At 37.4% G+C, this 72,089-nt stretch overlaps 2 protein-coding genes and 1 long non-coding RNA gene across 4 annotated transcripts in view; 2 read left to right on the top strand and 1 right to left on the bottom strand.

Moving 5' to 3' along the window:
* LOC128026278 (B-cell receptor CD22-like) overlaps positions 1-9,004 on the top strand; it is a 16,586-nt gene extending 7,582 nt beyond the window's left edge. Inside the window, exons 7-10 of one of the 2 annotated variants that reach the window (XM_052613280.1) lie at positions 540-621; positions 5,441-5,480; positions 5,592-5,857; positions 6,038-9,004. In XM_052613280.1, coding sequence (XP_052469240.1) covers positions 540-621; positions 5,441-5,480; positions 5,592-5,857; positions 6,038-6,089 — 440 coding nt within the window. In that variant the 3' untranslated portion in view covers positions 6,090-9,004. Of the gene's footprint in view, positions 1-539; positions 622-5,440; positions 5,481-5,591; positions 5,858-6,037 lie in introns of those variants that run through there. The other variant, XM_052613370.1, reaches the window with a different exon arrangement.
* A 5,653-nt stretch (positions 9,005-14,657) lies between these two features.
* LOC128027676 (B-cell receptor CD22) lies at positions 14,658-23,540 on the top strand. The gene is made up of 9 exons (XM_052615732.1): positions 14,658-14,685; positions 16,025-16,093; positions 16,397-16,738; positions 16,837-17,085; positions 17,169-17,417; positions 17,497-17,572; positions 17,682-17,709; positions 17,853-17,933; positions 19,083-23,540. The coding sequence occupies exons 1-9, from the start codon at positions 14,658-14,660 to the stop codon at positions 19,200-19,202; spliced, it is 1,242 nt and encodes a 413-aa protein (XP_052471692.1). The 3' UTR covers positions 19,203-23,540.
* A 24,094-nt stretch (positions 23,541-47,634) lies between these two features.
* On the bottom strand, positions 47,635-52,866 carry LOC127939885 (uncharacterized). The gene is made up of 3 exons (XR_008148937.1): positions 49,484-52,866; positions 49,277-49,371; positions 47,635-47,868 (listed from the first exon to the last, which is right to left on the bottom strand). It is a non-coding gene; the product is annotated as an uncharacterized LOC127939885 (long non-coding RNA).
* Positions 52,867-72,089: the final 19,223 nt, after the last annotated feature.

Here is a 72,089-nt window from a genome sequence, read left to right as displayed (position 1 = left end):
TTTCAAAAATTCTTAAATTCATAATTAATTATTCTATCTGAAGACTTGATCCTCCCACTGTGGATAATCAACCCAATTCATTTATTAAATGTAGTGGGTTGTTCGTCTGTTATACTAAAGATCAGGGGTAGGGAGGGTTACAGGATTATGATTTTCTTATTCTGTGCATTATAATGAAGGCTTTGTAAAACTACACAGCATTTTTAGCATGTTAAATAACATACTCCATCCTACACCAACTAAGCACACATTTCCTATCATGTATGTCTATGAAAGATGATAGAACCAATCAGAGTAGGTGTGGGGCGGGGCCACACGTGCAGCCCCTCCTCGATCTGCAGGCTGCAGCCGGGTGCTTCTCGTTGTAAAGATGCTACTCTACAGAATTTGATGCTATTTGATTTAGTAAGACCTGAAAAATCTTTGACTATGAAGGTAAACATTGTGTTGAAATGCAGGCATCCTCTAGCTATAAACTGTTTTGTTTTGTCATCGTGTATAATGATAAAAACATTGTCTTGTCACTCGTCTTGCTGTAGGAAGGAAGTTTCTGTATGCAGTTGTTGGAGTCACTGTTGGACTGGGAGGTTTCATTTTCATTTTCATCATTGTGTGGCTCATGTAAGTTCATCCTTTCTTTAAGAAAACACATACACCTAGTGGTGGAAAGAGTACTAAGAAATTGTACTTAAGTAAAAGTATTGCTACAGCTACGTAAGGGATAATGTACTTGAGTACAAGTAAAAGTACTGAAAAATAATATGACTCAAGTAAGTGTAAAAAACTAGTTTGCTGAAAAACTACTCAAATTACTGCATTACAAAGTACTTTATTTTTATTTTTCTATTTTTACCCAAAATGAGACAATGTGAGCATTATGAACCAGAGTTAACCCTAGTCATAACACCCATGTTATTTTTTTTTTTTTGTTTGTTTTTTTGTTTCTTTTTTTTTTTTTTTTTGGGGGGGGGGTGCTTGGACTAGTTACCCGAAGGTTAACTAGGTTCACTTCTCACTGCTGTGTGTGTGCACTTGGATGGGTTAAATGCAAAGCACCAATTCAGAGTGTGGTTTATACTTGGCAAATGTTATGAATTTCACTTAATGTCCGTTTCACAAGTTGAGACCCAGGAAATTCCTCATATGGACAGATACATCAGATATCACTACATTCATTCATTCATTCATTCATTTATTATACAGGAAAGGTTAAAAAGTAACATTGAGATACAGTTTAAACGGGCCTGACTCAGTTTAAAAACTGGTTTCCAGCAGGTTCCTGTTCTGCAGAACATAAAACATAAAACACAATTTACAACATAAAAAGAAAAGAAAAACAACAATTTTAAACATAAGCTAAACAAATACAGAGAACTAAAAACAACAATACAAACAAAACTAGGACAATATGAAAACAGTTAATGAACACAAGTGTAACTGTTCAGTAAAAACAGTTTGTATGCCTTTTTGAAACCTGTAACAGATGGTATTTTTCTTATGTGATGTGGAATATCATTCAAAATTTTTGTGTATGTATAAAAAAAGGATTTCTGACCATAGTTATTTTTTGTATGAAGGGACTGGTATGAGTGCCTGTGATACTGACCTAGTATGGCGTAGTGGCCTCCTATTGTCTGATTGATGAATTGCGTCAAATGTTGATGTAGTAGCATTTTGAATTTGAAAATAAAATTTAATAGCATGACTATTTATATAATGCTGAAAAGTCAGTGCATTTGAGCGTTTCAATGCAATGCAATGATGGGACCATTTTGGGAGATTACTGTGGATTTTAAAAGCATGATTGTATAATCGTGCTATTGGTTCAGTAATTTCTTTAGTGGTAAGAGACCAAATTGGAAGACAGTAAGACATTGTTGATAATACAATTGCATGTAAATAAGTTTCAGAAACAGAAGAGGAAAGATATGGTCTAATCTTGTTATACACAAAAAGTTTCTGGTTCAGTTTTTTTGTTAGAACAGAAATATGATCCCGATATGAAAGGTGTGTGTCAAGTAACACACCAAGATATTTATAAGTCTTTGTCGTGACAAGATCTATTACAGCCAAATAGCATGCAGATAGAGATGTTTTGACTGAGGAAACGTGGAAGACAATAAACAGACAACTCCAATAAAATGCTAATTGACATAGCTTGTATCACAGTATATAATTTTATAAGAAAATGAGATAAGAAGTAACATGGAACCAAAGAACTAACTGTTTATTTAGTGATTTTGGAGCAAAACAGACTAACCCTTCTTATAAATTTTCATGTCTGATGCTATGTTAAGCCAACATACTACCTATCCCTGTTGTCAGGAACAACTGTTTTATAACTAATTTTGAAAAGTACATTCATTTATAAGATGATATGGTTGTTTTTAAGATTGGCAAAAGCAATGAAGGATAAGTAAATGTTTAAAAGAAAAGAAAGGGTCTAAAACAATGTGAAGAGAAAGGTGGCAGTAAAAAAATTGTGTGGGGTATGGGTAAGCTTGGCCATTGTTTGAATTTTAATGATTCCAATTCTTGTCAATTCCTAATTTTTATTCCAATAAGATAAATAATAATACAAATAATAAATAACTAAATAAAAATAAAAAATCTTAGATATCATCTTAGAGCTAAATATTTCATAGTTAGCTGAATACTATGAATGAAAACTGACAGACTAAAGAACCTTTACACAAAGATGCATGTGTAACAGAGACAACCTCTTGACATGAATGGTTTAAAATCACATTGAAAGTGTAATTTGTAATAATAACAAAGTTGGACTCCAGGGACATTTTCGGTAGGACAAAAGAAATAGCATTTTATTTAACATGTTAACACATACCTAGGCTTGGGAATGCAAGATCTTTTCCAATTCTGGAATTCAGGAATAATCTTGTTGTTATAAAATAACATTTTTGATTCCTCTTATTGATTCCTGTGTGCGCATTCTAATATAACTTTAATTCAAGCACACGAAGACCTGTGCACTGTTTTCTCTGTACTGTACACATAGGGGCATAGCCAAACACATAAGGCAGAACAGTTTATATATTGTTATAAATGTTATTTCAATTATCACTGCATTATTCATGTGCTATATTTATTACCTGAAGATTAACTGAAATTACATTCTTTTTTTAGCTAAAATGCCTGATGCCTTAGGGATTTCCTGCACGTCATAAGTTATTGTATTACTTCTACTGGGCCGTTTTGGACTTTCGGCACAAGAGTGCACTCCGCAGTGTTGCCAAGTCTGCAGCTCTCCCGTACTTTATCATTGTTGCCTTGGGTTAAAGAAACACTGATAATGTGATATTTAGCCCCTGGAGTTTGAATTTTACCTGGGGAACCCAGCCAAAATCATTTATTTCACCTTCTCCGGAATGCAATTTTTAATAGGGACCATACATAAATTTAATCTGGTCATACATAGACTAGTCTCACATAGTCAGACCTTCAGGCTGATGGCAGGAGGTCTGGAATTAATGGCAGCTTTCTTTGGCCAAGGCCCATCCATGTGGCCGTTTGACCAAAATGTCAAACAACCAATCACAGTTTGTTTTGTTCTGTGCCATGTTTTGGGGCGTGGAAATGCAGCCACAACAACAGCTTTTGAAATATCCCACCTAGAAATGTTTAATGTTCTAGGAATGTTTTCAGCGGCTAATTTTATTTTAGTGAATTAGTGTAAGAATTAGTGTAAGAATTAGTGTATGTATCTCAACAATGGTGACATGCTTCATGCCGCAATGCATTCTGGGTGCCATGGATGAGTTTTGTGTGATGTACCCAGAATACATTGCAGCATGAAGCATGTCACCATTGTTGAGATTCATACACATAATCTTGATGTTTGTGTGACAAAGAAAGTTTTTTTTTTTTTGAGTCTCAGATAGTTGAGCCATTAAGTTGCTTTAATATGTAACTAACACCATACATTAGATTGGGTGAAAACAGTGAAGTGTTAATCATCAGCAAGCAACCAGTGTCGTCTAACCACATGTTCTCTTGTTGTTTGCCATAATAAAGATTACAGCAGTTAAAGAACAACACTGACAAGTCAAGTGTCAAATTGAACAACTAAAGCCAACACTTATCACCATTATGGTGACATCAGACCAAACTATTACTTTTAAATAGACATCTCCTTAAATCTTATTTAGAATGTTAGGGGATAATGTTCTAATAACGTTATTAATAAACATATTTAGAATGTTTTTAGATAATGTTATCCTATCTTTTGAGAGAACGTTCTGGGAACAAAAATAAAACTACCCGCTGAAAACATTGTTAGAACAATCCATGGGAATGTTCTTAGAACATTTTTAGAACAAAATAATTCTAGCTGGGATTCTATGCTGTGAACTTTAAATATTTCACACACTTTTGAAACTACAAGATGATACTGATAAACACTCGTGTCACAGTTATAAACACTATGGCTTTCTTCTTTGGTGAGGGGGTTTGGCATCACAGTATCTTTGTTTCTGGACAGAACGTTTAAGAACCCATCACACACTTCTCCCAGAAATCCTGTATAATGCAACCAATCGATGACGACTTCAACACTCCTAAAGTGTTTCAACTGTTGTGTCCCGTATGCAGCAGATGTTAAACCGTTAAGCCATCAGACGTAATGGTCCATGGGTGTGATGTCTGAGGCTGAGACGACTTTGACAGAATAATCATGGTTGATATATCAGCCAGATGCACATGAAAATGCATGCACTCTTATTTCAGTGTTGTTATGTTGAGGTTATTTTAGTTTTGTACATTGAGTTTAACTGCCCTGTTTAAGAGGGTGACTTTTACCATTCATCCGAACTGTGTGCATGTATTTTAGACACTTACATTGTTCTTGCTTCAACAATGCAATAACTGCGTCCTTCTATCAACTAGTGTAATATTGACAGTATGACCTATTTCAGGAGCTGACAAAATTACAATTTAAAATCAGAGCATAGCTCACATTCACTAAAATACTGAAACTCTTATGATGCTGATTCAAAACAACAACTCAGGTGATTGACAGTCAAAGCATAACTTGGTTTGAACGGCCCGCCCCCGCAGCTGAGCTGGAAATTTTTATTGGTTTTGCACAGTCAGACCTGTGTGTTTTGGGCTAAAGTGCAGGGCTCCACTTCAGCAGTTTGGGTTCCAGTCAAACTCTGGCTCGCTCTTTTTCTCAATCTGCGCTTCTTTTTTTTTTTCTTTTTGCACGTTGTACTTTTGGTGAAATATAAATGTAGTGACGCTGAATTCTTTAGTTTCATTTTACTCAAGTAAAAGTGATACAAATTTAATTAAAAAAAGTAGAAAACATACTCAAGTACTGTAACGTGTAAGTGTTTGTATTTAGTTACTTTCCATCTTTAAGTATATCAAACTTATTTTTATTTCCTAACTACATTTATTTTTTTTATTTTTTTTCTTGCAGGCAGAAAAAACACAGACCTGATCACATCACACAAAAGCAGGTAAATCAAATGAGCATTAAGCTAATGCAAACACCGATTGTTTGACTCAATTTATTTATTCATTGTTCTTTTTGCCACAAATAAAATGTAACAGTAATTTTCTCATTTTAGGATGATCTTTATGTCAACATATCAGCTCATGATGGACCTCTGTCTGAATCTGATCCTGCGAATCAAAACGATGTCCTCTATTCTTTAATTACTCTCAACAATATCAGCAGAGATCAAACTGAAGAAAAAGTGTCTGATTCCGAAGATACAGAAGAAATCCAGTATGTAACCGTCCTGTACCATAGAAACAAAGGGATGAACCAACTGGAAGAGAATGAAAGCCAGTATGACAACATTAGAAAATACCAGTCTAATGCTGCCATGAGGTGAGAAACTCAATCATTACATGTTGATAATATATTTAGATTTAATCATAGCACTTCTGAGGACACTTGAGTGGTTTTGATTTAGCACTTTCATTGGTTGAGGTTGAGTTTGCATGCAGGTAGTACTGATCTGTAAAGGTCACTGATGCTATGATGTCTCTAAATATATTAATTTCACAGATCTGGTCAGAAGGTGGAGGATCAGTCTGTGATTTACAGCACAGTCAAATGATCAACAGATCAGTTTGGCGAAATTTTTGTTCCTGGAAAAACTGATTTCCATGTTGACATCGCCCTCATATGTAGTGGGACTGTGGTACTGCTATTCTGATGCTGAAATTGAATTTCCTCTTTTTGGCTTTGCTTAAGAGCTGGATTATGGCATGTTGTTGAAAAGAGCATTTTCTCTCACTAGTCGTTTGATCCAAATGTTACTGAAATCCTAAATTCTTCATCCAGTTTGTATGAAATTTAGAGATCCTTCTGATAAAAAGTTGGTAAATGCAGATTAAATTTTGGCAATATAATGACTGAATATGCTATTTTAAGCTGCGGTAGGGAACTTTTGACGCTCTAGCGGTTAATAAACAGAACTGCTGGCGTCTTGTGGAAGAACATCGCAGCCGGAACTACTTCTCTCTGTTTATGTATATGAAGAATCACAAAGGTACTGGGTTACTCCGCCGTGGTACCCCGAAGCAATCTAAAATAGTCTGAATATAAACACTTATTATAGGTGCACCCTAGTGATTCAGGACAAGCCAAAAACACAGTTTGGAAAATGGATTCATGGTGTACTCGCTTATTATATACATTTTTCTACATTTTGAACACAAACAAAGTTACGGACCACAGCTCTGATTGGTTATTTTTTACCGAGAGCGATGGAGTTTCTGAAAATGGCAATAGGAGCACTGGGAGGAGCCAGAGGAGCTTGATTTTTTTTCACAGATTATCTGTCTCATATTCTACTGTCAGGACATAATGGCAGGTTTAATAAATATGTAAAAAATATTTTTTTTTTTTTACAAAAGTTCCCTACAGCACCTTTTACCCTATTAGGTCTTGGGTGTCCATTTTCCACCAATTTGAAACTTCAGGAAATCCTTTAAAGGGGTCACATGATGTTGCTAAAAGAACATTATTTTATGCATTTGGTGTAATGAAATGTGTCTTTGTGGTTTAACCCCTTAAGTGTCACCCCCCTTTTGGGGGGTAGAGCTGAAAAGGGGATGTCCATATTCAAATTAATGTAATTCTGGAATGGTTTGGAATATGAACCTAATTTTGGGCTCGTTTTTAAAAACACACTTGGAAGTTTCTTGTACACGTGAAAGAATTTGAATAAAATGTAAAACAAAAAAGTTATAGGTGTTTAAGTTTGTGGTAATAAAAAAAAAAACAATTTAAGGTAAAAACAAAACAAAAAAAAACATTAATTTCCACATACTGTACATTATTGTTTCTCCTCTATGCCCCACCTTTCTGAAATGCATTGTTTTTTTACAAAACACATCGTTCTGAAAAGCTATGTGTGCTCTGATTGGCCAGCTATCCAGTGTGTCGGGATTGGCCGAATGCCTCAAGTGTTTGATGGAAATGTCACGCCCCTTAACATACTTTGATGCGTGTCCCTGCTCCACCAGACAAAACCAATGAAAACCATTACAAATGAGGCATTTGTTGCATCCAGTGGGGACATAATTACTGATTATAATGACTTACAGGTGCTGGTCATATAATTAGAATATCATCAAAAAGTTGATTTATTTCACTAATTTAATTTAAAAGTTAAACTTGCATATTATATTTATTCATTACACAAAGACTGATATATTTAAAATGTTTATTTCTTTTCATTTTGATGTTTATAACTCACAACCAAGGAAAATACCAAATTCAGTATATCTGAAAATTAGAATATTGTGAAAACGTTCAGTATTGAAGACACCTGGTGCCACACACTAATCAGCTAATTAACTCAAAACACCTGCAGAGGCCTTTAATTGGTCTCTCAGTCTAGTTCTGTAGGATACACAATCATGGGGTAGACTGCTGACTTGACTGTTGTCCAAAATACGGCAATTGACACATTTTACAAGGAGGGCAAGACACAAAAGGTCATTGCAAAAGAGGCTGGCTGTTCACAGAGAAGACCACTACACACAGACGTATGCAAGACATGGGCTTCAGCTGTCGCATTCCTTGTGTCAAGCCACTCTTGAACAATAGACAGCGTCAGAAGCGTCTCGCTTCAAAAAGAATTGGGCTGGAGCTGAGTGGTCCAAAGTTATGTGCTCTGATGAAAGTCAATTTAGCATTTCCTTTGGATATCAGGGTCCCAGAGTCTGGAGGAAGAGAGGAGAGGCACACAATCCACGTTGCGTGAGGTCCAGTGTAAAGTTTCCACAGTCACTGATGGTTTGGGATGCCATGTCATCTGCTGGTGTTGGTCCACTGTGTTTTCTGAGGTCAAAGGTCATCGCAGCCGTATACCAGGAAGTTTTAGAGCACTTCATGCTTCCTGCTGTTGACCAACTTTATGGAGATGCAGATTTAATTTTCCAACAGGACTTGGCACCTGCACACGGTGCCAAAGCTACCAGTAGCTGGTAGAAAATCTATGGGGTATTGTGAAGAGGAAGATGCAAAATGCCAGACCCAACAATGCAGACGAGCTGAAGTCCACTATCAGATCAACCTGGGCTCTCATAACACCTGAGCAGTGCCACAGACTGATCGACTCCATGCCACGCCGCATTGCTGCAGTAATTCAGGCAAAAGGAGCACCAACTAAGTATTGAGTGCTATACATGCTCATACGTTTCATTTTCATACTATTATTTTGGCCAAGATTTTAAAAAATCATTAATCAAGTTATATTACAATTTTTGGAGACACTGAATTTGGGATTTTCCTTAGTTGTCAGTTATAATCATCAAAATTAAAAGAAATAAGCATCTGAAATATATCAGTCTGTGTGTAATGAATGCAATATAGCCTACTCTCCCAGGAAACAGTCATTGTCCTGCACACATATGAATATTTGGGCTGGACTGTTCTAGAACAGTGCTGAAATACAACTTAACCACTGATTTCTATGTGTGTCCTGTTTTGGAAGTCCAAAAAAAATAGTTTCACTTTCACAACGAACATTCACATCTCCACGACATTGCACCGGTGGCAAAAGAGAGAAAAAAATTACACCTTATTTCTTTTTGTGATCATTTGAGCTGTGTTATAAAAAAATCTTCTGAAACAGTGACGTAGACATGTGGGGGCATGTTAGAACGAGACATTTTCAGAGGGCGTAAAATAATGTCTCTTTGGATATGAGACTTTAATCTCTGCAATTTTTAAGAACTTATTTATGCACCAAGAGGTTGTAAAACTCTAAAGAGAAAGAAAAATGTTCAATTATATCATATGACCCCTTAAAAAAAAGAATAAAAAAAAAATATATATATATATATATATATATATGAAATTTGGCATGTTTCGTCAAGAGAGACTCCTGACAAAAACTTATTAAGATAAATTATTTGTCAAAAACAAAAAGGAGAAATTATAAAATTTTCAACCAAAGCCTGAAGTGACCTGCATTTTGAGCACAATATCCAAATTTATCTTGGGATACATGTTGCATGCAATATATTTTTCTAATTTACCTGATAGAGTGAATAAGGATGTGTTTCATATCACACAGATCCTTGTATTAGTATTTTTGTTTAAAACACCACATTATAGTGGCTGTCCAACTCATGATCTAACACCCAAATCTCTTTTAGCTTCTATTCGAAAGTGTAGAAATGCCTCATTTACCGAGAACAATGCAGATGACTTGAAGTTTTCTTCAAACTCTTAAAGTCCATTTCCGTCATTCAGATAAATAAATAAGACTGGTGTTTGTTTGTTACTTTACCTTTAGTGTGAGTGACTACAAGCCTAACTATAGCTTCTGCTGGTTACGTCGATGTTTAATGTTGCAACATCTCAATTGATTTTAATTAAATCAGAAATGTTATTTCTGATCTAAATAAGGTTACACCAACAAAAACAAATTTAAGGGTAACATCCACATGATAAAGGGTTAGTTCACCCAAAAAGGAAAATTATGTCATTAATAACTCACGCTCATGTCATTCCAAACCTGTAAGACCTGTTTATCTTCAGAACACAGTTTAAGATATTTTAGATTTAGTCCGAGAGCTCTCAGTCCCTCCATTGAAGCTGTGTGTACGGTCTACTGTCCATGTCCAGAAAGGTAAGAAAAACATCATCAAAGTAGTCCATGTGACATCAGAGGGTCAGTTAGAATTGTTTGAAGTATCAAAAATAATTTTGGTCCAAAAATAGCAAAATCTACGACTTTATTCAGTAATGTCTACACTTCCGTGTTTGTTGTGAGAGAGTTCACTGCAGTGTAGTGATATCCGATTCGAGAACGAATCACTCGATGTAACCGGATCTTCTTGAACCAGTTCACAAAATCAAACTGTTTGAAGCGTTTCACGTCTCCAATACTCATGAATCAACAAATGACTTAAGCTGTTAACTTTTTTAATGTGGCTGACACTCACTCTGAGTTCAAACAAACCAATATCCCGGAGTAATTCATTTACTCAAACAGTACACTGACTGAACTGCTGTGAAGAGAGAACTGAAGATGAACACCGAGCCGAGCCAGATAACGAACGAAACACTGACCCATTCTCGAGTCAAGAACTGGTTATATTGATTTTCGGATCACCAGTAGTGATGGGAAGTTTGGTTCTTTTCCGCGAACTGGTTCTTTCAGACAGTTTGATTCAATAAACCGGTTGAAATTATTTTTTTTATCACTGGTTCTTTTGCGCTTTTGCACTGGACATAATGATGTCATAGGCGAAGATAGCCCTTTATTCAAGCCTTCGGTTTACCTGGGCTCATAACATTAGCACAGAAACAGTTCAGAATCAATCACCAAAAGAATCAGTTCGGTTCAGATGCGCTGTGTTTCCTTCAGCTTCACACTGAATCACACATGTGCAGTATCGTCAGCTCCTCGGTTTTCGAATCGAACGCGCTGTGTCTGGTGTGAACGACAACATATGTTAACATGGTTGCCGAAAGGAAGCGGCCTCCGTTCCATGCCGCTTCCACGTCACTTCGGCGTCCGGTGTGAACCAGGCCTACCAGTTAACATCTACACAGTCGCTGTCATGTTTTGCCTATTAATAGATTGACACAAAATATAATAACAAATATGAAGAAGTGGTAATTTGGTGACTATTTTAAGCAGTATGCTGTGAGCTAAGATCTCCTCCACCCCTCACTGGTTTAGAAAACACCCAAAGAGGACTTCCAGCCCTGCTGAAAAAAAAAAAAAACAATTACAAACTGAGCTGTTCAAGTTGAGCTTTATTGTCATTCCGCTACACATGTGGACATACAGTGTAACAAAATGTTATGCCTCAATATTATATAGAATATAATTCTATAGAAATATATATATATATATATATATATATATATATATATATATATATATATATATATATATATATATATATATATATATATATATTTATTTATTTATTTTTTTATGTAGCATTTTACATTACTACAGGTAAAAAAAAAATGTTTTAACTAAGACAGGAAATGAGGAGGAAATGATGCAGCTCTAGTTATAAATGAGGCTGGTAAACCTTCCTTATGCCTCATGTATCATTTCCTTTCAACTGATGAGGTGTCCTGCGCTAAGGTATGAACTATTTTTTTTTTTTTTTCAAATTGATTATTAATGTTACTAGACTGAAAAAAAAATGGTGTAGGGTTTCCTTTGAAACTATTTTCACTGATAATTTGCTAGTATATTTCCAGTGGTGGAGCCAGGATGTTTTCATAGAGGTGGAAGGGAGGGGCCAGCAAACCAGTCTGGAGTGGAACAGAAATCTTCAATATTTCAATATTAAGTTGTGTTTGAGTAAAAAATACTAGATTATTTAAGTGCCTAAAATACAGCTGAGTACAATTAGTTTCTACTTAATTGTAGTTGAGATATTTGTGAATTATTTTATCAAGTAATACTGAGTGAACCTGACCATGTTTGTATTATTCCACACCTCCAGGTATTTAAATAAAGGGGCTCACTATAGCTTTATTGCTCAGTCAGCTTGGTTCTGGTTCTCAAAACCCACAAAGGCTTGTTCTACTACACTGCTTACTCGTGGATGACACATGCAGATAGTGATAAGAATGTGAAAAAGGCCAGAAGTCAACAGAACATAAATACCAGAATGTAAAATGAGTCATTTTACATTTAATTTTTGTCTGTACTTTTCAAATTAATGGAGAAAAAATAGTGCATATTTTCTAGTATAATTGCACTGTGGTCACATTTACTTTTTTTAATGTTTCCTAAATTAAATAAAAAAAAAAAAAAAAAAACACATCAGCTACCACCTTATTTTTGGATCTGGAATTGCAGAATATATTTTACTACATGTATTTGAGAGATGTTCTGAAATGTAATGTATACACGTGCATCCAGTTTGCAGCTTTAATCACCTTTTTGGAAATTTCATGACTTAAAGGAATACTCCACCCCAAAATGAAAATGTTATCCTCATATCAGCAAAATATGGAGAGACACAGAGGAGACTGTTGACAAATTAATTGTTGAATAAAGTAATTATTTTAGTTTTCCTCGCTAACAAAAAATGTTACCATCGCTTCATATAACCCAGATTGCACATCACAATATCCAAATTTATCTTGGGATACATGTTGCATGCAATATATTTTCCTAATTTACCTGACTGAGTGAATAAGGATGTCTTTCTTATCACACGGATTCTCGTATTATCATTTTTGTTTGAAACAGCACATTATAGTGAAGTTCCAACTCATGATCAAACACACAAATCTCTTTTAGCTTCTATTAGAAAGTGTAGAAATGTCTCATTTAAAGAGAACAATGCAGATGACTTGAAGTTTTCTTCAAACTCTTAAAGTCCATTTCCGTCATTCAGATATATAAATAAGATTGGAGTTGGACTGGTACTTTACCTTTAGTGTGAGTGACTACAAGTCTAACTATAGCTTCTGCTGGTTACGTCAAGGAACTGAAACCTCTGCTTGACCATCTCCTTTCTACTCAGACGTGGACACATACAAGCACTGAATAAACTCTAACCTAATAATGTTTAATGTTGCAACATCTCAATTGATTTGATTTAAATCTGAAATGTTATTTCTGATCTAAATAAGGTTACACCAACAAAAACTAATTTAAGGGTAACATCCACATGATAAAGGGTTAGTTCACCCAAAAAGGAAAATTATGTCAATAATGACTCACCCTCATGTTGTTCCGGTTGCACATCTGATAGCAGATAAAGTATTATGATGAAGACTTTCATACCTTTTCTGGACCTTGACACTGTTATTTACTTGATGTGTAGAATTTGTGTAGTATTTACTAGAAGTGTATGGGACAGTGTCCAACCTCCCGGTTTTCATCCAAAATATCTTAAATTGCGTTCTGAAGGAAAACTGAGCTATTACAGGTTTGCAATCACATGGGAGTAAGAGAATAATGACACAGTTTTGATTTTGGGGTGAAGTAACCCTTTAACTGACGACAGAACTACATTGTATGCTCATAGTTTCTTGTGTGCTTATTTATGATGACGCAATCAGAGAGTGGGCCGCATATTTGCGTACTATTGAAGAGTGTGTGTTGTGAGCACAGTAAGATGGTGGACAGGACAGCAAAGTTTGTTTTACTGACATACAGCCTAACAACATCTCATCACACCACAGTTCACTGTTGTTCTTCTGAAGCTCAGGTGGCTGCTGAACTTTATCCACGCTCATTTGAAACACGCCTGGCACTGAGGCGAAGTGCACGTCTGAAAAGTCTCCTGTTTGATGTGGATGCTAAGAAATACTCCATGTTCTGCATCTTAATACATGCATTTCTCGTCAAGAAAAAGGGGACAAAACCTGCAGATTTGAGCAGGAAGACCAAGTTAGGTCAGTGCCCACATAGCAACATTGTGTCGGCCCAGATCCGGCCCACATCTGGCACCCGTTGAAAGATGATCTGGCCCACATGCAGCGTGGAATGATGGCACTTGGGTGGACCGCTCCTGTTTGCCAGATTTGAGCCACAAGCAAGCCATAGCAATGCCACATGTCAGCCAAGAGTAAAGAAATTAAACAGAACTGGACCTGATCTGAGCCACAAAATCTTTGTATATATTAAATATTAAGTAATTTCAATCTTAATAAGCTTGTTAACAAGCAGAATCACTGAAAGAAAGAAGAGAACAGAAAAAGAGATGAGCAGAAACACAAGAACTACAACTGACTTCATCCACAACCTTAGATGAAATCAATTGAAGATAAAAGAAGAAATTAAATCTCTGGAGATCTCACCAGAGGAGGATTAAACAACTCCACAAACAGCATTACCAGCTTCACTTATTACTAACCAGACTGACTTTATTTATGTTAGACATCTACAAAAGGTTTTTTTTTTTTTTTTTTTTGGAGAATTAACAGAGGTTTAACTCTAATGTGTGTCACCATAACAGTGATTAGTGTTTCCATTAGTTGCACTCTTAACTCTTATTATATATATTTTGTCTTTTTTGACTGCTGTGACGGTGTATTTGTTAAAAACATTTGCGGCATCAAGGAAAGCTAAAGTGAATTGAGGCCTAGTGATGGCCGTTATTTGTTGATGGTTTTATAATCCGCATGAAACAGGCTGATTTGCTATTTTTTAAAAATTAACAATTGTTTTTGTAGAATGAGATCCAGCAGTATTACAATAATCAGTTAGAATATTTTAATGAGCACTAAAATGTCAATCTAGGATGACACACACAGACATCAACAATCAGCACGTGAATCTGAACAATGGTGACAATCAAATGTACCTTGCTGCAATGCATGCTGGGTACTAGCATAGTACAAAACTCCCAGCATGCATTGCAACATGAATAAATTATGCAGCTGAATTGTTCTATTATTTTGTATAATTCTAAATATTTTCTTATATTTTTGCTGTTGTTTTTATTGTGACTTTTGTTGAGCAGCTTTTCAGTGAAGTTCTGAACTGATCAGTTTATCTAAATATTTTTGATTGTCACCATTATTGAGATTCATGTGCATGTGCTATATCTGTGTTTGTTAAAATATTTTAACTGATTGTTATAATACTGCTGGGTCTAATGCGGCAGAAACACAGGGTTTGTAATATGGCTGTATCATTGGAACAACTTAATTGTTAGATTAAAAAAACTTCAGTGAATCTGTATACTTTGTGATGATTACAAAACCATCGACAGATAACAGCCGTCACTTGATATCATGTAACTCTAGCGTTCTATGAAGCTGCAAATGTGTTTATCAAACACACGGTCACAGCTGAAAAAAAACACAAAATATATAATAAGAGTTAAGTGCCCAACTAATGAAAACACTAATCAATGTTATGGTGTCACACATTAGAGTTAAACCACTGTTAATTCTCAATAAAACATTTTGTAGATGTCTAACAGAAACAAAGTCAGTCTGGTTAGTAATAAGTTAAGCTGGTAAAGCTGTTTGTGGAGTTGTTTAATCCTCCTCTGTTGAGATCTTGAGATAGTTAATGTCTTCTTTTATCTACAGTTGATTTCATCTAAGGTTGTGTCTGAAGTCAGTTGTAGTTCTTGTATTTCTGCTCATCTCTTCTTTCCTTCAGTGATTCTGCTTGTTAACAAGCTTATTAAGATTGAAATTACTTCATATTTAATATACACATATGTTGTGGCTCAGATAAGGTCCAGTTCTGGTTAATTTCTTTACTCTTGGCTGACATGTGGCATTGCTATGGCCTGCTTGTGGCTCAAATCTGGCAAACAGGAGCGGTCCACCCAAGTGCCATCATTCCACGCTGCATGTGGGCCAGATCATCTTTCCACGGGTGCCAGATGTGGGCCAGATCTGGGCCGACACAATGTTGCTATGTGGGTGGTGGCCACCCCCTGGCTCCGCCCCATATATTTAAATAATAATTACAAAGAACATGAAAATTTGAGTTAGAAAGAATGAAAAGTATTTTTCTTGTAAAATATCCATCTCACAGTTTCATCTCAATCATGCTGGAATGTTGTAATTGCTGTGTTTTAGTTGTTGCTATGGTGATGTCAGTCAGAATGGCTCCTCCTCTTCCTGTGATCTTTCTCCTCATGATTCACAGTGAGTTTTCAGACACTTGTATGTGCTTTTATTTTTGTCAGTCTGTAATAGTATAGCATGCTGTTCATGTCTCAAGAGTGTTTAACGTGTTAATTTAGTTATATTGACTATATTTTAACAAAGGAATGACAAAAGATATGTTCCTACTACCAGCATGAAGTCCCACATGAAGTGTGTCTTTGTTATGTCTATCCATTGATTTCCTTATTAAATGTAATGCCAAAATTGTCTTAATGTTGTTTTACTTAACAAATATTGATAATAATTTTAGTATTTGTTTAAATAAAACAAAACTCATTTCAGATGTTTTCAGTGAAAAAGGTTGGGGTGTAAGTTACAGTACTTCACAAATCTGTGCACTAAACACCTCATCAGTGATAATTAGCTGCACTTATACATACCCTACTGGACATAAGATTGAGAAAGTGTTCTGGACCAAAAAACCCATAAAGGGTGAAGAGCCTCCAGATCTGTCTTATGATCCTGAATACAGTCAGAGGCTTCAGTATCTGGGAGACAAACAGCAGAACTGCACCATCAGACTGAGTCATGTGACACAGAACGACCAACACATGTACTGTTTCAGATTCATCACTAATAAAGATAAATTGATTGGATATCCAGGAGTGACTCTTACTGTCACAGGTGACTTTCATGAGGCTGAGCTCTTCTTCTGTGCATTATGTTGAATAATAATCAGTGTATGACAGCAGCACTAGATATAATGTGTGTGTTGTGTTCAGATCTTCAGGTGGAGGCTCCTGAGAGAGTGACAGAGGGTCATAATGTCCGTCTGACATGTAAAAGCAGCTGCACTCTGACTGACAGAGCAACATTCATCTGGTACAGAAACTCACAGCCATTAACTGAGAGAAGAGACAGAAACAATCAACTCCTGCTGCAGTCAGTCAGAAGAGAGGATGCAGGCAGATACAGCTGTGCTCTACATGGACACACTTACATCTCTCCTGCTGCTCAGCTCACTGTCACCTGTGAGTACAGATTCATTAGTACTTAAAAAAAGGTTTTATATCTGTAATTGTAACTCTACATTTTATTTTTTATTTTTTTTAAGATCCTCCCAGGAACGTCTCAGTGTCTATAACTGGATCTGGTGTAATAGTGGAGGGAGATTCAGTGACTCTGATCTGCAGCAGTGATTCAAACCCTCCTGCTCTGAACTTCAGCTGGTTTAAGGAGAATCAAAGCTCAGCTGTTGGATCTGGACAGAGTTTCAGTGCACTACAGAGTGGACGCTTCTACTGTGAGGCTCACAATCAACATGGATCTCAGAGATCAGACGCTATTACTGTCACTGTTAAAGGTAGAGTAGCTTATATATTTATATTACTCTTTCTGAAGTGAATCTGTCCAGATATTTTACTTTGTTGTCTCTATTGTAGGACGTCTGGGGATATTTTACATATCTGCTGGAATGGTTTGTGGAGCTGCAGTTATCATAACAATATTGCTGATTCGGTAAGATTGTGTGTGTGTGTGTGTGTGTGTGTGATACTGATCAAATGTCTAGACTAACATCAAATGAGTTTTTATTGGCTGTAATTGTATCAAATCATTGTCTTTAAAGGTGGATGAAAAAGATAAATAAAGTTCAGGTGAGGATGTTAATTTAATTATTATTAATTATCTGATCAGGTTAATTGAACTCAAACACTGAAAGTCTGAATTGTGGCTTTATCTCTTGAGATGATTAGAGACATTATTTATTCTCTACCTATTCTGTTTTTCAATGGCAAAGGTCAATCATTCGGGACCTCATCATGAGCGGCACAAAGCTTGCAATGATGAATTGAATGAACCTGTTTATGCAAATGAAATGGTAGGTGTTTAAGCTGGGGTTTTTCTACAAAAGACTAAAATCTCTTAACTTGTTGACAAAAAAAATAAAAAAATAAAAATATTCAATATCATTGTGAAAATAGCAAATGTCTCATTACTTAAAGGGATAGTTCACCCAAAAATCAAAATTATGTCATTAATGACTCACCCTCATGTCGTTCCAAACCTGTAAGACCTCTCAGTCCCTCAATTGAAGCTGTGTGTACGGTCTACTGTCCATGTCCAGAAAGGTAAGAAAAACATCATCAAAGTAGTCCATGTGACATCAAAGCGTCAGTTAAAATCATTGAAAATCCACTTTGGTCCTAAAACTGCAAAAAATATAACATTATTCAACATTGTCTTCTCTTCGTTTCTGTTGTGAGAGAGTTCAAAACAAAGCAGTTTGTGATATCCGGTTCAATCTTTTGTTCGTTATCTGGTTCGGCTCTGTGTTCATCTTCAGTTCTCTCTTCACAGCAGTTCAGTCAGTGTACTGTTTGAGTAAATGAATTACTCCAGGATATTGGTTTGTTTGAAATCAGAGTGAGTGACAGCCACATTAAAAAAGTTAACAGCTTAAGTAATTTGTCGATTAATGCATATTGGAGATGCGAACCATTTAAAACGATTCAGTTCGATTTGGTGAACTGGTTCAAAAAGATCCAGTTACATCGAATGATTCGGTCGCGAACCGGATATGACAAACTGCTTTGTTTTGAACTCTCTCACAACAGACATGGAAGAGAAGAAAATGTTGAATAAAGTTGTAGTTTTTGCTATTTTTGGACCAAAATGTATTTTTGTTGCTTCAAAATATTCTACCTGACCCTCTGATGTCACATGGACTACTTTGATGATGTTTTTCTTACCTTTCTGGACATGGACAGTATACCGTACACACAGCTTCAATGGAGGGACTGAGAGCTCTCGGACTAAATCTAAAATATCTTAAACTGTGTTCTGAAGATGACAGAGGTCTTATGGGTTTGGAACGACATGAGGGTGAGTTATTAATAACATAATTATGATTTTTGGGTGAACTATCCCTTTAATGACATAATTTTGATTATTGGGTGAACTAATTCTTTAATGTACAGAAATTTCTATAACACAGTTCTGATTTCATGTTGTCTCTTCATTCATAAAGGCTGTTCAACGTGGCCCTGATGTTTGTAAACCTGAACTGAACTCTTCTGTGTATGAAAATATTCCAGTAAGTAGGAACACATACAGTACTAGATCAGGGCTCTCAATTTTGGATCTTTAGGCCCCCTTTCCTGCAGATATTTAGCTCTGATCCTATTCAAGCACACCTGAGCAGGCTCATCAAGCTCTTCAGGATCATTAGAAACTTACTTGCAGTGGTTTTGGTCAAGGTTGGGTTGGAGCTGAACTAGAGTTGAGAACCTCTGCACTAGATAAAGAAAAAAACACAACATATTAGCCTCTTCTCATGACTAATGTTCTTGATACCTGTATTAAAAATATAATAAATTAATTATTTTTTTCTTTCTTTTTCAAACTCAGCAAAAAAAGAAGAGGATGTAGTGTTTTGGACACACAGCAAACATTTTACATATTGATTTGTGGGTGGAGACCTGAATGATTGACAAGTGTGTGTGACTTTGACAAGAGTAATGCCAGTGAACAGCTGATATAACTGCCTTGAATTATTCCCTTAATATTGTTATTGTGGCCATAATAGCCAAATCTTTTCTTATCATCGCAGTGTGTCAGTTATTATTGCAGGGCAAATTAATTGTAATTGAATAATAAAAGTAGGCCTTATCTGATAATAATAATAATAATAATAATAATAATAATAATAATAATAATAGGCTCAATAAGAAGAATGTAACGGGTCTAAATTATTTGGAAATGCCAAATCTTCTTAATATTGCTTTAATATTCTTAATAATATGTATTGCTTTTTTGACAATGTCATCTGCTGTTGGTGTTGGGCCATTGTAGTAATAATAATAACTATTATTATTTTTATTTTTATTGGGCGGCCTATTATAACTCTGCTATCAAACTTCCCAGCTATTTCACTTCAGCACCCCGTTTCACACACGCAGGGGTATTCTTGTTTCTGTGATGGTGCGACGAGCTTGTCATGGTGCGCTGTATGACTGATGCATCGATCAATTGAACCTTACTCCAAATATATGAATTTAGTTTTAAATACTTTAGATTTAATGTGGCCTTGTATATGTCCAATATTAGTGTTAAACTGTTGTACTTTAAATGAAGCTACTATCGATTTTCATCGTTGACTGATTTTGCAGAACATTTAGCCTGATAACTTCAGTGTGCAGATATGGCATATTTGTCACAGGATGCCCAATATTACAGTTCCGTCCAACTATATATGAAATAGCTGTTTTATTCAGTATTTTTATATTAAACATTTGTTTATCAGTATGTTTGAAATTATTATTATTTTTTATTATTGGTGATTCCATAGGCTCTTACTCGTGCACCTGCACAGTTTAAAACACCAAATAGTTATGCTATGACAAGATCAAAAAGTATGTCTCTTATCATTGATCTCATGTGCTGACGATATGACAATTTGAAAAATTATCATATCGGCCAACACTAGATTCAATTCCACCTCAGCAGTGCCACAAACTGATCATGTCCATTCCACACCGAATTGAGGCAGTAATTAAAGCAAAAAGGAGCCCCTACAAGTATTGAGTTCATGTACAGTAAATTAATCTTTGAAAAAAAAAACTTTGTAAAATGAACTTTTCCACAACATTCTAATTTATTGAGATGCACCTTTACATGTATAATTTTTTACAATAAATAAGCTGTCACAGAGTATGAAATAAATACCCTCCAAACCCGTGTTACCTCTCTTCCAAGGGGCAATGCCTTTGCCTAGACACAAGTAATATTTATATTTCCACAATATTTACACATGCAGAAATATACATTTGTTTACATTTTGCAGAACAGATGGAAGAAGATCCGTCAATGTGCATTTGGTTCGTTATGTTCAGGTGTTCGGTAACTTAGTGGTCATGTGAGGAGTTTTCACTCTCTCTTTTAGGAAAGTCAGACCACCTTTTTGTGTTCTTAATGCCGACATACACTCCCTTAAGAAGAAAAGCACCCACCACTACAATGATTGTGAAAAAATAGCCAGAAACAGCCTTTTCTCATAAAAGAACAATTGGTAGGTCTTTGAGAACCAATCTGGAGGTGCATCCAATAACAGTACTCCAGCTATTGAGAATGAGAAATTGTTGTCATAGCACAAAGCCCCTCCCTCGATATCACAGTCTCCGCCATGTTGGCAGGATAACGGCGGCGAAACAGGATTGTTTACATGTGTTGTTAACTCGGTAGTAGAGGTTCTCACAATTCGGCACTGTTTTACCATGCCTGGAAGTTACTGCTGCGTTAAAAACTGCTCCAGTACCTCTCACGATACATATATTTTTTTAGGTTACACCAAGCACAAAACAGCAGTATTTGGAGAAGCTCTCAAGCAGCACAGAGACCTGGACCATTTACCTCCATGCACACATATGGACATTGGGAATTATATTGTTTTTGGTTTAAGTTACTACACAATGCAGGAGTTTAAAAGCCACAAGTCTTTGGAAAGTTACGAGGCTTTCTGCTGTGGCTGGGTCCATCTACAGCAGGTGATGAAAACAGCGTTGTACTGACCAAAGTAAGTTTATTCACATGCGTTTTAGTGTTTTGTAATTATATTGCATTTAAAATGCACTTCTTGACCAAAATGACAAAGTAATTAACTGCGACTGTTTCGTAAACACTAGATTGTAACGAGTTAATCAATGTACACACACGTTTCCAATATGTTTTGATGTAGGGTAAAGCTGTGTATGTTTAGTTATAATTTGATTTTAACCCAATGACACATACTGTACCAGGTTTTTTGTGTTGGGGGCTGCAAAGTGGACAAACCAGTTCTGGGTTAGCTAGGGTAGTTAAATGTGTGATTGTAGGATGTAAATGTCCTGGTTAGATTAAAGCCATTAACAGCGTGAATGCAAAGTGACTTACATCGTAAACAATATAATTCACAATGTCCATATGTGTGCACAGAGGTAAATTGTTCAGGTCTCTGTGCCGCTCCAGGGAGCTCGTATGGGTCCATATTTTAGATGCCTGAGAGCTTCACCAAACACAGCTGTTTTGCGCTTGGTGTGAGCTTGTTCCTGTAAGGTCCCCTTTCTTTCGCCTTATCTTTTTGCATTGCTTTACTTTCTTCCTTTTCTTTCGCGTATTCGTAGATCCGTCTCGATCTGTTCCGCCGACAAAATAAATGCACAAAAATTAAAGATTCTCTGAAATGTTTAGTCTCGCCTCTGTGAAGTTCTGAAGGCATTGCCCCTGGCAACAGATACCGTATCCTGCCATCAGGGCCGACCGGCTCAGACCCCTCCCAAATCAACCCAAATCGGCACGTGACTCCTCACTCTCAATATTAAAGGGTTAGTTCACCCAAATATTAAAATTATGTCATTAATAACTCACCCTCATGTTGTTTCAAACCCATAAGACCTCCGTTTATCTTTGGAACACAGTTTATTGTTTTAAACGGCTTGCGTCTCCAATAGACATTAATCCACAAATGACTTAAGCTGTTAACTTTTTTAATGTGGCTGACACTTCCCCTGAGTTCAAACAGACCAATATCCTGGAGTAATTAATGTACTCAAACAGTACACTGACTAAACTGCTGTGAAGAGAGAACTGAAGATTAAATTTAAAATTAAATTAAACATTTTTAAATGTATGCATTTAGCAGACGCTTTTATCCAAAGCGACTTACAGTGCATTCAGGCTATCAATTTTTATATATCATGTGTTCCTGGGGAATCAAACCCCCAACCCTAGCACAGTGCTCTACCAGTTGAGCTACAGGAACACTGAACACTGAAGATGAACACCAAGCCGACTCAGATAATGAATGAACGACAGACTCGTTCTTGAGTTAATATGCAATATTTGTCCACTCACTGGAGCCTTTAGAATACAAACAATGCAACATGTACATATTTTATGTTGTGCCAACTGTGCAGTAATGTGTGCAATATGATAATAAGTCTTAACGTCTTAAAGTCTTAACTTTGCACTATCGCCTTGTTGTATTGTTTAGTGTATTGTTTGTCTTTTCTTGTAATATACTTTTTCTTTTTCTTCTCTGTGTCACAGATGTTTATATTACATGTGACTGCACTGTTAGGATTGCTCAAATGTCACTATACTTGTACAGTGACAATAAAATATCTTGAATCTTAAATAAGGATGTATTTTTTGTTACAAGACACCGCCTTGAAACAGCACATTATAGTGAAGTTCCAACTTATGATCAAACACACAAATCTCTTTTAGCTTCTCTTAGAAAGTGTAGAAATGTCTCATTTACCGAGAACAATGCAGATGACTTGAAGTTTTCTTCAAACTCTTAAAGTCCATTTCCGTCATTCAGATATATAAATAAGACTGGTGTTGGTTTGTTACTTTACCTTTAGTGTGAGTGACTACAAGTCTAACTATAGCTTCTGCTGGTTACGTCAAGGAACTGAAACCTCTGCTTAACCATCTCCTTTCTACTCAGACATGGACACATACAAGCAGTGAATAAACTATAACCTAATAATGTTTAATATTGCAACATCTCAATTAATTTGATTTAAATCTGATCTAAATAAGGTTACACATACAAAAACAGGATTTAAGGGTAACATCCACGATACTGAAAAAAAAAAAAAAACATGTGTGTATGTGTGTGTTTGTGTACTTTGGATGGGTTCAATGCAGAACATGAATACTGACTATGGGTCACAATACTTGAGTGCATGTCATGTCATTTTCAAATCCTCAAACTACTTCCAGAGGTCACCATCTCCTGCTCCAGACATCAACACTAGTGTGCATAAGTACATGTGCATGTGTGTGTTTTAGTCCAGTAATGTTGTTCATTTGTTGAGGGAGGGACACTGTAGTTTCCACTGCTGGGTATTAATATGATGTTAACCACAAATAATATGTCATCCTAGAGCTAAGTACATGTGATAAAACAAGATTTTCAACACGGTAAAACAAACACACTCATACTTCAATGAAAACTGATGATTATTGCTCATATAACACACAAGTCTTAACGTGAGAAATGTTAAGAATAGGGAGATGTAGATGTACTGTTCATGAGTGTATAAGAGCTGGTTAATGCTGTATTATAGATATATTTGACGCTGATGTCGGTCAGAATGGCTCCTCGTCTTCTGTTACATTCACATTATTAAACTCCCTGATGGTTTTATTTAAGGCCTCACGATTAGTGGCTGATGAGAACTTTCTTCTGTCCTGTTCTCACATATTTCCTTTTAAACAGGAAGTTTAGGTGAGAAACATCAAAGGGCGTTTTATAAATATCTAGTAGTCTTCTGTTATTTGCTGCTCAGTGTCATGTGGTTTAGAGACGTGTTCATTGTTCAGAGCATCTGATTGGACAACAATCTGTCTAACACAAAATTGTAAATATATTTGGCTCATGTTCTCGGAAGTTAATGTTCAAATGATAAATATTGTCAAAGGAGTTCACTACCATGTAGATGAGGTTTGAGATGAAAAAGTAGAAGCCACAGAACTTCAATTGGGTCCTTATTAAATTATTTTCTTAGTCTTGTGTTTCCATTATATGATAGTGCAGCATGTTGTTCATGGCTGATTTCCTGGTTCAGACATTCACACATCTGTGCACTAAAGAAGGACCAACACATGAACTGTTTCAAATTCACCACTGATAAACCTAAAGATAAATGGATTGGCACTCCTGGAGTGTCTCTTATTGTCACAGGTGACTTTCCTGAGGCTGATAATCAGTGTATGACAGCAGCACTAGATACACTGTAAAAAATGTACTGTAGAATTTACAGGATTTTACTGGCAAAAAAGTTGCCAATAAAATCCTTTAAAAATGATGGTAATTGCTGTAAAATGGATTACAGGAAATTACTGCAAAGCAAATTACAGTTAATTGCTGTACCCTGAAAAAAAAAAAAAAAGCAGTAGTAAAAAAAAAAAGAGCAGTGTTCATCATTGATGCTGCGGCACCCAAGGAGCAGTTGGTGGTTCAGTGCTTTGCTCAAGGACACCTCAGTCGTGTTATCACCGGCCCAAGTTTCGAACCCACAACCCTAGGGTTAGGAATCAAACTCTCTAACCACTAGGACACAACTTTGTATTACTCAAATAGTCTAAATAAATACAAGACCATAACACGGGTCAAATAACCTTTTTTTATTATTGAAAGTTTGTGTCCAAAGCACAGTGTATGTGAAATACAGTATTTTGTAGTAACATTGAATTTAACTTGTAGTTTATTTTACAGCAACATTTTGTAATTTCACTAAAGTACAGTATTTACCTAGCAAAAAAGTTGCCAATAAAATCCTGTAAATACCCCTAAATTCAATATGATGTTGTAATAATTTAACAATGAAACTGCTTTAAAGAATAATTTTAACAGTAAACTATAAAATATGTATATAAATGCCTTATCATGAGCTCTATCTTAATACATTTACAAATGAATAAAAATGAATAAAGTCAATGATGTTGCAAGTATTTATTAAAACTGGCAGAAAGACATTGCAAGGCTTTTACTGGTAAAATAAAAATGTCAGTCTTTCAACAGTTAAAATCTTATCATAAAAATAACATAGCATCACAAATAACTACGAAAACATGTTTAAAAAATAAGCCATAATCAGAGTAGAACATTAACTTTCTATAAAAATGAAGGTCAATCAACAGAATATGTATAATTTTTGTAAAAAAAAAAAAAAAAATGTTTTAAAGAAAATTATTAAAATAAAATGCTGGAATCAACATTAAATCACAAATTATGTTGTTTGAGCTTATGTTCTATCAAATTAAGAATATTCAAAATCAATTTCACGTTTCGATGCTTCCTCAGTCTTTTTTTTCTGTTTTTTTTTTTTTTTTTTTTTTTTTTTTAATCAGGCTAACTTGTCCAGTCGGGGTTATAAAGATGTCTTTCACTTACTATAGTAAGGCGTCACGTCAATATGGGACAGTTGAACACATATAAACAAATGAAATTTCACATATTTTGCTGTTTATTTCGACAGATAGTAGTTACTATGACAATCGTTCGCATTGGGCTTTATGATAAAAGTTAGGTAAACACTACTTTAAATCCTCTCAATAAGAAAATGTAACAATCTGAGTGTGGACACATATAAACACTGAAGCAGTGTTGAAGTTAATGAGATAATTAATAAGTTAATTGAGTTATGATTGACCATTATTGAAGACACCTGATGTTAACAAGCAGAATCACCAAACGAGAAAATCACAATTTGTGTGTCACCATTATAGTGGTCAATGTTTGCTTTAGTTGGGATCTTGACACTCAGTTATTAACTTTAGATTTTGTGTGGTTGTGGTTACAGAGTTATAACATATAGCCAGACCAGAGCCAAGGGAATCTTACAGACTTGATTGTGGTTTGGACTAATTGTCATGGAGTGACCTGAATGGCTGAGTTTGGGTTTCTTTACTGTATACATAAATTAGGTGGATAAAAAAGTGATCAAGCATTTCTGACATAGTATGACATGTTTTTAAAAGTTATTTCTACTTAAAGAAAAAACTATTTAGTTTAGACAAACAGACATCAGGATTCAGCGTGAGCATCACAACAACGGTGACCATCAAAAAAGCATGTTGTAGCCAAAAAAAAACTCATCCATGGCTCCCATCATGCATTGCGGCATGAATAAATTATGAGCTTTTTTAGTAACTAGTTTTGTGATGTTCAGAGTGGATCTGTTTATCTGAATATGCTGTTTGTCACCATTGTTGAGATTCATATGCTGATTTTTGTTATCTGTGTGTGCCTAAAATTAAAACCCTTCAATAAAAAGTACAAATAATCAAAATCACAGTATAACAAGAGACGCTTACAAAATGTATAGAAATTACAGACTCTTTCGTTGTGGAATCAAAGCGGTTACAATCAACAATGACAATAATAAGAGAAGAACCTGTAAATGAGTTCAGTGATTAAGGTCAAGCAACAATTACATTAAAACATAATCATTATCACAGGATGATTTTTGCTCTTGACTTGACACACAAATCTGATAATTAAAAAGTTACAAGCCAAGATCCCAACTGAAGCAAACACTGACCACTATAATGGTGACACACAAATTGTGATTTTCTCGTTTGGTGATTCTGCTTGTTAACATCAGGTGTCTTCAATAATGGTCAATCATAACTCAATTAACTTCTTAATTATCTCATTAACTTCAACTCTGCGTCAGTGTTACTTTTAACACTGCTTCAGTGTTAATATGTGTCCACACTCAGAGTGTTAAATTAACACTGGGGATTTTGCTGTGTAACTATGCTATGATAGCAATTCCCAGTTTACTGCACAGAAGTTACCAAGGCCACTTGTCTCAATGTCAGGATAGGCTATAGTGACATGATATGACTTATGCATTATAAGTATATACTCAAATAAATATAAAAATTATATATTTCTCAAGTATTATTAAGTGAATTTACCAGGAATTATGAATAAAGCCTCTAATCTTCAATTGTTCTCACAATGCTCCAGTCGACTGGATTTCAGATTTGAATGATGCGCGCGCAATCCCATTATGCCACACTACAGTAAGTTAGTGTAAAAAGCAGGAACTACAGTGGCAACACCTGCTTCTTGTAAATGAATTACAGTTGATGTGGAAATATACTGTTAACAACTGTAGAACCTTATTTGACCCATAATGCATTGCGAATTACAGCTGCATCTTGTAAAATGTTTATACAGTAAAATTATGTAAAAATTTGCTGTAGAAACTACAGCAATTTTTTATAGTGTATAATGTGTTTGTTGTGTTCAGATCTTCAGGTGGAGGCTCCTGAGAGAGTGACAGAGGGTCATAATGTCCGTCTGACATGAAAAAGCAAGCTGCAATCTGACTGACAGAGCAACATTCATCTGGTACAGAAACTCACAGCCATTAACTGAGAGAAGAGTTGACAAGCTAATGATTGCTAACACAATGCAGGTGTACTGCACTCACGGATATAAAATGAAAGTGAATGATCCAAATTAATCTGATACGATTGATCGATATTATCAGAAATATGGTGTGAATCAAGTTATATTTTATCACTTTAAAAAAACAAAAAGTGATAGTAAGATAAATTAAGAAAAAAAAAACAGCTACACGGAGCTACAATCAGCTCCAGCAAGGCCAACAGGAAGCAGAGTTAACGAGAAGGGTCTGGCTGCAGACTTGCACTTGCCCTGTCAGACTTGCCATCTCAGACTTGCACTCTCAGACACTTGTGCTTCCGCTAGCGACGTCACTTGCAGTCTTTTTTTATTTTTATTTTTTTCTATTTATTGATAATTTTTTGTTTGAATCTTTCAAAATGTTACAACAGTAGCCAAGTAGTGTAGACAATAAAAAATGAAACTAAATTACAATGTCACTTGCAATCGTTACTTGCATTCCCAGACTTGCACTCCCAGACACTTGTGCTTCCGCTAGCGACGTCACTTGCAGTCTTTATTTTATTTAATTTTTTAAATTTTTATTTATTTATAACTTTTTGTTTGAATCTCTCAACATTTTATAACAGTAGCCAGGTGGTGAAGACAAGAAAAAAAGAATCTAAATTACAATGTCACTTGCAATCGCTACTTGCACTCTCCGCTACCTGTGACGTCACTTGCAATCAACACAAATCGTGCATGTTGCCAATGGAGACAAGACGATGTGGCCTACTACACTGTACAGGGTCCTGCAAGAAAAAGACAAGACCGGCAAATCCGTGGCCACAGAACAGCAGAATATGAACGCAATGCACAAAGTCTTTCGTTAAACGTTTTCCTCCTGTAGAAAAAAATCCAAGTTTAACCACAATATCCAAGTTTATCTTATAGATGCACCAAAAAGTGTCTCAGTGTCCATCAGTGGATGTGGTGTAATAGTGGAGGGAGATTCAGTGACTATGATCTGCAGCAGTGATTCAAACCCTCCAGCAGAAATCAGCTGGTTTAAAGGAGGAATGTTTGTAGGATCTGGAGGAATCTACAGCATCTCAAAGATCGGTTCTGTGTGTTGTGATGTCATGCCCCTTACCATAGTCGCCTGCTGCGAGCTTCAGTTGTAAATATATTGTAAAAATCAAATCAATTTGATTCTAAGTTTGTCTTTCTTGGGAAAGCTAGTTTATCTCCAGAAAAGTGATAACACTCATTGTCTTCTCTAGTGCAGTTCAACCAGATCTCGTCCCATTCGTCGATATTTGTGTTATCACAAATCCTGGAATATGTGTTGTAGTCTAAACAAGTTCTTTGTTGTAGTTTTTGAAATGTAATCTATGTTAAATGAAATATCTCCCTTTAAATAGCTATTTGAGCTTTGTAACTTTGTAACACAATTCATCTAGAGAGATTTCTGACAAAAACTTGTCAAGAGAAATTGTTTTTTCAAAGCCTTTAGTGGAAATTATAAAATTTTCAATCAAGGCCTGTAGTGACCTGCACTGTGAACACAATATCCAAGTTTATATCAGGATGCATGTTGCCATGCATGCAATATATTTTCCTAATTGACCTGTTTGATTTAGTACAAGATTGTGGTGCGCATGGATGCAGCGGCTTTACACGGCTTTACGCTCTCCTGTTCAATGCTTTACTCTTATGGTTTTGTTTAATTGTTTACTCATAACTGTTAAAACCAGTCTGGCGAATCACATTACAGCTGATTAGATATCTTAATCAAGAAGTTACAAGCAAATTTCTAGAGTAACAGAACGGAGGAGATGGCCAGGACACACAGCTCTCCATTGTCTGTAATTGGCCTTAGCAGTCGACGAAGACAGAAGAGAAACAGGAAACAAAAGTGTTATGCCGGTGGGGCCTACTAGTTCAGCTAAAAGAACAACCACACAAACCACCTCTTTCACCTCAGTCTATTTCTTACAAATGCCAGATCACTCGCTAATAAAAGTTGCATAAACTTAAAAGAGTTACAACTGCAAAATCTGATTGCTTAAAGTTTATGCAGATCGCTGCGAACAAACGTCATTTAGGACTGCTGCATTATTTTGATGAGAGATGGCTGAACCCACACATACCTGACACCACTATGGAGTTAGCCAGGCAGACAGCATTACACTGGGACAAAAGCACATATTCTGGTAAGAACCAGGGCAGTGGGCTCTACATCTACATAAATGATGACTGGTGCACCAATGCAACATCATTGGTAGTCACTGTTCTCCCGATTTGGAGTACTTAACTGTTAAATGCAGGTTCTTCTATCTGCCTCTGGAGTTTACCTTTGTTATTGTTACAGTTGTTTACATCCCACCAAATGCTAATACCAACACAGCTCAAAGCTACTTGCTACACACCGTAAACTGCAATCAGACTGTCCATCCTGATGCAAATCACATCACAGAAGGGGATTTTGAAGTGAGCGAGACAGAGTACTCACACTATCCACACCCACCCTCAGTGGACACGCGCCTCCATTCATAGAACAGGAACACAGGGTGAGGGGTGTGCTCAGGGCTCTCTGCTGTCTTCACAAAGCTTTTCAACCTGTCCCTGTCAACAGCCACCATCTCCACCTGTCTGAAGTCAGCAATAATTATTCCACTAACAAAGAAAACAGCCATTAGTGGCCTTGACGACTATCACACTCTCCCCAGTTAAAATGAAGTGCTTTGAGAGGCAGATGCAGTAGTTCATCAAAGCCAGCCTCCAAGACAGTTTCAGCCTTCAGATTCCTGTACACAAACATTGCTAAAGATCTCTCCTGAAACACAAACCTCAGCAACTGTCAAAAAAGCACAGCAGCAACTCTATTACTCACAGATTCTCAGGAAGAAACACCTGCAAAAGCAGCTGCTAGTATCCTTCTATCACCGTTCCATTGACAGTGTGATAACTTACTCTACACATGGTATGCTAGCAGCTCAGTGGCATATAAGAAAGCTCTCCAGAGGGTGATCAACTCGGCACAAAAAAAAATCATTGGTTGCCCTCTGGCTTCCTTAAAATAACTTTACACGTCTCCCTGCCTTAGAAGGGCAGCAAACATTTTAAAGGATCCTTCCCATCCTTTAACATCAACTGTTTGAACTGCTGCCCTCTGTTAAACATTGTAAGTCCATCAAAGTGTGGACCAGTAGACCCAAGAAATGGAAGCTTTAGCCTAAGTTCTGCCAGGAAGACTCAATCACTTCGTCACTAATTACCTTCATCATTATCCAATCACGTCTTTATACTCCTGTATAAAAGATCGTACTTACACATGTTTGAGTTCGCAGATGCCAACGCGACAACAACCGCAGATTCCGACGCGATTGTACTTGCTCAAGCTGTTGTGTTTATTCATCTACTTGCTGTAATTAAGTTCGTGCCCAGCAAACTATCTAGAGTTTGACGTTCCTCTAAGATGCACACGGGATCGTTGGCTTAGCTCTGTGTCGCGGTGATTATCTGCAGTCGTTTGTGTTGGATGATTTACAAGCTTTTCTCGGCAGAGGATGTGAACATTGGCGGAGTTCCGTGTGCTTCCAGGCCAGGGTTGCCAGGTTCTCAAAACCGCCAGTTACTACTATTAAAAAAAAAAAAAAAAAAAAAAAAAAAAAAAAGCCCAATCGCGTTCAAAAGGGATTTATCGGTCACATTCTAGGGGCTGTATATAACACTACTGGTGTCACCTCAAACCCAGGACAGAAAAGGCAACCCACAAAAAAAATATATATATATAATACGGTCTTGGCAACGCTGGTGCTTTCCGAGATGTCGCTTCAGTGCTGCTTGGGTCTCAACACCTGAAAAGACTTTGGTCTCAATCAACAAATATTCATCTGTACGCTCACGTGAACCTGCAGCAATGAAGTTTCTCCGGACCAGCAGACAGAATTAAGGCTGCCGGTCTCTTCGGCATCTCGCCTCCATCACTTCACAAGTCTACAGCATTATAAGTATCATTTCGTTCTATGCACTTGCGGCGCCTGGGCATTAATTTATTCTCTGCAAGGATTTATACTTACACGTTCAAATAAAGCACTGGGCGTTTCGTGCTTGTTTATTGACTTGCACAGCATAATTAAGATGTTGATCATAGTGCATGCAATTTTCTGAATAACTTCTTCGTAATGAGGCACTTTAAGGCTCATCATAAACGCTACAATCTTTATACTGATAAAGATTTTTCGCATTTCATAAAAAAAAAAAAAAAATAGCTCTGTCTAGCACACTTGAGATTCGCTGTTTTAATCCTATGCTTTAATATTTGTTTATTCAGTCTTTCATTTGCGTTATTCCTGAAAAGTTCATACTCTAATGGGATTCTATGTTTGCAGATGCAGGGAACCGCTGCTCTCACCTCATCTTTACATGGCTTACTCTTGGGCTAGTGAATTATGAACACTGGATCTACCAAGCTGATGCGTATATGGACCCTTCTTTTGAGTCGTAGGTAAGATTCGGCTCAATGCTCCGTCAGCAGGCATATAACTCCACGTGACACGAGTTGCTGCTGACCTTATTTCAGAGTAGTGACATATCTCCAGTTTAAACCGAATATTAATTAGCAGGCATGGTTTGTTTGCACTCCTGGTCTCCGTCTCAAGGCGCGGTCACACTAGACTTTAAACATGCGAAATTATTTCGAACGCCACTGCGAATATGGGCGGGAGCAAGATAAAACAGTCTCCCCTCAATTATCACAAGATGGATTATGTTTGCTAGCACTGCGTCTTTTGCAACGGCGTCGAAAGCGTTTTATTACTCTGTATCTCTCTATAAATATATACACCCTAAGGGGAGGAGGGGGAGAAGAAAAAAAAAAAAAAAAAAAAAAAAAAATATATATATATATATATATATATATATATAAAACGTTGTCATTCCAATGTATCACCTGTTCCCGTCGACACTACAAACCATGCTGCTTTTCTTTTATAAATCTTTTAATGTATTCTAAACTAGGACGCTGTGCAACAGCTAAAGTTATATAGCGCTTCCTTTTGAATTTTTGTACAGAGGTCATGCAGCAATGTATCGCTCTTCTACTGGTCCACATCCTCACGTTATGCAAATTCACTGGTCAGAGTTCACCAAACTTGAACTTTGGAACGCAGCGAAATGCAAAATTTTTCGCATAAGCTTGCGTTTCCGGTCCGACGCATTCGCATGCGTATGAATGGAAGTCAATGGAGAGAAAAGTGCAGTGTGACCGCCCATCACTCATAACTATCTAACGGCTGGAGGGGCGCGTTAAGTAGGTTCTGCTCATGCTGTCAAACTGACGTCATCAGAAAAATTATTCGTTACAGGGTGGAAATATTCAGAATTTGATAAGATTGCTAAGACAAACAATGTTTAATTGTTTACATCAAGATTAGCAATGTGTGCTAGTAAGCTTAAGTCAATTCGATTTATGCGTATTTTATATGGAAGCGTATGGGTAGCATTATTCAATTTGGGATGTAATATGCAAAATGACAATGCAATATGTAAAATGGCAATGCATTTCTGTATTTACATTTACATTTTCCAATACATTTGTGCAACGTTTGGTGCAAAATGAAAATGAAAATTAAATTACATAATTTTCATTTGCCATTTCCTACACCAGTTTTAAAATGTAAAATGAATATTAATTTTAACGCTTTATAAGTTGCAAAATTAAAATGAAAATGTATTACAGAAATGATTAGATATGTTTAACATGTTAAAGCAAAAACTGTGGCAAAATGATCATTTAAATGCTATTTTTCTTAATTGCATTAACACTCACAGTCAAGACACTTACGATTACATTTTCATTCGGTGTCACGCAATGAATGTAGCAAAACTCAATGTGCACATTGAAAATGCATTCCGAGCCGATCACGTGTCCCCACCCTCGCGGCACGTCAATCATTGTGTGAACAAGGCGGGGCTTACAGAAGGTCAGAGACTCAAGTCTCAAGAAGAGGATTCAATCAAGTGAGACAACATGGACAAGACAGTTGGTCCGTGTATGTTTTGATCATTTCGGTTTATGGCTTCAATATTTCATTCGGACTTGTGGGCGGAGCTGAAACGCTGCTTTCATCTGATTGGTCGAATCGGAGCGGTTTTCATCTGACAGCCTTCAGCTCGGTCTTGTCATTCTTTCAGGCAAAATAAGAGTCAGTGCGAGTGAAGCACTGAAATGTCTGAAACTACGCTCACTGTTAATTAGCATAATATTTGAATCAGATGTAGCTGGGCACATAATTCGTGCTGCTGAGACCTGCAAATTATTTCTAGGTTGTAGTATTGTATGAATATTGTCCCACTGATAAATACAGTGCAAATAGTTCTGTCCCTTTGGATAACAGTGAAGTGGAAATTAAAATCAATAATAGACTGAACAGTTCCATGTCTGTAACATTTACCACTCTCATCTTTTAAGTCATAAGGCACTAGGTGTGTGTGTGTGTGTGTGTGTGTGTGACATTAATAAATAATTGTAAAAATGAATATAGTTACATTTCTAAATAAAAATAGTAAAATTAGCTCTATGCTGCTCAGTGCTCCTGTAGCCTACCCCAGAGCGCCCTCTCGCGGCTGTAGACGGTAATGTTTTCTCTTGGTCTTGAATAATTGTGACATATAGTCCAGTGCGACTTATATATGTTGTTTTCCTGGTCATGACGTATTTTTGGACTGATGCAACTTATACCGAAAAATACAGTTAACATTATTATTATTATTTATTATGAGAGTAATTGACACAGACTAGAACTTTAATGTTTCACCCAATTCAGCTCATATCTTTAGACTCGTCCGACTCGTGTTGCTTGTATAACTGGCCAGACTTACCTTCCCAAAAAATCCTATTTAATTTTATTTCATAAATTTAACTATATTTATTTCCACTTTACTGTTATCCAAAGGGACAGAACTATTTGCACTGTTTTTATCAGTGGGACAATATTCATACAATACTACAACCTAGAAATAATTTGCAGGTCTCAGCAGCACGAATTATGTGCCCAGCTACATCTGATTCAAATATTATGCTAATTAACAGTGAGCCTAGTTTCAGACATTTCAGTGCTTCACTCGCACTGACTCTTATTTTGCCTGAAAGAATGACAAGACCGAGCTGAAGGCTGTCAGATGAAAACCGCTCCGATTCGACCAATCAGATGAAAGCAGCGTTTCAGCTCCGCCCACAAGTCCGAATGAAATATTGAAGCCATAAACCGAAATGATCAAAACATACACGGACCAACTGTCTTGTCCATGTTGTCTCACTTGATTGAATCCTCTTCTTGAGACTTGAGTCTCTGACCTTCTGTAAGCCCCGCCTTGATCACACAATGATTGACGTGCCGCGAGGGCGGGGACACGTGATCGGCTCGGAAGGCATTTTCAATGTGCACATTGAGTTTTGCTACATTCATTGCGTGACACCGAATGAAAATGTAATCGTAAGTGTCTTGACTGTGAGTGTTAATGCAATTAAGAAAAATAGCATTTAAATGATCATTTTGCCACAGTTTTTGCTTTAACATGTTAAACATATCTAATCATTTCTGTAATACATTTTCATTTTAATTTTGCAACTTATAAAGCGTTAAAATTAATATTCATTTTACATTTTAAAACTGGTGTAGGAAATGGCAAATGAAAATTATGTAATTTAATTTTCATTTTGCACCAAACGTTGCACAAATGTATTGGAAAATGTAAATGTAAATACAGAAATGCATTGCCATTTTACATATTGCATTGTCATTTTGCATATTACATCCCAAATTGAATAATGCTACCCATATGCTTCCATAATTTTAAACTTAACCTCTGATACCTCAACTTAATATTAAAAAAAAAAAAAAAAAAAAAAAAATTGGGGAGTGACAGTTAAGGGGTTAAGCTACAATCAAGGCTTGTTTATATTCGCGCATCTACTGGTGATGGTTCATCACTCTTACTCGGCTGATCCGGCTTTCACTTTACACTTTTAAACTTTCAGACAGTTGTGCCCTCAGCCAACCCGGATTCTTCAGTCTGCCCTCCGTTAGCAGACATAATACTAAACGAAGTGCTTATGTCAGCTGGAAATCACATTTCTAAGGCGTCGCTCCCTCTACAATCAAGCCTACACGTTTGCATGTTCCGCTTCTAATGTTTTTCCTTCCAATTTTTACGTTCCTATTCTAATTTCGACTGTTGCTCCTTTCTTGTCTTAATAAAAAAATAAAATAAAAAAAAAATCGCAATCTTAATTTCTCTATTCGCAGACTCCTTGCCAGCATCTAATCCACGCTAAATTTTATAATCTAATTTTCAAGCCTTTTTGTTATTCAGTTCTATTACTACTTGAGGGGTTAGCTAAATCTTCCAACAAATTAAAGACAAATGTCTGCCTATTACCCTGCCCATATTGCAAAATTAATTAATTCCATCTGCTACGGCCTTCCTTCGAAATACCTCAATATTCTTCTGGAGGCAGTGTTTATCTGCCTTCTACAGGTTATGCTTCCAGGGGAATTCACTTCAAACCAATCAATTTGATCCTGCTCGCGGCATTTCCTTCAGATCTATGATTTGGACCAAAAAATTCTTCACACTCTCCTCAAGCACTCAAAAACCGATGTGCAAGGTTCTGGTGTCACCTTAACAATTCTAAAATCAATAATCCTGTCCCTTCTCTGCATGGTGAAATTTCTTAAAAATCCGACCTAGAATTTCTAAAACGCACCAGCTCTATTTTTCCTAACGGAGCCCCCTTTCCAAGGCTGTTTAGAACTCACTTAACCACTGTTCTCAAAGCTGCAGTCTATCTACTGGCCATTCATTCAGAATTGGGGCAGCTACTTCAGCAGCTGAATGAGGGATCTCTACATCAGCTGTTAAGATCATGGGCAGATGGTCTTCCTAAGCATTTGAATCATACATCAGACCTGATTCAAAACCATTATTGAAGCTCAGCAAGCTCTCCTGTAACTAATCAGGTAAATTCATGCAATTACTGGTGGTGGTGTTACTATATCTGTATGGTCTATCAAGGCCTGTACATGTCTGGCCTTTGTGGCTATTTCTGTATGGTCTTTCAAGGCCTGTCTGTGTCTGCCTATCATGGCTATTTCTGTACGGTCTATCGAGACCTGTCCGTGTCCGGCTATCATGGCTATTTTTCTGTATGGTCTATCAAGGCCTGTCCCATGTCTGCCTATTGTGGCTATCTGTGTCTGGCCTATCGTGGCTATTTCTGTACGGTCTATCGAGACCTGTCCGTGTCCGGCTATCATGGCTATTTTCTGTATGGTCTATTGAGGCCTGTCCCATGTCTGCCTATTGTGGCTATCTGTGTCTGGCCTATCGTGGCTATTTCTGTACGGCCTATCAAGGCCTGTCCGTGTCCGGCCATCATGGCTATTTTTCTGTATGGTCTATCAAGGCCTGTCCCATGTCTGCCTATTGTGGCTATCTGTGTCTGGCCTATCGTGGCTATTTCTGTACGGTCTATCGAGGCCTGTCCGTGTCCGGCTATCATGGCTATTTTCTGTATGGTCTATCAAGGCCTGTCCCATGTCTGCCTATTGTGGCTATCTGTGTCTGGCCTATCGTGGCTATTTCTGTACGGTCTATCGAGGCCTATCTGTGTCTGGCTATAATGGCTATTTCTGTACGGCTTATCGAGGCCTGTCCGTGTCTGCCTATCGTGGCTGTCTGTGTCTGGCCTATCGTGGCTATTTCTGTACGGCCTATCAAGGCCTGTCCGTGTCCGGCCATCATGGCTATTTTTCTGTATGGTCTATTGAGGCCTGTCCTGTGTCTGCCTATTGTGGCTATTTCTGTACGGCCTATTGAGGCCTGTCTGCGTCTGCCATTGTGGCTGTCTGCGTCTGGCCAATCGTGGCTATTTATGTACGGTCTATCGAGGCCTGTCTGCGTCTGCCTATCGTGGCTAATCATGGTCTATCGAGGCCTGTCTTGCGTCTGCCTATCGTGGCTGTCTGCGTCTGGCCTATTGTGGCTATTTCCGTTGGTCTATCGAGGCCTGTCCATGTCTGGCTATCATGGCTATTTTTCTGTATGGTCTATCAAGGCCTATCTGTGTCTGGCCATCATGGCTATTTCTGTACGGTCTATCGAGGCCTGTCTGCGTCTGCCTATTGTGGCTGTCTGCGTCTGGCCTATCGTGGCTATTTATGTATGGTCTATCGAGGCCTGTCTGTGTCTGGCTATTATGGCTATTTTTCTGTACGGTCTATCGAGGCTGTCTGTGTTCTGCCTATCATGGCTATTCTGTATGGTCTATCGAGGCCTGTCTGCGTATGCCTATCATGGCTGTCTGCGTCTGGCCTATCGTGGCTATTTCTGTTGGTCTATCGGGGCCTGTCTGTGTCTGCCTATCGTGGCTGTCTGTGTCTGGCCTATCGTGGCTATTTATGTACGGTCTATTGGGGCCTGTCTGTGTATGCCTATCGTGGCTGTCTGCGTCTGGCCTATCGGGCTATTTATGTTCGGCCAATTGGGGCCTGTCCGTGTTTGCCTATCGTGGCTGTCTGCGTCTGGCCTATCGTGGCTATTTATGTTCGGCCTATCGAGGCCTGTCGGTGTCTGCCTATCGTGGCTATTTCTGTTGGTCTATCGAGGCCTGTCGGTGTCTGCCTATCGTGGCTATTTCTGTTGGTCTATCGAGGCCTGTCCGTGTCTGCCTATCGTGGCTATTTCTGTTGGTCTATCGAGGCCTGTCCATGCCTGCCTATCGTGGCTGTCTGTGCCTGCCTATCGTGGCTGTCTGTGTCTGCCTATCGTTGCTGTCTGTGTCTGGCCTATTGCGGCTATTTCTGTTAAAAAAAAAAAAAACGTAACAAGTTTAATCTAACGTCATTATACTGGTCATGCTAACTCTCTTTCTATTTCTTCCAGGAACCTTAGGATTCACAACTGGTGGGTATACTTCATCTACTTTTTTGGGGGGAAGGCTGGCCCCGTCTGGAGGTCTCATAATCCACCTAATTTTGGGGGTCTGCTGCGCCCCTGCCTTCGTCTTCAGGCAGGAAATGCAGATTCGCTACCCTCGGATTACGAACCATGGACGGGGCCTTACGCCAAAGAAATTTATAACTGTGCTCGCTGAGCTGTCAATAAATGTATGCTTCGTACATTCCTCTATCTCCCGAGTCTTTCTGGTAGAACATCTTTTACCCAACCATTGTATGGGAGCTGAACTTTGCCGGCATACACAAATACATATAACAGAGAAATGCACAAATCTGTTGGGGCTATTTATATCTCAACCTTCACAGGTTAATACCCCCTGTATACCTCAGTGTGCTCTCACTATGTAAATGTTAACACTTTATATTATTAAGTTCTGTTTACATTCTGTTACACTAACCTCTTCATAGTGTGCGACATTATTGTGCAACATTCCTGTGCACTATTTGTCCACTCACTGGAGCCTTTAGAATACATACAATGCAACATGTACATCTTTTTCTGTTATGTGCCAACTGTGCGGTAATGTGTGCAATACGATTATAAATAAGTCTTAACTTTGCACTATCGCCTTGTTTGTATTGTTTTGTGTATTGTTTGTCTTGTATTGTAACATACTTTTTCTTTTTCTTCTCTGTATCACAGATGTTTATATTACATGTGACTGCACTGTTACGATTGCTCAAATGTCACTATACTTGTACAGTGACAATAAAATATCTTGAATCTTAAATAAGGGTGTATTATGTGTAACAAGACATCGCTTGAAACAGCACATTATAGTGAAGTTCCAACTTATGATCAAACACACAAATCTCTTTTAGCTTCTCTTAGAAAGTGTAGAAATGTCTCATTTACCGAGAACAATGCAGATGACTTGAAGTTTTCTTCAAACTCTTAAAGTCCATTTCCGTCATTCAGATATATAAATAAGATTGGAGTTGGACTGGTACTTTATCTTTAGTGTGAGTGACTACAAGTCTAACTATAGCTTCTTCTGGTTACGTCGAGGAACTGAAACCTCTGCTTAACCATCTCCTTTCCACTCAGACATGGACACATACAAGCACTGAATAAACTCTAACCTAATAATGTTTAATGTTGCAACATCTCAATTGATTTGATTTAAATCTGAAATGTTATATCTGTTCTTAATAAGGTTACACCAACAAAAACTAATTTAAGGGTAACATCCACATGATACTGATTTTAATTGTGCAGATAATGAAATTGAATTTGTAAAAAAAAAAAAAAAAAACGTAACTCAGTAACATAACTGCAAAAAAGCCACAAGCGATATAACTTTTGTAGATGTATTTTGACACACTGGAGATAAGCTGATCAGATGTGAGTATGTTTACCAAGAAACATCTACACAGTCGCTGTCATGTTTGTACTATTAATATAATGACACAGAGCTTGTAAATAAATAATAGATCCATGTAGCAGTTTTTAACTGTATACTGAGTGATAAGATCTCATACACTTCTCATCGGTTTAGGACACACTCAAAGAGGAATCACAGACAAATAAGAAACACCATGGCAGGTGTCGATTTAAAAGTGTGCACATTTGTAAATGTAACTCCAATCTTTATTCTGTTGTTTCAGGTTTGTACATTGTTATTCAGATGTTAGAAACAAGATAACGTTGGTTTAACAAGTATAAAACACCAAATGATGTTTACACATTGTTCAGTAAAGGGGGAGGGGAGATGGGGATTCCCCCGACTACATGCTACCTTTTTTTTCTTTTTTTTTTTTTGGTTGTTTGTGTATTTGTTCCAATAATAGGAATAAAATCACCTGGCATGCAAAATACCAACATATATATATAAGTAAACTTTGCAACATTGCAAACCACAATAAAATCAGAGTAAAAAAGTAGAAGAAAAGTCCTGATGAGCCGGAGGCAAAAACTGCTGTGAATCAACTGGCACAGATTTTCAGAAAATCACTGATGTTTGACAAATAAATATTTTTGCATACATGTTCCCAACATTTTATTAAAATGTACGTTACATCTCAAATGACAAGGGATCAATTTACAATCATGTTTCTATTAATTAGCCTGCTAACTCAATGTCTCAAATAGCTGGGATATGCAGAGCATTCACAGTTTATACGGAAGGAACGCATGTAGGCCGAGGCAGACTGGACGTATGTATATATTGCTCCAGCTAAAGAAATATTGTGTCACCCCTTGAAATATTTGGAAATATTACAAAGTCTGTAAACAGGATTTTAACAGAGGCCATAAACATAAAGACAGACACAAAGAGGAGAGAACAGACGCATCAGCGGAGAGAACACTGTACAGGTGGTTCAAGCGCTCTGTTTGTAATGTTGGAAATTATTTTCAGTCCAGCCCTGAATGTCCCTCAGGTGTCAGTGTCAGGTGTTTGTATTTTTGGACTCTGGGTACTTTTTCACTTCTGTCTTTAGTATGTGTCACGAAAGTTTTACATGCAATATGTGTTTATTCCTTGCTGTCATTTACAATAATGTATTTATCATCTATTTAAAAATCTGCAAAATAAACTTTTTTTTTCTTGGATTTGCAAAGCTATGAAATATATATATATATATATTTTTTAAATATATATTTAATTAAATATTTGATGTTAGTAGAGGTAAAAAAAGAAGAAAAAAAAGAAAAAGAAAAGACAAAGACAGGAAATGAGGAGGAAATGATGTAGCTCTGGTTATAAATGAGCCTGGTAAACCTTCCTTATGTCTCATTTATCATTTGCTTTCAGCTGATGAGGTGTCCTGCGCTAAGGTATGAACTATTTCTTATTAAGGTTGATTATTAATGTTACTAGACTGAACAAAAATGGTGCAGGGATACCTTTGAAACAATTTTCACTCAGAATTTGCTTTACATTTCACAAATAATTACAAAGAACATGAAAATTTGAGTTAGAAAGAATGAAAAGTATTTTTCTTGTAAAATATCCATCTCACAGTTTCATCTCAATCATGCTGGAATGTTGTAATTGCTGTGTTGTAGTTGTTGCTATGGTGATGTCAGTCAGAATGGCTCCTCCTCTTCCTGTGATCTTTCTCCTCATGATTCACAGTGAGTTTTCAGACACGTGTATGTGCTTTTATTTTTGTCAGTCTGTAATAGTATAGCATGCTATTCATGTTTAACATGTTAATTAAGTTCCATTGACTATTTAAAAAAAAAGAATGACAAAAGATATGTTCCTACCACAATATAAAATGTTGGGTTAAAAATAACCCAACCTGTAACCCAACTATGGGTTGGTATAGCACCTTCCCATCTGTGGGTTATTTCAACCCAACCCATTGGGTTAAAATCCTGTTGTGTTAAAAGTTACCCAACAGTTGAGTTAATTATTTATATTAATTAACATCAGTATTTTTTATTAAAAATGACTTAATACAACCATATTTTGGAACTACTTTTTTGTAAATTACAGATATGCAAATAACACATTTACAAATATATTTTAAAATATTTTTTTTAAATGTACAAGCATTTGGAAAAATAGAACTGACATTTTCAAGATGTACAAATGTGTCAATTCATATTCATATCAAAACACACAAACGTGCAAATACAGTCCACAGCTGTGGTCTAATGTTTAGAGAGTTGGACCTGTAACACGAAGGTCGCCGGTTTGAGTCTTGGTGCTGGCAGGAGTTGTAGGTGGAGGGAGTGAATGAACAGCGTTCTCTTCCACCCTCAATACTCATGACTGAATCCCCAGTTGCTCCCCAGGCGCTGGATTTATAGCTGCCCACTGCTATATCACCAATATAAAGTATAACAACCTACACCTAGGTACAGGTTAACACCTGATGGCTTTTCTTCTGGGTGTTTGAAATACAACAAATGTGTTTTAGAAACACACGGTTATAACAGCCAGAGAAAAGACTAAGACAGAAATCAAGGGTCAAGAGCCCAACTAAAGCAAACACTGATCTCTAACATGGTTACTTCAAATGAAACAATAAATCAACATCTAAACCTTAGTTCATTCTCAATAAGATCTTCTGTAGACGTCTGACAGAAATAAAGTCAGTCTGGTTATTAATAAGTGGAGCTGGTGATGCTGTTTGTGGGGTTGTTTAATCAGATCTTGAGAGATTTCATGTATTTTATTTCAGTTGATTTCATCTAAGGCTGTGTCTGAAGTCAGTTGTAGTAGTTCTTGTGTTTCTCTTTTCTTCTGTGATTCTGTTTGTTAACAGCAGCTGTTCATCGTTGAGTAAAGTTTACTTGTCGGGTTTTACAGTGCTATTTATTTTGTCTGTTTTCTTAATTGCAGAATATTTATCATGTGCATCCAGTCCTTCATGCTGAAATTTTCACTTATTTTTCACAAAATCTTGAAGTGTTTCTGTAGCTAAGTGGTAGAACATTGCATTAGCAAGTGCAAGGTTTGTGTGTTCGATTCTCTGGGAACACATGATAGGTGTAAATTGTTAGCCTGAATGCACTGTAAGTTGCTTTGGATAAAAGTGTCTGCTAAATGCATTAATTTAATATTATTTAATTAAATTTTACTCAATAAAATGTACTTAAAATTAAAATTATTATTATTTATTGTTTTACTTAACTTAGTTAAGTAGATTTACTTAATTTCCAAATGTGTTAAATTTACTTGAAAAATGCTTGTGCAAAAACTTGCCAAATGAAAATTAATTAAATTTACTTATTACTTTTTTCAGTGTACGCTTGTTTTGATATTTAGCAACTCCACGTTTAATCCTTGATTTATGAATGTGAATATATAATATACAGACTTTGACCAAACAATTAATGCTAATTAGGCAAGAAAACCTTGTGCTTGTTCATCTGAACAACTTCATTAAACTTTATATATTGAATGCGATTATACACACAATTTAATAAAGCCAGTTTAGTTTTTGTAACAAGTGAATACGTTCGTTGACTAAAGACATAACACATAATACACTCTTTTTTTTTTTTTTTTGCTACCTGCTGGCATATTTTGTGTAATACGAAGAAATGATCACTGAACGAATCAGTGAACGATTCTGAACGAATAATTTTGTTGAACAAACTGAAAATGAACGAATCTCTTGAAATAATAATAATTTCCACCACTAGCTGTCTGTCGCATGACTGATGTGTGAGCTTCCTCAAGCAGCTTCATTCACTGGTCCGATCCGATAAATGGGCCATGCGGCTTTTTCTAGCTTAATTCTAATGATTTCGACAAACTTTCACATTTCACCAGACATTTTTATTAACTTTAAGTAATACTTGTCTAAAAAGTTTTGCTGCTAATCTTCAATGTATTAATGCTTGCAAACAAACAGGAATAGGAATCCTCTCTGGGGGAAACAAACAGACTAAAGGAAATAAAAACTTTTTTAACGTATATAAAAAAAAAAAAAAATTAACGTATCAGACACATTACTTAATGTTATAACAGTTATATACATTATACGATTATATTAACAGTTACTTACCCTTCATAATCATGCAGGCTGCCACTGATGTCTGAGCTGATCTCTGTCTGGACCGTTAAAATTTGAACGGAGTGAAGCGGGAAACATATTTAAACCAACAGTTGGGTTATGGCTAAAAATAACCCAACGATGAAAAAAAAAAAATACCCAACAAATTTTAAAATAACCCAACACATTGACCTTATATGTGTAACCCAATGGTTGGGTTAAAAAAACAACCCAACATTTTTTTTACTGCACTGTAAAAAGTTTAACTATTATTTACTCAATTTTTTTGGTGAAACATTTTTACACTCAAAAAAATTGAGTAAATTTTAAAGCTGTGAAATCAATGAAATATACTGTTCAAATTGAGTAATTGTAAGTAAAAAAATTAAGTAAATCTGAATAACTGAATAACTTTATATGAGAAATAAAATTAATTAGATATAATCAAAATTATAAAACACCACAACTGAAATTCTATGTAAAATAAACAAAAAATATTGAGTAGATATAATTGAAATATTGGATGAAATTTAACCAAACAAATGTGCTATGTTTACTACATGTAAAAGTGAATTTAACTTAATATTGGACTATAAATTATCAAAATGTTGCATTCACTTTTTTTTTTACACTATTTACCCTTTACAATTAATATAATAAAACCAAATAATGAAAGAAACACATTTTTTATTAAACATGTATTTGTCAATTAAACATTACACAAAGTCTAAAATCAACCTTTGAAACATTTTATCCATTTTAATATTCCAGTAGATTGCAAAAATTAAAAACTGTAAAGTAGCCATAAGGAAAATGATTAAACCTTATGAAACATTTCATCCATCTTAGAATTCAAGTAGATTACATGTAAAATACGATAGCCGTAAGAGAAATGACATCTTTCTTTGTTCCTGGTGCATACCAGCCATTTGCAGTCACACTCATTACCACTCATTAAACCATAAAAAAAAGCAACACTTACATCAATATTAAAGGGATAGTTCACCCAAAAAGATGATGTTGTCATAATGTACTCGCCCTCAAGTTGTCCCAAACCTGTACGAGTTTCTTTCTTCTGTTGAACACAAAAGATATTTTAATGAATGTTGGTTAACAGACAGTTGAAAGTTTCCATTGACTTCCATGGTAGGAAAAAAAGTATACTATGCAAAGTCAATGGCAACCTTTAAATGCGTTAACCAACACTCTTTAATACTCGGCTGAATGTCACGTCACTTCACTTAAAATATCTTTTGTGTTCAACAGAAGAAAGAAACTCGTACAGGTTTGGGACAAATTGAGGGAGAGTAAATTATGACAACATTATCTTTTTGGGTGAACTATCCCTTCAACAGAATTAATCCGATAACAGAAACACTTCCATCAGGAATACGCATTCTGTGGGATGATCATGAACCACTACTATGCAAGAAGAAAATTTTTTAACCTCTGAACATTAACAGAGAGTTTTGGAGGATCCAGCTCAAGAAACAGTTTTTGGAACAACTCAAGTGAGTACAGGTCTTTCTCAAAATATTTGCATATTGTGATAAAAGTTCATTATTTTCCATAATGTACTGATAAAAATTAAACTTTCATATATTTTTGATTTATTGCACACCAACTGAAATATTTCAGGTCTTTTATTGTTTTAATAGTGATGATTTTGGCATACAGCTCATGAAAACCCAAAATTCCTATCTCAAAAAAATGAGTATATCATGAAAAGGTTCTCTAAACGAGCTATTAACCTAATCATCTGAATGAACTAAATAACTCTAAACACCTGCAAAAGATTCCTGAGGCTTTTAAAAACTCCCAGCCTGGTCCATTACTCAAAATCGCAATCACGGGTAAGACTGCCAACCTGACTGCTGTCCAGAAGGCCATCATTGACACCCTCAAGCAAGAGGGTAAGACACAGAAAGAAATTTCTGAACGAATAGGCTGTTCCCAGAGTGCTGTATCAAGGCACCTCAGTGGGAAGTCTTTGGGAAGGAAAAAGTGTGGGAAAAAATGCTGCACAACGAGAAGAAGTGACCGGACCCTGAGGAAGATTGTGGAGAAGGACCGATTCCAGACCTTGGGGGACCTGCGGAAGCAGTGGACAGAGTCTGGAGTAGAAACATCCAGAGCCACCGTGCACAGGCGTGTGCAGGAAATGGGCTACAGAGAAGAAGCACTGGACTGTTGCTCAGTGGTCCAAAGTACTTTATTCGGATGAAAGCAAATATTGCATGTCATTCAGAAATCAAGGTGCCAGAGTCTGGAGGAAGACTGGGGAGAACGAAATGCCAAAATGCCTGAAGTCCAGTGTCAAGTACCCACAGTCAGTGATGGTCTGGGGTGCCATGTCAGCTGCTGGTGTTGGTCCACTGTGTCTTATCAAGGGCAGGGTCAATGCAGCTAGCTATCAGGAGATTATGGAGCACTTCATGCTTCCATCTGCTGAAAAGCTTTATGGAGATACAGATTTCGTTTTTCAGCACGACCTGGCACCTGCTCACAGTGCCAAAACCACTGGTAAATGGTTTACTGACCATGGTATTACTGTGCTCAATTGGCCTGCTAACTCTCCTGACCTGAAACCCATAGAGCAGGGGTGCCAAACCCTGTTCCTGGCGATCGACTATCCTGCAAAGTTTGGCTCCAACCCTAATCAAACACACCTGCCTTTAATTTTTAAGTGAGCCTGAAGACCTTAATTAGTTGCTTCAGGTGTGTTTGATTAGGATTGGAGCTAAACTTTGCAGGACAGTCGATCGCCAGGAGCAGGGTTGAGCACACCTGCCATAGAGAATCTGTGGGATATTGTGAAGAGAAAGTTGAGAGACGCAAGACCCAACACTCTGGATGAGCTTAAGGCTCTCCATAACACTTCAGCAGTGCCACAGGCTGATTGCCTCCATGCCACGCCGCATTGAAGCAGTCATTTCTGCAAAAGGATTCCCGACCAATTATTGAGTGCATAACTGAACATAATTATTTAAAGGTTGACTTTTTTGTATTAAAACACTTTTCTTTTATTGGTTGGATGAAATATGCTATTTTTTTGAGATAGGAATTTGGGGTTTTCATGAGCTGTATGCCAAAATGATCAGTATTAAAACAATAAAAGACCTGAAATATTTCAGTTGGTGTGCAATGAATCTAAAATATATGACATTATGGAAAATAATGAACTTTATCACAATATGCTAATTTTTGTGGGTCTTGGGATATCTCAAATCCAATGCATACGTGACTCCCAAAAGATAGCAGCAGGCTCTGCTGAGATTCCCAAGATTGCGGAGGACAGTGATGCCCTCAATCACAACTCCTACATCGCTGACTGCCCCATCATTGTCCCGAAGGATGTAGATTTTTATGACCTCCTCTGCCAACTCTGCTTGTACGAAGACTGGTAGATCAGCTGAACCCTACAGGCAAATTTTAAAGAAAACTGGTTAGAGCTTACATTCAAACCTGAATGTTACAAGAAAGCGACAAATACACAAAAGAAATAGCACCTGAAGAAGCAAACATTCTGTTGGACCATATGATAGGTAAAATCTCAAACAAAGTTTACTAGGGGGAGGAGTTGCAAAAATTAACAGCATTCTTCTTAACAAGAGGACAGGTTAATTTTCTACATAGGGACATTTATTTTAAACAATAAACCTAAAATAAAAATGAAAAGAGACCAACTGCGAGCTTCTATGCTGTAAATCAATGCTATAGGCTTTTATTGAGGTCCGCATTATTTCAACCAATTTCTTTATAAACATGTTTAATATTTAAGTAAAATGACTAATGGTTTTGAAACAAAAAAGCTTGTTTAATTGCACTACTTGAAATCAAACTATTTAAGGATGCAAAATTAAACTGATCTGTTTCAGGGAACAAAAATATTACTTTAATTAAAATTAAAACAATGTACCCCTCACCCAGCCTCCCATGTCCTTCAATACCCACCAGGTCTGGATTTGTTGTGAAACAGCTGCGGTAACTGGAGTAATGGAATGAAAATTCAGCTTTAATGTGTATATATATATATATATATATATATATATATATATATATATATATATATATATATATATAAAAATTACTAGCCAAATGGCGATAGAGGGTGGGGGGGGGGGATAGACGGTTGTTTTTTCTGCATTTTTTTTTTTTTATAAATGCAAGCTTAATGAGCTTAAGAAACTTATTTTAGAAACATTAAAAAGCTTACTGTTTTCAAACTTTTAAACGATATTGTATGTGATCTAGGTTTCAGTGCACTAGAATGATTTTACAACGGAGCAGGCCTTAAACTGGCTGACTCCCTATAGTGGGAGCTGATTAAAACGCACCAGTCTATGTTATGTCCACACCATTTTAAATACTTTTGCATGGCGTATTTGTAGTGGTGATTTAAGAGCTCATACTTGAGTTCATGTAGTAATTATGATGTTTTACAAAAACGTGACAGCTTTTTACAAGAAAGAATGTTGTCATTTGAAAGTTCATAAATGATGTGTTCCCTTTTGACAAGCCACTGACCCCAAAGGGGAACCTGTACAAAATCGTTTTCCATTGGGCATGTATAGTTATAGTTGCTTGACCACGGTACACTTATCGTTAGACTTTCAAATGGCGGTTGAAATAAACGGTGATCCAAATAGTACGAACGTTAACCACTCCAAAAAAAAAAAAAAAAAAAAAAAACCCTAACATACATATCGCTGCCCCACTAACTAACTTAGAAAACTACGCTGTTATGTACACATACACACGGTCAATGTTTAATCAACTTTTGAATAAAGTACTGCAAATATACATCGTTATAAAATGACTACTTACAGGAAATTCGAGTAATGCTGTTCACGTCGTTGCTGAGAAAAGCAGTCCTTCAGTGACATGTGCCTCTTGCTTGAGCCACGAAACTTGTTAAACTTCTTAAGATGACGCAAAATACAAACACAATTGTTGGGAAATCCTTAATAATTAACTTCTGAATTAAACATCACAAACATATTTAGTTTTAGCTGGCTAAATTACATAACGTACCACGATATGAGAGGAGTGCGGGTCTTGCCGTTGCTGAGGAAACTCAGGAAAGCCGTCCTTCGGGTGACTTCGATTAAGCTACGAAACTTGTTGAAGATGACGTAAAATACAAAGACAATTGTTAGGAAATGCTTAATAATTATTAACTTTATAATAAAGTGTTACAAACGTAAGTAGGATTAGCTGACTAACGTTACTTACCAGGAGTTGTGAGGAGTTGTGAGGAGTAAGGCTAGTCGACGTCTCTGCTCTGCTGAGGAAAGCAGATATTTTTTTCCTGTGGAGCTGCACACGTGATCACTTTAGCCGCGAAATTTACTCAATTTATTTAAACCGTCATTTATTAAGCTGGAACTTTATTTAGGAAAATTGGTAGGAAATACTTAATAATTTTAGTTTCTAAAACAGATCAGTACAAGTAAATAATTATCAAATATTTCTATTAGAATTCACCAGAAATATTGAGGGTATATTAAAAATATAATTAGTTAGTTAAATACTTATTTATTTTCATTACATAAACTTAAATAATATATGTAAATTTTAGAGAAATTATTTGTTGGATTTTTAATTATTATTTTTAACCTGACCCACTCAAAATATCACTTAAATGATTTCAAAAGATTTTATTAAGTAAATATAGCTCTTTATTTTTGTGAAATTTACTAAGCCACTGAATTATTTTTTACAGTGTGTGCAGCATGAAGACCCGCGTGAAGTGTGTCTTTGTTATGTCTATCCAGTGATTTCCTTATTAATTCAATGCCAAAATTATCTTACTGTTGTTTTACTGAAGAAATATTGATGTTAATTGTAGTTTTTGTTTAAATAAAACAAAACTCATTTCAGATGTTTTCAGTGAAAAAGGTTGGGGTGTGAGTTACAGTCCTTCACACATCTGTGCACTAAAGAACTCATCAGTGATAATGAGCTGCACTTATACATACCCTACTGGATATAAGATTGAGAAAGTGTTCTGGACCAAAAACCCTGTAAAGGCTGAAGAGCCTCCAGATCTGTCTGATGATCCTGAATACAGTCAGAGGCTTCAGTATCTGGGAGACAAACAGCAGAACTGCACCATCAGACTGAGTCATGTGACACAGAACGACCAACACTTGTACTGTTTCAAATTCATCTCTGATGAACCTGATGTGAAATGGCTTGGTAATCCAGGAGTGAATCTTACTGTCACAGGTGACTTTCATGAGGCTGAGCTCTTCTTCTGAGCATTATGTTGAATAATAATCAGTGTATGACAGCAGCACTAGATATAATGTGTGTGTTGTGTTCAGATCTTCAGGTGGAGGCTCCTGAGAGAGTGACAGAGGGTCATAATGTCAGTCTGACATGTAAAAGCAGCTGCACTCTGACTGACAGAGCAACATTCATCTGGTACAGAAACTCACAGCCATTAACTGAGAGAAGAGACAGAAACAATCAACTCCTGCTGCAGTCAGTCAGAAGAGAGGATGCAGGCAGATACAGCTGTGCTCTACATGGACACACTTACATCTCTCCTGCTGCTCAGCTAAATGTCACCTGTGAGTACAGACTCATTAGTTATTTTGAACTTGCTGAGTTAATGATTTGAACTACACATTTCATATGTGTCCTCTTTAGATCCACCAAAAAGCGTCTCAGTGTCCACCAGTCCATCTGTAATATTGGAGGGAGATTCAGTGACTCTGATCTGCAGCAGTGATTCAAACCCTCCTGCAGAAATCAGCTGGTTTAAAGAAAAAAAGTTTGTAGGATCTGGAAGAATCTACAGCATCTCAAAGATCAGCTCTGATCACAGTGGAGAATACAAGTGCAAGTCCAGAAATAAACATGGAGAGAAATACTCTGCTGGTGTGACTTTAAACGTCACATGTGCGTATATTAGATTGTTTTTATAATTTTAGCTCACATTAATATTTTTTTAATTTATAAGAGGTCTTTAATAGTGTGGTGATTGTTTTCAGATCCTCCCAGGAATGTCTCAGTGTCTATAAATGGATCAGGTGTAATAGTGGAGGGAGATTCAGTGACTCTGATCTGCAGCAGTGATTCAAACCCTCCTGCTCTGAACTTCAGCTGGTTTAAGGAGAATCAAAGCTCAGCTGTTGGATCTGGACAGAGTTTCAGTGCACTACAGAGTGGACGCTTCTACTGTGAGGCTCACAATCAACATGGATCTCAGAGATCAGACGCTGTTACTGTCACTGTTAAAGGTAGAGCAGTTTGACAGAAAAATAATGATAGAGCAAGTGTTGAAGCTCATTTATATAAATCATTTTCTGCTAAGGTTTCTACACTGTAAAAAATGATTCACTTTATTTACTCAATAAAATTGTTTAAAATGTTACATTCAATATTATTAATTAAATTTAACACTTTATAATTAATTATTAATAATCAAATTAGATGGTTACAACCAACCATTCAAAATGAGTAGAATAACATGAAAAAATTAATTAAAATTTTCACAAAAATATTGATGTTATTGAAAACAAACAAACAAAAAACACTATGCTAAAGAATACTATGTTATACATGCCAGGCCAGTAGTTGGGGATCATTAAACACTATACATGTTCACATTTTTGTTGCTTAAATAGATATGATACAGGCATCATGTTCAGAAGTGTGTGTCTTCAGTCCCCCAAAAGTTATTGAAGACACCTAAGGTTCACAAACAGAATCACTGAAGGAAAAAAGGGTACATTTATAGGGTTACCATTATAGTGGTCAGTGTTTGCTTTAGTTGGGCTCTTGACCCTTGACTTTTTAATGTTACATTTTGTACTGTTGTTGTAACTCAATTATAACAGCAAGTTTTGCTGACAGAATTGCGGTGGTCTTTGTTTGGCTTGAGCGTTATAAATTGAGCCTGTTATCGGAGACAAATTGACATTCATTAAAGCAACATCTGTAATTCTGCAATAGAAGACCTGGATTTTTGTATGAAATCCAGAGTTTAAGAATTCTGATTAAGGAAAAAAAAATGTGATGGAGAAGGGAAACTTTCTCTTTGGCACTAAGTGACATCAAGAAACAGCATATGTTTCTCAAGAATGGTGACAGACAACATGATGGGATTCATAAATCAGTTTTGATTGGTGGCACCCAGAATGCAGTGCAACAAGCTTTTTGATGGTCACCATTGTTGAGATTCTCAGGCTGATTCTTGATGTTTGTGTGCCTAAATAACCTTTTTTGTGCCTTTTTTTTTTTAAATGTCCAGACCTTATGCTTTTCAAACATAGGACAACTGAAATCCAGACCAAATGCTGTCAAAACAAGCAACACCACTTGGTCTTACTCTTTATTGGCTTATCTAGCAGCAATCTCACAATTACAGCAACCAAAAAAAGTTTTGCTTCAAAGGTTAAGGGTAAAGTTCCCAACTACAGCAAACACTGACCACCGTAATGGTAACCAAATTTTAGATTATTCTCCTGCAGTGATTTTGTTTGTTAACATCAGGTGTCTCCAGTTTTGGTAGCTTGAAAACATGAGCTTTTGAACATGATGCCTGTATCATCTCCATGTAATCAACTAACACATGAATTTGTGAATTACATTTTTGGGCTGTGTTTCTTAGTCGCCAACTACTGGCCTGGTATGCACAACATAGTGTTCATAGTGTGTTGTTTTTCTTTCTCAAAGAAATGTTATTTTTTTTGTTGTTGTTTCTATTTGTTTAAGCTTAGCTTATTTTTTGTGCTATTTAACTCATTTTGAATGGTTAATTTCTAAGTATCTCATTTGATTAATTCTAATGAATTCTTATGTGTTAAATTTAATTAATAATATTGCTTGTAATCTGTTGCCACAATTTTATTAACTAAATATAATGTATTATTTTTAACAGTGTACGCCAACTACACACACATTTCCTATCATGTATGCCTATGAAAGATGGTCAAACCAATCACAGTAGGTATGGGGCGGGTTAAAATGTGCAACCCCGCCTCTATATGCAGGCTGCAGCTGGGTGCTTCTCGTTTTATCCAACAAAACCGATATTTTTAAATACATTTTAATTATTTTTTTCATGTTATTTTACTCATTTTGAATAATTTCTTTCAAGCATCTCATTTGATTAATTCCAATTAATTCTAATGTGTTAAATGTAATAAACAATATTGCTTGTAATCTGTTGCCACAATATAATTGAGTAAATATAGAGTATCACTTTTTACAGTGTAGAGAACCTCCTTGGACAGTCCATTCTTGCAAAATGCTTCCAATTATTATTTATGACTCAAAATGAATGTTTTGTGCAGATGTTAATGACTGTCCAGTAGACCTAACAAGACAACTTGTTTACATTTACTTGCATGTGTTTTGTTTTTGCTGTTGTAGTTCATAATTATTAGAGTAGAGGAACATTTTCTGAACTCAGTAACAATATCAGAATCGAAATATATATATATATATATATATATATATATATAAAAATGTATTAAAATAATTTAAATAAATTAATTGTAATAATTGTTTAAGCAATTATAAATTAAATAAAATATGCTATATGCAACAAATAAATAGCACGGAGAAAAATATATGTTAGTGCAAGATTCCCATCAAACATATTCAAGCAGATAAAAAAAATCTTTTTATCTTGCAGATAAAAAAATCATGGTTTCTATTCCTATGTAGACATTATGTCATATTTTAGTATTTATATTTTCTGCTTTAGGTGGACATAATACAGTCCTGTACACAGCTGTAGTGATTGCAGTCGGATGTGGAGTTTTATTTCTTATCTGCATCATCATGTTCATGAGGTGAGATCTTTGGTTTCATATTTCACATTGGTGTACTCATTCATAATTATTAATTATGTTTATCTCTGCTCTACAGGAAGAGACAAGGAAGTGCAGTGTCAGACGCAAGGCAGATTCAGGTCAGAACATACAGTGTAGAAATATCATCCATCTTAAGTTAAATTACATGTGGTGCTGTGATGTACAACATATTTTTGACTTTGGTATCTGAATCCAGCATGTCAAAGAATGAGAAATCAGTGCGTTTTATTAAATCTTCTTATAGGGATCTAATGTTTGCAGGAACAGGAATCTCATGCAGGTGATTTTAGTTTTAAAGTTTACTTTTCTGAAATGTCTTGGCTTCTTTCTCCAGCTTCACCTGCCTTCCAGCTCAGACAGAAACCACTTTGATGATGGTCTGTATGACAGAGTTTCTGCCAACAGATCAGATCAGACCGCAGGACAGACAAATTACTCAAACATCCAACACATCAGAAACAATGAAAGCGATTATGAGAATCTGAGAATGGACCATCCTGATTCAGCGGTGGGGTGAGAAACTAAACAGATTTGAAACATTTTCTCTTTTTTATTTTATATATATATATATATAACAACTTGCATGATCCCTCTGAACTGACTGAACTTTGATGAGCTCCTGAATGACTTGTTTTGGCTCTCAATCAGTCTAGAAAAAAGTTCTCCCTTCATATTTGATTATGTCGTTCCACAGATCCGTTGTGATGATGGATAAATCAGTGATTTACAGCACAGTCTATGATCCAGGACCTGCCCGATGGATTGTAAATTAAGCTGAATGTAAACACACCTCAGTTACTGCAGCTTTAAATCAAATGTTTATAATCGTGTCTTTATGTGTCAAGTCACATCACATTTCTCCTTGTCTGTTGATTGCCTGTAGTTAAAGTGCTGGTCAACCAACACACAAACTAGAAGGATTTCAGAAGTGGTTGTTTGTATCATTGAACGTAGATTTTTTTGTTAAGACTGTGTCTGTGTGGGAAGTTACAGCATTGACTGTCTGCATTAAATGTGTGTTCAAACACTTTCTGTTAAAAAAACCTGAAACACCTTCAAACTTGTTTTATGAAATATGAAAAACAGACACAAAACACAAAAACAGATGCTTACTGAAGAGTTACTAAGGCAAATGATGATGTAACATCGAGACTTCATGGAAAATGATAAAACGTGCTATTAACAGAAGGTGTTTCAACAGGAATTTAATGCAGCTAATCGAGTTGTAACTTCCCTCACAGACACACCAAATCTAGGTAAAATGACTTAAATAACCACCACTGAAATTTGTCCTGTTTGTGGTAGATATATATATATATATAGTAGTGTAGAAGCGTGAGTGAGCGCAGGCTTCAGTGTCCAGCAGGTACAGGTCCAGGTGTAGAAGCGCGTGTGACACATGACATGTGTGTCCCTGGAGCACAAAACCAGCCATCAGTAGCACAGGTATATGTGTAGCAATATACAAAAATACATAGTATGGATCAAAATTATAGATTTTTATTTCATGCCAAAAATCATTAGGATATTAAGGTCAAGTTCCATGAAGATATTTTGTAAATATATCAAATATGCATTGTAAATGACTTTATTTGAACAACTTCAGAGGTGATTTTCTCAATAGGCCTATTTAGGCCTTTATTTATTTATTTATTTATTTTATTTTATTTTTTTTTTTGCACCCTCAGATTCCAGATTTTTCAAATAGTTCTCAGCTTTCAGATGATGTATAAATATTCAAATTGAAAATAAATAAATAAATACTGACACTTCAGACTGTTTTTGTGGTCCAGGGCACTTATCCAGATAATCACTGGAATGCACCGATCTGCAAAAAAAAAAAATATATATATATACAGTATTGTTCAAAATAATAGCAGTACAATGTGACTAACCAGAATAATCAAGGTTTTTAGTATATTTTTTATTGCTACGTGGCAAACAAGTTACCAGTAGGTTCATTAGATTGTCAGAAAACAAACAAGACCCAGCATTCATGATATGCACGCTCTTAAGGCTGTGCAATTGGGCAATTAGTTGAAAGGGGTGTGTTCAAAAAAATAGCAGTGTCTACCTTTGACTGTACAAACTCAAAACTATTTTGTACAAACATTTTTTTTTTCTGGGATTTAGCAATCCTGTGAATCACTAAACTAATATTTAGTTGTATGACCACAGTTTTTTAAAACTGCTTGACATCTGTGTGGCATGGAGTCAACCAACTTGTGGCACCTCTCAGCTGTTATTCCACTCCATGATTCTTTAACAACATTCCACAATTCATTCACATTTCTTGGTTTTGCTTCAGAAACAGCATTTTTGATATCACCCCACAAGTTCTCAATTGGATTAAGGTCTGGAGATTGGGCTGGCCACTCCATAACATTAATTTTGTTGGTTTGGAACCAAGACTTTGCCCGTTTACTAGTGTGTTTTGGGTCATTGTCTTGTTGAAACAACCATTTCAAGGGCATGTCCTCTTCAGCATAGGGCAACATGACCTCTTCAAGTATTTTAACATATGCAAACTGATCCATGATCCCTGGTATGCGATAAATAGGCCCAACACCATAGTAGGAGAAACATGCCCATATCATGATGCTTGCACCTCCATGCTTCACTGTCTTCACTGTGTACTGTGGCTTGAATTCAGAGTTTGGGGGTCGTCTCACAAACTGCCTGTGGCCCTTGGACCCAAAAAGAACAATTTTACTCTCATCAGTCCACAAAATGTTCCTCCATTTCTCTTTAGGCCAGTTGATGTGTTCTTTGGCAAATTGTAACCTCTTCTGCACATGCCTTTTTTTTAACAGAGGGACTTTGCGGGGGATTCTTGAAAATAGATTAGCTTCACACAGACGTCTTCTAACTGTCACAGTACTTACAGGTAACTCCAGACTGTCTTTGATCATCCTGGAGGTGATCATTGGCTGAGCCTTTGCCATTCTGGTTATTCTTCTATCCATTTTGATGGTTGTCTTCCGTTTTCTTCCACGTCTCTCTGGTTTTGCTCTCCATTTTAAGGCATTGGAGATCATTTTAGCTGAACAGCCTATCATTTTTTGCACCTCTTTATAGGTTTTCCCCTCTCTAATCAACTTTTTAATCAAAGTACGCTGTTCTTCTGAACAATGTCTTGAACGACCCATTTTCCTCAGCTTTCAAATGCATGTTCAACAAGTGTTGGCTTCATCCTTAAATAGGGGCCACCTGATTCACACCTGTTTCTTCACAAAATTGATGACCTCAGTGATTGAATGCCACACTGCTATTTTTTTGAACACACCCCTTTCAACTAATTCAACTAATTGCCCAATTGCACAGCCTTAAGAGCGTGCATATCATGAATGCTGGGTCTCATTTGTTTTCTGAGAATCTACTGAACCTACTGGTAACTTGTTTGCCACGTAGCAATAAAAAAATATACGAAAAACCTTGATTATTCTGGTTAGTCACATTGTACTGCTATTATTTTGAACAATACTGTATATTAGTGCTGTCAATCGATAAAAAAAAATTAACTAATTAATCGCACAATTTTTTAAAATTAATCGCGATTAATCTCAATTAAAAGTCTGAAACTTTTTGGATATGTAAATGTAAAATGTAAATAATTAATGTAAACTCAAGACAAAGAAACTATTTAAATTCAAAATATAATTGTTTATTGGAATTTTTGTTTAACTTGTAACACAGATTTTCTCATGTAAACAAATACCTGCAATAAACCATCAATATCCTCCAAATTAACTGTTGGCTTGAAAGCCATATTTATTACAGAAATAAAAACACAGGCATGTAAGTACCATTTGAATTTCAAAACAATCAATGCCAATAAAAAACAAAAATGATTTCCATGTTGAATTCTAAGTGGACTGCAAAAAAATTCCAAAGTATAGTCATTGCCAGTGCTTTAAGTGGGCCGGTACGCACCGTACTCAGTACCGCCACTTCCAAATATAGCTCTTGAGCGAACAGCCACCTCTCCGTGCGCCCAGAACGTGCTTTTAGAGTACCAGTACGCTCATTTGGACATCTGTTTTAATAGAGGTTTTAATCTTTTACCTGCGCTGCCGATTTTCAGAGCGCCCTTCACAATGCAAGCTTCCTAATTCATCCCACCCAGAGCAGAAACTACGTTACCCATTCACCCTTAAGTTACACAAGTGAATAGCGCATGTGTCGCTTTTCCCACTGTTAAGTGTCAACAACTCAACGTGGCCGGAGAAGGTGTGTGAAACTCGTTGTGAGTGTACACAACGCTCGGTTCGGTTAAAAATCAAATACAGTGTGTTTCTTGGCTTCAGACTCTGAATACTGCAAGAACAAGACCAGAATCAGATGATTCGCTGACTGACACCTCACCAAATTCGAATCCTATCACTGCAGGTCAGACTCAAGCTTATGAAGCAATGCAGCTCTTTCAGGTAGGGTGACCAGACGTCCCGAAAAATTCGGGACAGTCCCGAAATCTAAACTGTTGTCCCGACTCCCGAATCTGGCCCTAATTGTCCCTGAAGTTATACTAAAGCAAAATCTTGAGTATTTATTGTCTGATAAACATTAAAAACTGTCTGCGGAGGTTGATTCGTCCTGCAGCCCCCGCTGGCTGCTCATTGGCTGCAGCATCTTTTTTCTAAGTTCTAAAAAAATACCGTAGACGGCAAGGCACAAATTTAGATATTCATTTATCTAATTAATCTATAGCCTATGCACAAAGACAATATGATCTTTTTGTCCCCTTTTTGTTTTAAAGCTTGATGAAGAGAGAGAGCGCAAGTTGCTGCAGCTGCGAGGAGGACAGTGATGCACGCGTACAGGAGTGATTGACAGTTCGCGGCACTGTGTACAAAAAATACTCCGCTACACTATTATTTCGTTATTTTCGTTTAAGCTTATTAACGTTAGCGTTACAGAAAGGTCTGATATACGCACTGTTACAACAGTCATTGCTTTTTTGTTTTTTTTTAAACAATGACATTTGAGTTCATGATTTTAATGTTGCTGTTTCTTGTGGCAGACTGAATGAAGAGTAATGTTTCTTGTGGCAGACTGAAGAGTAATCCGGCAGAGTTTTATACTGAAACTTTCCGTCTAAAAGTCCTTCCTTGGTCTTATCCATATTTCTTTGCACGTTGAACACACATAGGCCACAACCGGAAATAAAAAAAATGGCAACCGCGTTAATTGCGTTATTTTTTTTTAACCCATTAAATATTTCAAATTAATCGAATGCGTTAACGCGCTAATTTTGACAGCACTAATATATATATATATATATATATATATATATATACTTTTTACTTTCGTAATGCATGTTGCTGGTCTTATTTTTAATGTTTGAGAGAAAGTAGCCTATAGCGGTAAGAATTCAGAACGATCCAACTTGGCAGAAATTCATGAAAAACAGTAAGTGGTAAAGACCATTCATTTTTTACATGAAGGATTAATAAAACTTTGGTTTCAGAATCACACAAGGCTGAAAAGTCGATCTCAGAGTGAATGCAACACATTACATGAGACTGACCCAGTGTGCTGCTGTCTTATGATACTGTAACCTTTAACCTGGAAGAAGAAGCTAAAGCTGGGAAAGTAAACGCCAAGGACAACATGAAGTGTCTTCTGTTTGGCATCTGCCCTGCGATGCATTTCTAATCGTGAAACTGACAGAAAGAAGGGATTTGTTTAGTTTTTTAACATTTCTTCTTGGTCAGTTGGTCTTGGTTGTTTAGAAAATTGGAAAAACTGCTAAGATATGTATTTATTTAGCCATCAACCACAGAATATTCCTCTAGCGTTCTCACACAGCTGTTTTTGGGAACCAAATAATATAACATGTTAGCAGCATTCTCTGTAGGTTCTTTTTTATCCAGACAATAACAGAACGTTCTAGCATTAGCTGGGAATCAATTATTAGATTTATTCTGAATTATTAATTAACCGTATTTTCTCAAGGCTTGTTCTACATTTCATTTCAGACTTGAGGATGTTAAACCGCAGAAGGAGCTAGAGTTTCCGTCAAACATCTGTGTGTTTAAACCAGATGTGTTATCATTACTGCTGACTATATATCAACATGTTTATTTAATCTGCTTTATTAGGGATAGAGAGATCATTTATTAAACCAGCTGACGGCTGTTGATCTGTTTCCTCAAAATCCTGTTATAAAGTCGTTCAGGTAACATACTGTACGTTTAGCACTGAAATCAGGTTTGAGTATCTGAAAACACTCATGTTCACACATTTCTCAGTTCTCTCCAGAGCTGGGCAGCACAAACACAGAAAATGACACCATGATGTTTCCATTAGGAGTGTTTTATTCCAGACTCGGTCTGAGTCCAGGGAACAGAAACTCCCAACAAACTCACTCATGAACACAGTCCAGACGTCAGTCAGAAGAATTGACCGCTCAATGACTATTAACAAAGCTTTAAACAAAAGCAGCGTTCACTGTCTCACAGCACACACACGTGCAGGCAAGAGCTCATCACACACACACACACACACACACACACACACACACACACACACACACACACTCACAAACACTCACACTCACTCACACACACACACACTTGTTGACCAAGAACCACAGTTTTAGGGAGGACTCTTGACTCAGATCTATCCTGCCTAAACACACTCGGCCTCGTCTCACCCCTAAATCAACAAATCAAGAACAAGAAATTATATATAAAAATGAAATCCCCAATTTATTTTTACAATATATATCCATCCATCCATCCATCCATCCATCCATCCATCATCTTCCGCTTATCCGGGGCCGGGTCGCGGGGGCAACAGTCTAAGCAGAGACGCCCAGACTTCCCTCTCCCTAGCCACTTCCTCCAGCTCTTCCGGGGGGACCCCGAGGCGTTCCCAGGCCAGCCGGGAGACATAGTCCCTCCAGCGTGTCCTAGGTCTTCCCCGGGGCCTCCTCCCGGTGAGACGTGCCTGGAACACCTCCCTGGGAAGGCGTCCAGGAGGCATCCGAAATAGATGCCCGAGCCACCTCAGCTGGCTCCTCTCGATGTGGAGGAGCAACGGCTCTACTCTGAGCTCCTCCCGAGTGACCGAGCTTCTCACCCTATCTCTAAGGGAGCGCCCAGCCACCCGACGGAGAAAGCTCATTTCGGCCGCCTGTATCCGGGATCTTGTCCTTTCGGTCATGACCCACAGCTCATGACCATAGGTGAGAGTAGGAACGTAGATTGACCGGTAAATCGAGAGCTTTGCCTTACAGCTCAGCTCCTTCTTCACCACGACAGACCGGTACAGCGACCGCATTACTGCAGAAGCTGCACCGATCCGTCTGTCAATCTCACGTTCCATCCTTCCCTCACTCGTGAACAAGACTCCAAGATACCTGAACTCCTCCACTTGAGGCAGGAACTCTCCACCAACCTGAAGTGGGCAATCCACCCTTTTCCGACTGAGAACCATGGCCTCGGACTTGGAGGTGCTGATTCTCATCCCAGCCGATTCACACTCGGCTGCAAACCGTCCCAATGCACACTGAAGGTCCTGGTCTGAGGATGCCAACACGACAACATCATCCGCAAAAAGCAGCGAAATCGTATGGTCCCCAAACCGGACACTCTCCGGCCCTTGGCTGCGCCTAGAAATTCTGTCCATAAAAATTATGAACAGAACCGGTGACAAAGGGCAGCCCTGCCGGAGTCCAACATGCACCGGGAACAGGTCTGACTTACTGCCGGCAATGCAAACCAAGCTCTTGCTCCGGTCGTACAGGGACCGAACAGCCCTAAGTAGGGAGCCGCCGACCCCATACTCCCGGAGCACCCTCCACAGGATGTCGCGAGGAACACGGTCGAATGCCTTCTCCAAGTCCACAAAACACATGTGGACTGGTTGGGCAAACTCCCATGAACCCTCCAGCACCCTGGAAAGGGTATAGAGCTGGTCCAGTGTTCCACGACCGGGACGAAAACCACACTGTTCCTCCTGGATCCGAGGTTCCACTATCGGCCAAATTCTCCTCTCCAGTACCCTGGCATAGACTTTTCCAGGGAGGCTGAGAAGTGTGATCCCCCTATAGTTGGAACACACTCTCCGGTCCCCCTTCTTGAAAAGAGGGACCACCACCCCGGTCTGCCAGTCCAGAGGTACTGTCCCCAACCGCCATGCGATGTTGCAGAGGCGTGCCAGCCAAGACAGCCCCACAACATCCAGAGAATTGAGGTACTCGGGGCGGATCTCGTCCACCCCCGGTGCCTTGCCACCGAGGAGCTTTTTAACTACCTCGATGACTTCAGCCCGGGTGATGGACGAGTGCTCCTCCGAGTCCCCAGCCACTGCTTCCTCAACGGAACACAAGTCGGTGGGATTGAGAAGATCCTCGAAGTATTCCTTCCACCGCCCGACGATATCCCCAGTTGAGGTCAACAGGTGCCCATCTCTACTGTAAACAGTGTTGGTAGGGCACTGCTTCCCCCTCCTGAGGCGTCGAACAGTTTGCCAGAATCTCTTCGAGGCCAACCGATAGTCCTTCTCCATGGCCTCACCGAACTCCTCCCAGGCCCGAGTTTTTGCCTCCATGACTACCCGGGCTGCAGTCCGCTTGGCCTGCCGGTACCTGTCAGCTGCCTCCGGAGTCCCACAAGCCATCCAGGCCCGATAGGACTCCTTCTTCAGCTTGACAGCATCCCTTACTTCCGGTGTCCACCACCGGGTTCGGGGATTGCCGCCTCGACAGGCACCGGAGACCTTACGGCCACAGCTCCGAGCAGCCGCAGCGACAATGGAGGTGGAGAACATGGTCCACTCGGACTCAATATCTCCAGACTCCCTCGGGATCCGGTCGAAGCTTTGCCGGAGGTGGGAGTTGAAGATCTCTCTGACAGGGGGCTCGGCCAAACGTTCCCAACAGACCCTCACAGTACGTTTGGGTCTGCCGAGTCTGTCCAGCTTCCTCCCCCGCCATCGGATCCAACTCACCACCAGGTGGTGATCAGTTGACAGCTCCGCCCCTCTCTTCACCCGAGTGTCCAAGACATATGGCCGAAGGTCTGATGACACGACCACAAAGTCGATCATCGACCTCCGGCCAAGGGTGTCCTGGTGCCACGTGCACTGGTGGACACCCTTATGCTTGAACATGGTGTTCGTTATGGACAAACCGTGGTTAGCACAGAAATCCAATAACAGAACACCGCTCGGATTCAGGTCAGGGGGGCCGTTCCTCCCAATCACGCCCCTCCAGGTGTCACTGTCACTGCCCACGTGAGCGTTGAAGTCCCCCAGTAGAACGACGGAGTCTCCAGTCGGAGCACTTTCCAGCACCCCTCCCAGAGACTCCAAGAAGGCCGGGTAGTCCGCACTGCCGTTCGGCCCGTAGGCACAAACGACAGTGAGAGACCTATCCCCGACTCGAAGGCGCAGGGAAGCGACCCTCTCGTTCACCGGGGTAAACTCCAACACATGGCGGCTGAGCTGGGGGGCTATTAGCAAACCCACTCCAGCCCTCCGCCTCTCACCATGGGCAACTCCAGAGTGGTAGAGAGTCCAGCCTCTCTCAAGAAGTGTGGTTCCAGAGCCCAAGCTGTGTGTTGAGGTGAGCCCGACTATCTCTAGTCGGTACCTCTCGACCTCCCGCACAAGCTCAGGCTCCTTCCCCGCCAACGAGGTGACATTCCACGTCCCTAAAGCCAGATTCCGTGTCCAGAGATCGGGTCGTCGGGGGTCTCGCCTTCGACTGTCGCCCGATCCTCTATGCACCGGCCCCTTACGCTCCCTCCTGCAGGTGGTGAGCCCACAGGAGGGCGGCCCCACGTCACTCCTTCGGGCTAAGCCCGGCCGGACCCCATGGGGGAAGGCCCGGCCACCAGGCGCTCGCATACGAGCCCCAACCCCGGGCCTGGCTCCAGGGTGGGGCCCCGGCTGCGCCATGCCGGGCGACGTCACGGTCCTTGATTTTAATTTTGCCATAAGGGGTTTTATGAACTGTTCTTAGTCTGGCCCGTCACCAAGGACCTGTTTGCCTTGGGAGACCCTACCAGGAGCATATAGCCCCAGACAACATAGCTCCCAGGATCATTCGGGTACTCAAACCTCTCCACCACGATAAGGTGACAGTTCAAGGAGAGGTATATATATATATAATATGTGATTAAATAACATTATTACTGTAAAATTGAAACATTTGACAGTAATAAATCTGAATTAACCTCATCTGAAAATAATGAATTATATAAAAAAAAAAAAAAAAAAAAAAAAAAAGCCTCTGGATGAAGCAGTGATGAGAATTTTGGAGGGGCAATGTGTTTGATTTTTATTAAAATTATGTCAAAACTGATTCTAAAATAATCGTGATTTAATTTAATCCTAAAACTAATTTCTTATTTGTTTCGTTGGTTTTGGGCTAAATCGAGCATGTTTGTCTGTGTCTCTCAGTCTGTGTGTATGCTGCAGGGGTTTGTTCCGGCGTCCAGAGCCGCTCGGTAGAGACTGATGAAGTGTCTGTAGAGAGGAGCACATCCCAGCCACGCTTCCTGAAACTGCACAGAGCCTGTGAAGAGGAGCTCATCCTGACCTGCTAGCGGGCCGCACGGCCGCAGTGTCTTCACACGCCCCCGCCGCCGGACACAAACACACGGCTCTTCTGACGGTACACCTGACTCAACCACAACACCACTGACACCTGACCTTCATCATACTCCTCCTCCTCCACGTGATGTACACTGCCACGCACCACTGAGATTTACAACATTAACAGAATAAAAGTCATCTTTTGAACATCTTATGTCATGCAATTAACATCAAGCAGGTAAAACATTTTCATTTTAATTAGCCTATTTTCCAAAATATATGTTTTTTTTTTTTTTTTCTGAAATGTGATTCTGTATTATTTTCGAAGTGACGTGTATAATGTAATTAAAGTCAAGCATGCAAAATATGCACATATATATTTTTTTTCGTTTTAATTACCCTGTTTTTGGAATTTAATTCACATTTATTATCATTTGACACATGCTGCAACTTATTTTCCAAAGCGACTTATATAATGCAATCAATGTCAAGCACACAAAACATAAGATACATGTTTATAGTACTGTTATTAACCGGTACTTTACATTATTTCTGAATGTAGTAATAAAATGTAAAAAAAATTCTCTCAACAACAAAGACTGTGTGACTTACTTTCTGGAGAATAATGTACATTCTGACTTCACTGGAGTTTAATAATAGTAAATAAGCGTTTGAAGCAGTAAGAAGCAGGTGGATCTTACCAAAGTCACTGGTGCAGATCGCCATCAGCAGCTCCTCATCAGAGCAGGGCCTGCATGCAGCTGAAACACACACACACACACACACACACACACACACACACACACACGTGAACACATGTCCTCCTCAGATGTGTCTGACTCCAGCTGTGCCCTGTGATCTCTGAACTTTGCCCTCTGACCCTGTTCAGATGAACCAAAATCTAACATCTTCATTATTATTATAACAATTCTTAGAATAGGTTTTATATTCACAACAATACTAATAATAGTAATTATAATAATAAAACATTTATAGAACATTCTTTAATGGTATTTTATATTATTATTATTATTATATATATATATATATATATATATATATATATATATATATATATATATATATATATATATACAGTATTGTTCAAAATAATAGCAGTACAATGTGACTAACCAGAATAATCAAGGTTTTTCGTATATTTTTTTATTGCTACGTGGCAGACAAGTTACCAGTAGGTTCAGTAGATTCTCAGAAAACAAATGAGACCCAGCATTCATGATATGCACGCTCTTAAGGCTGTGCAATTGGGCAATTAGTTGAATTAGTTGAAAGGGGTGTGTTCAAAAAAATAGCAGTGTGGCATTCAATCACTGAGGTCATCAATTTTGTGAAGAAACAGGTGTGAATCAGGTGGCCCCTATTTAAGGATGAAGCCAACACTTGTTGAACATGCATTTGAAAGCTGAGGAAAATGGGTCGTTCAAGACATTGTTCAGAAGAACAGCGTACTTTGATTAAAAAGTTGATTAGAGAGGGGAAAACCTATAAAGAGGTGCAAAAAATGATAGGCTGTTCAGCTAAAATGATCTCCAATGCCTTAAAATGGAGAGCAAAACCAGAGAGACGTGGAAGAAAACGGAAGACAACCATCAAAATGGATAGAAGAATAACCAGAATGGCAAAGGCTCAGCCAATGATCACCTCCAGGATGATCAAAGACAGTCTGGAGTTACCTGTAAGTACTGTGACAGTTAGAAGACGTCTGTGTGAAGCTAATCTATTTTCAAGAATCCCCCGCAAAGTCCCTCTGTTAAAAAAAAGGCATGTGCAGAAGAGGTTACAATTTGCCAAAGAACACATCAACTGGCCTAAAGAGAAATGGAGGAACATTTTGTGGACTGATGAGAGTAAAATTGTTCTTTTTGGGTCCAAGGGCCACAGGCAGTTTGTGAGACGACCCCCAAACTCTGAATTCAAGCCACAGTACACAGTGAAGACAGTGAAGCATGGAGGTGCAAGCATCATGATATGGGCATGTTTCTCCTACTATGGTGTTGGGCCTATTTATCGCATACCAGGGATCATGGATCAGTTTGCATATGTTAAAATACTTGAAGAGGTCATGTTGCCCTATGCTGAAGAGGGCATGCCCTTGAAATGGTTGTTTCAACAAGACAATGACCCAAAACACACTAGTAAACGGGCAAAGTCTTGGTTCCAAACCAACAAAATTTATGTTATGGAGTGGCCAGCCCAATCTCCAGACCTTAATCCAATTGAGAACTTGTGGGTGATATCAAAAATGCTGTTTCTGAAGCAAAACCAAGAAATGTGAATGAATTGTGGAATGTTGTTAAAGAATCATGGAGTGGAATAACAGCTGAGAGGTGCCACAAGTTGGTTGACTCCATGCCACACAGATGTCAAGCAGTTTTAAAAAACTGTGGTCATACAACTAAATATTAGTTTAGTGATTCACAGGATTGCTAAATCCCAGAAAAAAAAAAATGTTTGTACAAAATAGTTTTGAGTTTGTACAGTCAAAGGTAGACACTGCTATTTTTTTGAACACACCCCTTTCAACTAATTGCCCAATTGCACAGCCTTAAGAGCGTGCATATCATGAATGCTGGGTCTTGTTTGTTTTCTGACAATCTACTGAACCTACTGGTAACTTGTTTGCCACGTAGCAATAAAAAATATACTAAAAACCTTGATTATTCTGGTTAGTCACATTGTACTGCTATTATTTTGAACAATACTGTATATATATATATATATATATATATATATATATATATATATATTATATTTACAATTATAAAATAACTAAAACTAAAGAAACTGTTTTTAGGTTTTATTTATAAATATTACATTATAATATAGAATTAAAAATCTGAAAATTCCTCCAAACACATAAATAGAAAAAGAACACCGTAACTAACATTTTCAATGTTTTCAAGATTCACAGCTTAATGTTATAAATCTATTAATGTGGTTTAATGTTGATTTAAACTACAACATTTATTATAAAACGTGTTGCAACAGGCTGTCATATTTCACTCACACAAGTGAATCAGATGCTCTGATGAATCAGCGAAGGACTCAAACAGATCAGAAGTGAATCAGACTACACTGATCGTGCTGCGTGTTAGTTTTAGAAGACAAAATAACAAGACATTTATCATCTTTTCCTCAACACATTCAGTTAAGTCACACAAATTGGGTGAAATGCAAACGTAAAGCATTGATCTCCAGACTCGCCCTGTGAAACGATTCAATGGAAATGTGATTGAACACATTCAGACTCACACTAGCAGATAGATATATGTTATTTTTAGGTTTTTTTATTCACAACTGTAAAGTAACTTTTACAAAATGTTATATGCGGAAGTTTGGGCACCCCTTGCAGAATCTGTGAAAATGTGAATAATTTTAACAAAATAAGAGAGATCATACTAAATGCATGTTATTTTTTATTTAGTACTGCCCTGAGTAAGACATTGTACATAAAAGATATTAATATTTAGTCCACAAGACAAAAAAAAAATGCTGAAATTATTCAAATAACCCCACTCAAAAGTTTGGGAACCCTTGGTTCTTAATACTGTGTTCTGTTACCTGATGATCCTCGACTGTCTTTCTGTTTCGTGATGGTTCTGCGAGTCCCTTGTTTGTTCTGAACAGTTAAACTGAGCAGCGTTCTTCAGAAAAATCGTTAAGGTCCTGCAGATTCTTCAGTTTTCAAGCATCTTTGCATAGTTGAACCCTTTCCAGCAGTGACTTTATGATTTTGAGATACATCTTTTCAGACTGAGGACATTTGAGGGACTCAAACACAACTATTTAAAAAGATTCAAACATTCAATGCTGCTCCAGAAGGAAACAAGATGCATTAAGAGCTCGATGAACACCATGAAGATGTCCAAATATTTCCTATTTTGTTGAAATATATATATTTTTTTTCCATTTTGTTCTGCTCTTCGTAAGCAACAGAGTATGTTTCCCAGAACACAAATTAAGTACAATTTACCTTGATCTTCTTTATCTTCTTCACCTTTTGTCTTGTGGACTAAATGTAAACATCTTTTTGTACAATGTCTTACTCAGGGCAGTACTAAATAAAAAATAACATGCATTTAGTATGATCTCTCTTATTTTGTTAAAATTATTCACATTTTCACAGATTCTGCAAGGAGTTCCCAAACTTGTGCATGTCACTGTAATGGTTATGTCTTAGATTTTTACTTATAAACCTTGCATTTTTAATTATAAACTTCAAGAGAAGCAGACACGACTGCAGGAGCTGTTTTATGAGCACTGCAGACTTCAGTTAAAAGGCCAGTTGAACCAACAAATCACACTTTGATAGCCCTTTGATGAACAGAACAAAAATTATTGACTGGAAATCTGACAAAAGAGGGATTTCAGTCACATGGATGACATTTATGGTACTTTTTTAGGAGCTTGAGCTTGTATAAATCACAGTCCACTTTCATTGCTTACATGAAAGAGTTAAGACTTAAAAAAACTCCTTTCACACACACACACTTTAAGCCTGTCCAAGCGTGAGTGTGTGTGAGACCAGCAGGTGAGGAGCTCAGCACACCTCAACACTTACATGTTTCTAAAGCTAAAGCCTCTGGGAACAGAGCGGGAAAAAGACAGGAAAAGTGAGGGGGAGGGAAACTAAAGAACAAGAAATAACAAATGTGAGTAGCGTGTGAGGAAAATTAGTTGTAATATATTTCAGCTGATTCTCTACAGACAGCTGTGTATGAACTGAATTATATCATTACATGTTCCTCTTTAAACTATGAAGCTACTGTATTAATTCTCATCTAACCTTCACAACCAATACAGCGCTTAGGAACCCATCATATCAAACTAACCAATGAGAGTGGACTTGAGTGAGCATCGGGCCAATCAGACGCAGCGCTGGCTGTGATTGACAGCTCTGATTACACTGTTTATGTTCTCATGTCAGGCTGAACAGGGATCTGGGAAGCACCTCTCTAATCCAGTCTTTCTTGTGAATGATGCTCCTCTGACTGTTCTTATTCAACATAACTCACTCTCTCTCGTGTATATTGCAAATATTGCAATGACGTTTCCTTGAGTTCACACCAGCTTCTTGTGTCATATTAACATCCTAAAAATCATTGTGTGAGATGCAGTGTTGTTAATGTTAAATTGAAGCTAAAATGTTTTATTAAAAATCATCTTTTGTTTATTGTTATCAAGCTAAAATGAAATGTAAATATTGGGTGAAAAGCTTGTGCTTGCCTTGGCAACTCATTGAAATAAAGTATGTGTAATTCAAGTACTAGAATTATTCAAATTAAAGTAATGCAAAAAGAAAATGAAGATAAAAAAAAAAAAAAAATGTTATATGAAATAGGATCATGAATAAAACAAAAATACTATAATAGTATGTAAACAATACTAAAACTGGGACGATGGCATTTTACATTCTTTAATGCTTTTATTTTGTAATAAATAAATAAATAAAAATAAGGTAAACAATAATAATGTGTATTGATAATTAGTGTATATTAATAAATACAATTGAAATATATATATTTTCTGTTTTAATAAAAGACATGGAAAAGCATACCTGATTATGATGATTGTTATTATTATATTTGGTTCATGCATTGAATGTACTGTGTATCACTGGCTGTCTAAGCCGTGATTATGATTCTGTTGCCAAAAAAAAAAAAAAAGACTGAGACTGAAGCAGCGTACGCGTCCAGACGCCTGGTCCTCCTCCGTCAACAGCAGACACAGCGCTCCGCTCCGCTCCACGTACAGCGTGGCTCCACGAGAGTCCGGCCGTGGCTTGACACAGGCGTGCAGGTGACCCTCCGCTGAGGGCAGGTTGGGCCTCAGGGTGACGACGAGGGCTCCTGTGGGATAGAGCCACTCAAGAGCTCCTTCAGCACAGCGGAGGTACACCTGCTCCACGTCCCGCGCGCGAGCCTCGTGCGTCAGACCACTGCACACACAGAACCATCATTTCACAAACCCTGAACGATCCTCCTGCATCTCTGTATCAGCTGATCTCCAAGCAGAGGTACAACAATTTATACAATATCCAACACTTATCCTAATCTATCTCATATTTATCTTAATATCCATGCATTTGCTCTGAAAAGACTTTTCCAGTCAAAGGAAATCATAATCACAACTTAGACAGCCAATGTTACCAAGATTTTAAATGTTGTGTAACTGAAAAATATAATAATAATAGTAATAACAATAATAATAATAATAATAATAATAATAATAATAATAATAATAATAATAATAATAAAAATAAAAATAATTTGATTTTTTTTTCACCAAATGAGAATAAAAACGAAACTAAAATTTAATGAATGCATTCAAATAATAACATTACATAACAAAATTAGTTGTTTTACTTTATTAATGAAAATCAAACTGAAAATATAAAAATAAAAGCTATTTTTAGATATCAATAAATACAAGAACAGTATATAAACAATAATAAAACAATAAAACTGGCAAGACAAAGAAAATTCACATTTAGAATTTTTTATATGCCCCAATTTAACAATGCAAAATAATACTGTTTATTTCTATATTATTATTATTATCTCTCTCTCTCTCTCTCTCTCTCTCTCTCTCTCTATATATATATATATATATATATGTATATATTATTTTACAAAACTAAACTCAGACTCGACACGGTCTGCTTCAAAGAGTCCAAAGACTCTGATCACTACAGAAGCGGTTCATGAGAACAACCGGTTTGAGAATCGATCACGGTCTTCAGGTAAACTGTCTTAACATGTCCAATAGAGCATCACAGTCCCGCCCAGCTACGGCTGAATTCATAAGCATATAACATATCATTTCGAGTGAAAAATTTAAGAGAAAATCCAAAAAAAGTCAAAGGTACAAGACTGTGTACATATTTTCATTTCGAGCGCAGGAACTACTCATCCCATAAACCACCGCGCCTCATTGAATTCGACTGAAGCCCACAGCCGCGAACGAGCCTTTTGAGCGACTTCCAAATCTGATGACGGCTGCCCGTGCGAACTTTTTCCTCCAGTGAATTTTATTTTATATAGTGAATGTGCAGTAATAGCAGTTCTTTCAGTATTAATTGTGTAAATAAATAGTGTTTTATATAGGTATTGTGTATTGATTTTTATATTTATCACTGTGTATTTTATATTGTGTGCGTGTGTGAAAGTGGTTAACGATAACGTCAGCAACATGGTGCAGTGCTTTGTACCTGACCGCATTCACCGCTCAGTCGTCAACAC

The sequence above is a fragment of the Carassius gibelio genome, chromosome A1 (genome assembly GCF_023724105.1).
Source record: "Carassius gibelio isolate Cgi1373 ecotype wild population from Czech Republic chromosome A1, carGib1.2-hapl.c, whole genome shotgun sequence".
Taxonomy (NCBI): domain Eukaryota; kingdom Metazoa; phylum Chordata; class Actinopteri; order Cypriniformes; family Cyprinidae; genus Carassius; species Carassius gibelio.
The sequence above is the reverse complement of the archived record's forward strand: the minus strand, read 5'-3'. Positions and strand labels throughout refer to the sequence as shown.

What these genes read in the sequence shown, in the direction of transcription:
- LOC128027676 (XM_052615732.1), top strand. Translation starts at nt 14,658, where the DNA reads ATGAGATCCAGCAGTATTACAATAATCA. An exon ending in CTTTCTCCTCATGATTCACA is followed by an intron (nt 16,094 to 16,396) that starts GTGAGTTTTCAG and finishes AACTCATTTCAG; the next exon opens with ATGTTTTCAGTGAAAAAGGT. An exon ending in AAAAGATAAATAAAGTTCAG is followed by an intron (nt 17,710 to 17,852) that starts GTGAGGATGTTA and finishes TCAATGGCAAAG; the next exon opens with GTCAATCATTCGGGACCTCA.